Source organism: Nicotiana tabacum, chromosome 22 (genome assembly GCF_000715075.1).
Source record: "Nicotiana tabacum cultivar K326 chromosome 22, ASM71507v2, whole genome shotgun sequence".
NCBI lineage: Eukaryota > Viridiplantae > Streptophyta > Magnoliopsida > Solanales > Solanaceae > Nicotiana > Nicotiana tabacum.
The window spans coordinates 82,350,446-82,422,534 of NC_134101.1; the positions used below are offsets into that span (position 1 = coordinate 82,350,446).

General features: G+C 38.7%; 4 protein-coding genes and 1 pseudogene across 4 annotated transcripts; 4 read left to right on the forward strand and 1 right to left on the reverse strand.

Moving 5' to 3' along the window:
- Positions 1 to 15,133: 15,133 nt before the first annotated feature.
- On the forward strand, positions 15,134 to 25,148 carry LOC142175951 (protein trichome birefringence-like 19; annotated as a pseudogene).
- A 287-nt stretch (positions 25,149 to 25,435) lies between these two features.
- Positions 25,436 to 31,116, forward strand: LOC107801016 (protein trichome birefringence-like 19). The gene is made up of 4 exons (XM_016624279.2): positions 25,436 to 25,897; positions 26,231 to 26,369; positions 29,343 to 29,632; positions 30,414 to 31,116. The coding sequence occupies exons 1-4, from the start codon at positions 25,548 to 25,550 to the stop codon at positions 30,937 to 30,939; spliced, it is 1,305 nt and encodes a 434-aa protein (XP_016479765.1). The 5' UTR covers positions 25,436 to 25,547; the 3' UTR covers positions 30,940 to 31,116.
- Positions 31,117 to 32,234: 1,118 nt separating this feature from the next.
- Positions 32,235 to 37,415, reverse strand: LOC107801017 (uncharacterized). Its single transcript, XM_016624280.2, has 6 exons — positions 37,002 to 37,415; positions 34,229 to 34,351; positions 33,446 to 33,622; positions 33,268 to 33,349; positions 32,766 to 32,830; positions 32,235 to 32,662 (listed from the first exon to the last, which is right to left on the reverse strand). The coding sequence occupies exons 1-6, from the start codon at positions 37,290 to 37,292 to the stop codon at positions 32,372 to 32,374; spliced, it is 1,029 nt and encodes a 342-aa protein (XP_016479766.1). The 5' UTR covers positions 37,293 to 37,415; the 3' UTR covers positions 32,235 to 32,371.
- A 9,404-nt stretch (positions 37,416 to 46,819) lies between these two features.
- Positions 46,820 to 47,488, forward strand: LOC142175952 (uncharacterized). The gene has a single exon (XM_075242964.1). It carries the CDS (start codon positions 46,820 to 46,822, stop codon positions 47,486 to 47,488), a length of 669 nt encoding a protein of 222 aa, XP_075099065.1.
- A 13,908-nt stretch (positions 47,489 to 61,396) lies between these two features.
- Positions 61,397 to 64,060, forward strand: LOC107801019 (glucan endo-1,3-beta-D-glucosidase-like). Its single transcript, XM_016624283.2, has one exon. It carries the CDS (start codon positions 61,687 to 61,689, stop codon positions 63,868 to 63,870), a length of 2,184 nt encoding a protein of 727 aa, XP_016479769.1. The 5' UTR covers positions 61,397 to 61,686; the 3' UTR covers positions 63,871 to 64,060.
- The last annotated feature ends 8,029 nt before the right edge of the window (positions 64,061 to 72,089 follow it).

The window sequence follows — 72,089 nt, forward strand, 5'->3', positions numbered from 1 at the left end:
TAATTATGTGCTCTTATTTCATTGACTGGTTGCTTTATACTGTTCTGAGCCTGAGGGGCTGATACTGTTCTGAGATACTGAGCCCGAGGGGCAGATTTCTACTTATTATTTTGATACTGAGCCCGAGGGGCAGATTTCTAATTATTATTTTGATACTGAGCCCGAGGGGCAGATTTCTACTTATTATTTTGATACTGAGCTCGAGGGGCAGATTTCTAGTTATTATTTTGATACTGAGCCCGAGGGAATATTTCTACTTGTTGTTTTGATATTGAGCCCGATGGGCAGATTTCTACTCGTCATTTTACTGCCAAATTACCTGTTTTACTGGTTTAAAAGAAATTTCACATGATGTTTCACTGAATTGTTATTTTAAATGATTTCACTGCTTCTGTATAGAATGTTGTGTGCCTTAACGTGTTTTCTTACCTTCAGTCATTATTTATATTTATTACTCACTGGGTCGGAGTACTCACATTACTCCCTGCACCATGTGTGCAGGTACAGGTATTCCTGAGGCATAGAGCGAGTTTTCTGCTGTTCAGTTTTCATCAGAGTTATCGAGGTAGCTGCATGGCATTCGCAGACCCGTTTTCTCCCTTATCTTCTGTTATTTATGATATCTTCAGACTTTGTTCCTAATTCCATACTTTGTAGAATTTTAGTAAACTCTGCAGTAGCTCATGACTTGTGACACCCCGGTTAGGGCTGAGTTGGGTTGGATTTTCGTATTTTATCTATACTTTCCGCTATTGGATATTATTAAACCATGTTTATACTATAATTGTGTTAATTAGTTGTCTTAAAAGGATGAATTGGGTTGAATGGCTGGCCTTGTCTTCATGAGAGGTGCCATCACGACCAGGTTCGGGAATTGGGTCGTGACAAGTTGGTATCAGAGCCTAGGTTAATTGGTCTCGCGAGTCATGAGCCAGTTTAGTAGAGTCTCACGGATCGATATGGAGACGTCTGTATTTATCCTCGAGAGGCTGCAGAACCTTTAGGAAAACTTCACATTCTTGAATTCTTATCGTGCGTCCTTGATTCTTCTTGAAAAGTAACTCTTACGATTCCTTCCACATGTTCGTATGCGCGAACGAGCACTCAGTATTTGATTTACCTTGATGGCTTGTAATTCCCCGATAGAAGGGCGAGACGTGATCTCAGTGAGTTTGATGTTAGGCCAGTATGGAGGACTTGAGGCCGGATCTTGCCTATGGCTTGAGCACTAAGGTGTTGATGGTGCGAGCAAGTGTTTTGAACCTTTATGTTCGGTATTATCCCTATTAGTGGGAATCATGGCTAGATAGCTACGTGAGGAGTATGATAGTACTGCGAGATGTATCTATATGACTTGGAAGTGACGAGGAAGGTCTACTGGATGATAGATGAACTATTGAGTGTATGATTTCCATTGTGATAGGATGTGTAGTCCCAAGTTATGGGTGCGTGAAGAATCTTTTTATGTCTCCTATTTGGAGTGAAGTAAATTTCATGTTACAGTATGAGTTTAGACTCAGGAAGATTAAGTGATTGTGTAATGTGTATGGCAGTGGAAGGTATACAAAAAATATTAACTAAAGGTAAAGCTAGTGGGTAATTGGCTTATGAGGGGAATCTATTTGTCATACTAGTTAGATAAGTCTGGGAGCTGAGATCGCTTCTGTAAATGTATTATGACGAAATCGTTGAGTCAAGGAGACCACCTTGAGGGTCGAAAATATTAAAGAAATAATATGTTCTTACTCAGTTGAATAGCCCAATAATGGAGGATTGAAAGGTATTTTCTATGTGTTATGATTCAAATAGGTGCAACGCATGTCCATGTATCAATTTTGATAATATAATACATGTAATATTGAGATTAATGTTGTTGATATATATTGTGATGCTTTGTCAAGTTGTGGACGTGTTGTTAGGATGGTTTTGGTGATTCTCTGGCAGGTGGATAGGCTCAATTACAAAGGAAACTCTGCCGAAATTTTTGAAAATTTTGGGACTTAGTAAAAAAAAATTATCGCCTAAAGAGTGGGCTTAACTGTTGTGTGAGTGAATGCAAAAATTGCAGAAGAGTTAAAATTTCCGATGATTCGTGTTTCCACAAGCTTATGAAGGAGTGAGTTTAATCTCACCATAGTATTACGGCAGCAATAGAGTATATGTGTTGTGATCTATGGCTTCGAACCAAGTTGGGGAGCTTGCTATTAGTTAGCGAATTGTACGGTTATGTACTATGTTAGTTCCGATTTGATGCATGCTAGTGAATCAGTTCTGGTTGTGGAAATTAGGCCGAGAATGGCACGAGTGAAGGAAAATTTTTGACAAGATGTCATGAGCTCGGATGAGTAGGAGATAAGGTTCGATGTTTACGGTAAGTTGGAATTGTCTTCAGAGTCACCTAAGATCGGTGTTTTGTAAAAAGGTTTTTGCGTCCCGGTTAATGACTCTTGATCGCTCTTCAGCGTTAGTGCGATCGATGGTTTGGAGGTACGCTCCAGATATTGTTGTGGTAGGTTGTGGGAGTGTGTCCCACGGGAAGATTATATAAGTGTGGCATGTGATCACTTGATTGATTAAAGATGTAAACCAAGTATGAAGTTTATGATGGTGTCGTTAAATTAAAGATTCATGTCTGGAGGGCACTTGGCATATTGGGTTGTGAACTGGGGAGGATTACCCCAATTGTGATGGTTGTTCTTGTGTGTTATGAGAAAAATGGGAGTTATTATGGACCTTTGAAAGGTTATCATACTAGTTCAGTGTGATCAGAATCGGCTTGAAGTCGATTGATAGATTTAATGTGAATAATGGCTCTATATCAGGCCAGATGTGTGCATTTTAGTAACGCATTCCTTATGGAGGAGAAGTTAGGTTGATGTTTCATTGTCAGGTATTTCGCGTAGTGATACATTGCGCCGTGTGAGTTGTGAGACGACTTGAGAAATTGCTATGTGTTGAGAATCTGTGTAGGAATGACGTTATATGAGCATCTTGGCTCTTGAAATTCAGATTGTACATCGCACCTCAGTTGTGCTTGAGTTTTGTAGCTTATAACGCTATATGTCCCTCAGAGATATTATTATGCACTTAGCATGCTTACGACCGATACTCGGTATTTTGTTGTAATGAGCAAATTTGGCTCGATGTGCATCTCCTTATGTGAGATCGGGTGGCACGCCGCCATGGGTATGTTATCTGGATCGGGTTGCACGCCGCAACAGTCTGATGTTGAGTATAGTTATCTATATGCTATTTTGTATGCCTTACTTCCATTTTTCTAAGGAAAGTCTGTATTAGTGTGTGAGATTGGTAATTCCTTCCAGAGTTTGTTTTCCTTTTGTACCGCATTCGAATTGGTAGCTTATTGGCATATTGAGGCATCATATGCAACTTTTGATTATGTCTAGGGTGGCTTATTGCCTGAGCAGTTTGTACTAGGTGAGACGAGATCATTGAATTTGAGATTAGTGCAATCTGAGTATATGAAGTAAATTAAGGAGCTAAGACCATGATTTTGCTCAAAATGAGGTGATAGTTCTTGCCAGGAGTATAGAACCAACGAATCGTTGTCTCGACAGTGGTCATGAATTTATGCATACCTCATCCGTCATGTCAATATTGTAAGAGTTAGAACAATACCTATGTACATCATGCAGAACATGAGATGTGTAGCGATTTTCTTCTAGGTGATTAGAGAAAAAAGCTTCAGATGATTAGGGCGAATGATCTTCGGATGATTGGGGAAATAGTATTGCTAATTGAAAGTGACTTGACGAGAGTGTATGTATCATAAAAAGGTAATGTTATTAATCTAATGATATTTCGGTAGTATTGCGGCATGTTCTTGTTGGGTCCGCTGATGGTACTTATGAGCTTGAGGTACGGCTCTTTCGTTTGAGTCATTTTTCATGACTTGAGTATGTTCAGGCCGTTTCTTATTGGTGCGCGTATTATGAAAGTTGTGGCTTAGGCCTGTATTGAGGTGTCATATCACCAGAGTGGTGTGTTGGATTCGAGGTGATCATTGGGGTCATTGATGAATACGAACGGATTTGATTTCAGCATGTTTGATGGGTAAATATCGAGGTTCGGTTTTAAAAAAAAATAAAAACTATAATTGCTAGAGGAGAAATGGACTCATGAATGGTTGATCTGAGCAATGGTTATGATTTATTGCGTGTTTCAATTATCATTGGCAGTATATGAGAGTGTTAGAATGAGACATTGGCTAATAAGAGATTTCTATCGGTATTTGGTTGTTGTGGGCAGCTGCTGTGAATGGAAGTTATTGCTGCATTTGTTTGAGTTATTGGTATATCAAACAATTGCACCTAAGGTTGCAGGCATGGTCTATTATAGCTGGTTCAAACTTATTCTGAATGTAGGTGTGATGTTCTGATCTTGTGTATGATTCTGAAAAGGTGAAATGTGGCTCTATGATTTATGGGCTAGACTAGATTGTGTGATCTTAGTTACAACGCATTATCGGACCCATGTGAGATAGGGTGACGTGGGATCATCCCCGAGTTTATGCTTGATAAGGTCATTTGGCTTTTGGTTGGCTTCTAGGACAACTCTAGGTACGCTCGAGGACGAGCGTTTGTTTAAGTTGGGGAGAATGTGACGACCCGACCCGTCGTCTCATGAGTTACTGTCTCGTTCGTCCCATTTTCTGCTTCCTCATGTTTCATTATCGGTATTGGGTGCATTAGAATTTATTTGGAGCGATTTTGATAAGAAATGAGACATTTAGTCTCTTTTAAGAAGGTTTAAGTTGGAAAAGTCAACCGGACGTTGACTTATGAGTTAGAGGGCTCGGATGTGAATTTCGACGGTTCGGTTAGTTCTGGGAAGTGATTTGTGACTTAAGAGCAGGACCGGAAGTAATTTTGGAGGTTCGGTATTGAATTAGGCTTGAATTGGCGAAGTTAGTATTTTGGCGAATTCCGGTTGATAGGTGAGATTTTGATCCGGGTATCGGAATGAAATTCTGAGAGTTGTTGTAGCTTCATTGTGTCATTTGGGATATGTGTGCAAAATTTCAAGTCATTCGGACATCGTTTGGTCGGGTTTTTGATCGAATGTGTATTTTAGAAGTTTTAAAAGAACTTAGGCTTGAATTCGATATAATTTGATGATTTTGGCGTTAGTTGAGGTGTTTTGACGATTGGAGCAAGTTTGGATAATGTTTTAAGATATGTTGGTGCTTTTAGTTGAGGTCTCGGGGGCCTCGGGTGTATTTCGGAAGGTTAACGGATCGATTTAGGCACGAAAAAAATAAAGCTGCTGCATTTTTTACAGCACTGTGAACAGTAGTTATGAACAGTGCCGTGAACAGTGCCCCGTAACAGTATCCGTGAATAGTGCCGTGAACAGTACCCCGTAACAGTATCCGTGAATAGTGCCGTGAACAGTACCCCACAACAGTACCCGTAATAGTATCCACGAACAGTAACACGGGTGAACAGTACACTGGTGAACAGTAACACGAGGTGAACAGTAATTCCGAAAAATTCTGGGCAGAATGTTTACATTTCATTCGCGAAAAACACCCCATTTCTCCACCATTTTTAGTCATTTTGAGAGCTTTTGGACGGGGATTGAAGGGAGTTTCAACTAAGATCGATTGGAGGTAAGTTTTATGAGTTAAATACATGATTTTATTGAAGAATCATCCTAGAAATCCATGAAAACATAGCCAAATTATAAGAAATTAGGGCTTGAGATTGAAATTCTAAATTGGGGATTTGAGGGGTCAAATGGACTCCGATTCTTGTGAATTTGGTATGTATAGACTCGTGGCGAGATAAGGAACATTTTGATGTAAAAAATTTTGGATTTCAAAATGTGGGCCCGTTGCTTGGGTTTTGCAAATTTCATGATTTTTGATATTTTTCGAGTCTTTTCGATTGGGTTATATTCCCTTAGCCTATTGTGATGTATTCGTTGTGGTTTTGGCCAGATTCGACGCGCGAGGAGGTCGATACGAAAGGAAAGGGCATCGCGGAGTAGTATTTGGCCGGGTAGAGGTGAGTAATAGATGTAAATGCTGTTCTGAGGGTTTGAAACCCCGGAATTTCACATCGTAACGCTATATTGAGGTGACTTGCACGCCGGATAATGGGCGTGGGGTAGAGCACCATTGGGGATTGTGACTTGGTCCGTCCCGAGAGATATTTTACTACATTTTTGGTTGAGAGGTATACTTTATTATTGTGAATTGGGCTTGTTGCCATGCTTGGGGCCTTGGGCCGACCTGTAGAACCCTTAGAGGATTTTTAACTGGTTTTCCTCACTTATTTTGTTAAAGAATTTATATCCTCAGCCATGTTTCCAATTGTAGGCTTCTTGCGAATTATTTGAATCCTTCAGGGATTGATATCACTGCTTTCGTATATTTTGCATATCATTTGACCTCAGTCCAAGGTTTTAAATACTGTTTTGCAAACTCAGCCATCTTTCTAAGATTTGAAAACTTAAATGATATTTCTAAATGATATTTCGGGCTGAGAACTACTGTTTTACAAATGCCCAAGGGGCTTATAATGATTTCTGGACTGAGCATGGATCGGGCTGCGCGCCGCAGCAGTGTTATATTGATATTGAGGCCGAGAGCCTAGTTGATTACATTGATATTGAGGTCGTGAGCCTAGTTGATTACATTGATATTGAGGCTGAGAGCCTGGGTGATCATACTGAGATTGATATGAGGCCGAGGGCCTAGATTTGATGCCACGAGATGGCTTGATATTGCGCTTGGGCTGTAGGAGCCCCTCCGGAGTCTGTACACACCCCCAGTGAGCATCGTCGACGATAAATAAATATGGATGGCTCGGGTTGCACCCCGTAGTGGGTACCAGAGGGTACCGTCATATGCATTGCATTGCACTCATGCATTTATTCTTTATCTGCATTATCTGCCATAATAATTATGTGCTCTTATTTCATTGACTGGTTGCTTTATACTGTTCTGAGCCTGAGGGGCTGATACTGTTCTGAGATACTAAGCCCGAGGGGCAGATTTCTATTTATTATTTTGATATTGAGCCTGAGGGGCAGATTTCTAATTATTATTTTGATACTGAGCCCGAGGGGATGATTTCTACTTATTATTTTGATACTGAGCTCGAGGGGCAGATTTCTAGTTATTATTTTGATACTGAGCCCGAGGGGCAGATTTATACTTGTTGTTTTGATATTGAGCCCGAGGGGCAGATTTTTACTCGTCATTTTACTGCCAAATTACCTGTTTTACTGGTTTAAAAGAAATTTCACATGATGTTTCACTGAATTGTTATTTTAAATGATTTCACTGCTTCTGTATAGAATGTTGTGTGCCTTAACGTGTTTTCTTACCTTCAGTCATTATTTATATTTATTACTCGCTGGGTTGGAGTACTCACATTACTCCCTGCACCATGTGTGAAGGTACAGGTATTCCTGAGGCATAGAGCGAGTTTTCTGCTGTTCAGTTTTCATCAGAGTTATCGAGGTAGCTGCATGGCATTCGCAGACCCGTTTTCTCCCTTATCTTCTGTTATTTATGATATCTTCAGACTTTGTTCCTAATTCCATACTTTGTAGAATTTTAGTAAACTCTGCAGTAGCTCATGACTTGTGACACCCCGGTTAGGGCTGAGTTGGGTTGGATTTTCGTATTTTATCTATACTTTCCTCTATTGGATATTATTAAACCATGTTTATACTATAATTGTGTTAATTAGTTGTCTTAAAAGGATGAATTGGGTTGAATGGCTGGCCTTGTCTTCATGAGAGGCGCCATCACGACCAGGTTCGGGAATTGGGTCGTGACAATGTCCCAATCTCATGTGCCCCAAATAGCTTGAGCCTGCAAGAGGAGGAGCATTTGTAGATGCACTTTTATTTGTCATTTGAACTAAAAACTATTCTGAGATACCTCTTTTAAGCACATAAAGTCCATGTTCCTCTTTACTAACCCCTTCACCTGACCACTGAAAAATACAAAAGTCAGGAAAGAAGCCTACCATACACTTTAGTTTCTTGGTGAGTTTTGAGACGGAGAGTAAATTGAACTTAAAGTCTGGAATGTATAGCACATAAAAATCTTTTGATTATCCAACACATATATACTCTTTGTGTGTGAAATTAACATTGCATTACCATTAGGAAGATGAACTATATTTTCCTCTGTTGTAGGAAGTGACTTATATGTTTGTAGTAACTCAAGTCTAGATATCATGTGATTTGAGGCTCCAGTGTCAATTATCCAGTCACTATTAATACACTGAGACACAAATGTGAATACCTGTAGCAACTATTTTGCTATATGAGATAGAACCTTCTGCACTTCCATTGGAGAGCATTTGAACATTCTGTTGGTATTGCTCCTGAGTGAAAAATGGTCATGTCTGTATCATTTGTGGTGTCACAAGGTTGGCTGAAATGAATCCCTTTTGATGATAAGATCCAGTGTTCAGCTGATTCGCGCAGCTGATGTGCTCTTCCTTTGCTGCAAAGTTTGGATTACCTGCAAAATTAGCATAGAGTCCAGGTGCACTTCCTTTCTTCTTAGACTTGAAATCGGGTAGATAGCCTATCAGCTTGAAATAATTTTCTTTAGTATGTCCTTTGTAATGACAATATTTCACACTGAACATTGTTCTTTCTCTGTCTATAACCTCCACTTGTGACATTTGGACCTTTATTTCCATATAAAGTAGTGCTCTCTAGACCTTCTGCAAGCTGTGTAACCTGAGCCATGCTTACCAGATTTCTTTGACGCTCTTGATCAACAAGTAGTGAATAGGCCTTGTTAATGGTAGGTACTGGAGTCATCATCATAATTTGACTTCTGGATTGTGCATAGGAGTCATTCAAACCAGTAAGAAACTGCAGCAATCTCTCAGCCTCAAAGTGCTGAGCATATTGTTTAGGCTTAGGACACGGACACCCTGGGCAAGGCATTAGAGCATCAAACTCATCCCATAAATCTCTCAGTTTTGAGAAGTAGTCTGCTACAGTCATGATTCCTTGAGTCAAATTGTGCATTTCTCTATGAAGAAACAAAACTCTAGAGCCATTCACTTTGTCAAATCTTTCTTTTAAATCTTCCCACACCTTGTGAGCACTAGATGCATATAATACACTACGCAGCAAACCAGGCCTAACAACATTCATTATCCATGACAAAACAACAACATTAACCTTTTCCCACAGATCATGAAGTTCTGGTTCGAACTTTGATTTTGGAAACCTTCCATCGACCAAACCTAGCTTACTTTTGCCTAGCAGACCAATTCTCATAGCACGACTCCACAAGCATAGTTATCAGACCCAGTCAATTGAATAGAGACTAGAGAACTACCTGGTGTGTCAATTGATTGTAGGTACAATGGTTGATTATGATCGATAGAGGAAAATGATGAACCAGTTGGAGCAAAGTTGCCAAAAGTGCCATTAGTTGGTGTATCTGTTGTATTGTCATCTTCAGTGCTAATCGCCATTATTGACTTCAGCTTTGAAGAAAAAATGCAAACCCTAGCTTCGATTTTGTGATTACTCTAAGACAATTCTACACCTAATTTTGCAGAATTGAAATAACCTAGAAGTAGAGAAGAGAAGCAGAGAAGAGAATCGAAGAACGACGACAGACTAGATCATTGTCAGTGGCTTTGATACCATGTTAGCTTTCATGGACAACTGATCTAAAGCTTGAGTGGAGAGAAGATTAACGCAGCAAGAGAGAAGAGAAACAAGCATTGTTTCATTGAATAGCTGCAGAAGAAAATAAAATGAAATCGTGTGTTTACAAACTAAGAGTACAGATATTTATATGTACTTCTAACATACAATTAACTACCTTTATTAACTAACTAACCAACCTAGTTAGTGATTAAAATAATAGTTAATTATAGTTAAGTATCAGCTTGTTGATTCAATCCTTCAACACATACCTTGAAATGTAGTCGTGAATTCTTCTCTCTAGAACTCTTAAAACTCAAATCCAATTAAATTTTTCTCTTTCCCGGCTTGACTTTTACATAGCAAATTTTGGCATGCATGGCAGGACCTATATGCCATGGGTCTTATTGGAATAGGCTAACTCAATTACTCCTTTAAGCTCGTTTTTAGCCCGAATTAACTACTAAAATTTATGTGGCTTTACAATAGAACATAAAGATAATATTTATTAAGTCACTAATTTCCCTATTTGATGATTTTCCTTTCTTACACACTACTAGAAAATCGGTAAAAAGCGACCACAAAAAGCGACCAAAGTTGGTCGCTTATAGGCCTAAAAGCGACCAAAAAGCGACCAAACAAGTTTGGTTGTAATATTGTTGATCCCTTTGTTTTAGCGACCAACTTTGGTCTTTAAGGTAAAAGGATCAAATATTCCGGGTAAAGCCTATAGCGACCAACTTTGGTTGCTTTATTATTTTAATAATATAATTTTGGCGACCAAAGTTGGTCTCTAAATGTAAAATATATTTTTTTATTTATTATTAATCATAAAAAAGCGACCAACTTTGGTCTCTAATCCAAATATTATATTTTAAATTATGAAAAATAGAGACCAAGATTGGTCGCTTTTTTATTAATTTTTTTTAAAAATAAGCGACCATAGTTGGTCGCTAACTTCAAGAAATAATTTTTTTTAATTATAAGCGACCAACTTTGGTCGCTATATTTCCAGAAATTATTTTTTTAAAATGGAATAGCGACCAAAGTTGGTCGTTTTTGAGAAATCTGGGTTAAATAGCGACCAAGGTTGGTCGCTATTTCTAAAAAATTAAATTACTTTTAATTCAATTTAAAATTATGTACATATGTAGTATAAATTTAGGATTTTAATTCAATTTAAGCTATATATATATATATATATATATATATATATATATATATATATATATGTGTGTGTGTGTGTGTGTGTGTGTGTGTGTGTGTGTGTGTGTGTGTGTGTGATAAGTCGATGAATCAATTTACAAGTGTATCAATACCTAAAAGAACCCGTCCCTGTGTTCCGAGCGCTTCATGTTCTTATATATATATATATATATATAGACACACACGCACGCTTCGTTGTACTGCTTAACTGCATATATAGCATGTTAGAGTATATTTTAGTCTATTCATCCTTTGTATTACAAAAGTGTTAACGTGTTACATTTATATTATTTAGATAGTAAATACAAAAGTGATTTTTAATTTTATATCAAATAGCTTATATATTTTCATTATTGACTTCTTTAAGAAAGTCTTTTTAATTATTAATATATATATATATATATATATATATATATATATATATATATATATATATATATATATATAGCTTATATACTATATACTATATTATACTATATATATCGAATATACCTTGATATATAATACACTATACTATATATATAGTATAGTGTATTATATAATACACTATACTATACACTTAGTATGATGTATAATAAACTATACTATATATATAGTATAGTGTATTATATAATACACTTAGTATATATATACTATACTATACTATGCACTAAGTATTAGTGCATTAGCTAATATTATATCGAATATAGCTTATATATATATATATATATATATATATATATATATATTAATTGATATAAGTCGAGACGTTTTAATTTATTGTTAATATATATACATGCATATGAGTAGGTTATAAGTCGATGAATCAATTTACAAGTGTATCAATACCTAAAAGAACCCGTCCCTGTGTTCCGAGCGCTTCATGTATCAATACCTAAAAGAACCTGTCCCTGTGTTCCGAGCGTTTTATGTTCTTATATATATATATAGACACACACGCACGCTTCGTAGTACTGCTTAACTGCATATATAGCATGTTAGAGTATATTTTAGTCTATTCATCCTTTGTATTACAAAAGTGTTAACGGGTTACATTTATATTATTTAGATAGTAAATACAAAAGTAATTTTTAATTTTGACCATTGTTGACTTGAAAAAAAACCAACTTTGGTCGCTAAATATACATAAATTTAAATGTGACGACCCGGCCAGTCGTCTCATGAGTTACCGCTCTATTTCCCCTATTTCAACTTCTTTACGCTTCTTTATCCGTGTTTTATAGGATCGAGATGATTAGTTCGAGTTCGGAGAGGATTTGGTCAAAAATGAGACACTTAGTCTCTTTTAAGAAGGCTTAAGTTGGAAAAGTCAACCGGATGTTGACTTATGTGTTAGAGGGTTCGGATGTGAGTTCTGATGGTTCGGTTAGCTTCGGGAGGTGATTTGTGACTTAGGAGAGTGATCGGAAGTGGTTTTGGAGGTACTGTATAGAATTAGGCTTGAATTGGCGAAGTTAGTAATTTGGCGAATTCCGGTTGATAGGTGAGATTTTGATCCGAGGGTCGGAATGGAATTCCGAGAGTTTCTGTAGCTTCGTTATATCATTTTGGACTTGTCTGCAAAATTTGAGGTCATTCGGACGTGGTTTGGTTGGATTTTTGATCAAAAATGGAATTTGGAAGTTCTTGAGATTCATAGGCTTGAATTCGATGTGATTTGATGATTTTTGGTGTTAGTCGAGGTGTTTTGATGATTGGAACGAGGTTGAATAATGTTTAGGATGCGTTGGTGCTTTTGGTTGAGGTCCCGGGGGCCTCAGGTGTGTTTCGGGTGAGTTTTGAGCAAGTACGGACACCCCGGAACTTAGAAAATGGAGGGAGCAGCAGTTGTGGCGCGGACCGCGCTCCTTTTTGCGCTGGGCATGCTGGCCTAGTGCTGACCGCGTCAAAGTGGCCGCGACCGCGGTCGTGAAGGCTGCAGGTTGCTGGTCCTACTTCGGAAGATCATATCTTTTGATCCGCAAGGAATTTTGAGGTGATTCATATAAAGGTTGTAGCCCTTCGTGTCTAGTTTCCAGAATGGTAAAGATATCGAAATTTGGACATCTGTAGCAAACGTTATGGCCAAAATACTAAAGCCTGTCACTGCAGAAGGAGTCCTGTGCGGCCGCGCGTTGCCTTTGCGCGGACCGCGTGCATTTTGGTGCGGCCGCATGAGCTGGAAACCTGAGGGGTACCTATAAATACGAGGTTTTGGGTTTTATTTGATATTTTGACCTAGAGAGCTCGGATTTTGGCGATGTTTTCGAAGGTTTTTCAAGAAATTGGTCGAGGTAAGTGATTTTAACTCAGATTTGGCTAGAATACATGAATCTATCACTGAATTCATCATTTAATTCGTGATTTGAGATGGAATTTGGGAAGAAAATTGTGGAACCTTTCAAAAATGTAAAATGATGATTTGAAGGACCAAATGGTATCGGAATTGGATAATTTTGGTATGGTTAGACTCGTGAGGGTATGAGGATTCTGAAAATGTAAATTTTACCCAATTCCGAGACGTGGGCTCGGATTTTGCTAATTTTGAGATTTTCGATATTTTTCGAATGTTTTCGCTTGGGCTTTGTTCCCTTAGCATATTGTGACCATTTCGTTCTGATTTTGGATAGATTCGACGCGCGTGGAGGACAATTTGAGAGGCAATGGCATAGCGAGCTAGAGTTTTGGCCAGTTTGAGGTGAGTAATGATTTTAAATGATGTCCTGAGGGTTTGAAACCCCGGATTTGCACAACGTAGTGCTATACTAAGTAGATATACACGCTGTGTGACGAGCGTGAGGTTCAATGCTAGGGGGATTGGGACTTGGTCCATCTCGAATGATATTTTACTACATTTTTGATTGAGACATATACTTTATTGTTGTGAATTGGGCTTGTTGCCATGCTTGGGGCCTTGTGCCGACCTGTAGAACCCTTAGGGGATTTTTGGTTGGTTTTCCTCACTTACTTTGTTAAAGAATTTATATCCTCAGTCATGTTTCCAACTGCTTAAGAATGATATGAACCAGATTTTTGAAATGTTAAACATAAATAGAAAGAGATATGAGGGCTGAGATCCCGACTGTACATTATGCCCGAGAGGCTATGATTTTAAATGACTGCGAGGGGTCGAGGACCCACTAGTGAGGATATTTTATATGATATGGATTGGGCTGCGCGCCGCAGTAGATATATATATTAAATATATTATGGATCGGGCTGAACGCCGCAGCAATTACTTATATGGATCGGGTTGCACGCCGTAGCAATTATAAAGCGCTTAGGCTGAAGGAGCCCCTTCGGAGTCTGCACACCCCCAGTGAGCGCAGTCGACTATTATTATTATGGATCGGGATGTACGCCACAGCAATATACGGATTGGGCTGCACGCCGCAGCGGTATATATGTTTATTGACTCGGTTAACGTGAGAAGTATATGAATTGAGAACTGAGGATAAGAACAAATAGATGAAATAAAATGCTTAAGGAGCTGATTTATGCTGATTACATCTGTTTTACCTGGTTAAAAGAATTTCACATGATTTCCTTATTCACTGATGTTTAAATAATTTTATTGTTTTGATATAGAACTGCTTAGTGCCTTTACGTGATTTCATACTGTCAGCCATTATTTGTTGTTATTACTCACTGAGTCGGAGTACTCACATTACTCCCTGCACTATGTGTACAGATTCAGGTATAGCAGAGTCCGCACCTGAGCGTTGATTCCTTCCAGGCTTGGCAGTGATTTGGAGTTACGAGGTAGCTGTTGACGTCCGCAGCCCCTTGTCTCTCTTATCCTCTATCATTTATGTTTTCTTCAGACTGTTGTATCGGATTCCGTACTTTGTAGACCTATAGCAGATTTTGTAGTAGCTCATGACTTGTGACACCCCGGTTTGGGCTGTGTCGGGATGGTTCCTGGTGTTATTATCGTTAAATTTCACAATTTATGAGCATTATATTATATGTTATTACCGTTTATGAAGATTAACTGTTTAAAAGAGGTATTCCATTTTGGTCTGGCTGTCCTTGTCTCCACGAGAGGCGTCATCACGACCGGGTTCGGGGATTGGGTCGTGACAAGTTAGTATCAGAGCCTAGGTTACTTAGGTCTCACGAGTCATGAGCAGGTTTAGTAGAGTCTCGCGGATCTGTACGGAGACGTCTGTATTTATCCTCGAGAGGCTATAGAACCTTAAGGAAAATTTCATATTCTTGAAACTCTTGTTGTGCGAACTTGTTGGTCCGAGAACTAAACTTCCGTTATTCTATTTTCTCGTAGATGGCGAGGACTCGCGCTACCGGACGAGGCGGACGACCACCAGTGCCACCCACTGAGGTCACCAGAGGCCGTGGGCGCAGTCGTGGCCATGGTAGAGGCAGAGTAGCGAGGGCAGCACCTGTTGATGCATCGGCTGCCCCGGCTCCAGATCAGGCTCCCGCTATGAATGCTCCAGCAGCACCAGTTCAGGCACCAGTTGTGCCTATCGTGGTTCTGGGTCTTCAGGAGGCCTTGGCACAGATCTTATCAGTTTGCACTGGCCTGGCTCAGGCAGTTTCAGCCACTACAGCAGCAGCTACTTCACAGGCCGGGGAGGCAATCAGACCCCCGCTGCTCGCACACCTGAGCAGGTAGTGCAGGGACTACAGACACCGGGGGCACCTCCAGCTCAGCCGGCTGCACCAGCTCAGGGGTTTATTGTGCCAGTTATGCCGGATGATGAGCAGCGTCATCTTGAGAGGTTTGGTAGACTCTAGCCTCCGTCATTCAGTGGTGCTGAGGGCGAGGATGCCCAGGGTTTTCTTGATAAGTGTCAGCGGATGCTCCATACAACATGGATTCTTGAGACTAGTGGTGTGGCATTTACCACCTTTCAGTTTACTGGGGCTGCCTTCACTTGGTGGGAGGCGTATGAGAGGCGTAGGCTGGTTGGTACAGCGCTCCTGACTTGGCAGGAGTTCTCCACTCTCTTCATGGAGAAGTATGTACCGCAATCTCGCAGGGAGGAGCTGCGTAGGCAGTTTGAGTGGTTAAAGTAGGGAGATATGACTGTGTCACAGTATGAGGCGAGGTATTCTGAGTTGGCTCGTCATGCCGTTTGGATGGTTCCAACCGATCGGGAGAGGATCAGGAGATTTGTGGATGGCCTTAACTACCATCTCCATATCTTGATGACTAGAGAGAGGGTATTGGGTGCTACATTCGAGGAGGTGGTTGATATCGCTCGGGAGATTGAGATGGTTTGCCATCAGGATAGAGATGAGAGGGAGGCCTCGAGGCTCTAGAAGTTTCAGTGGTGCTCCTTCGAGGGGCTAGTTCCAGCAGGGTAGAGGTCATTCTTTTAGGCCTGCTCATTCGGCCAGTCCAGAGTATCGTGGGGCATCCTCAGGTCGTGGTTATCATGGGTCGCAGCAGGGCCAGTCATCACTCAGTGCCCTTCCAGCTCAGAATTCATCTCGTGCCCCATCAATCCAGGGTTCTTCCGTGGCAGGTCCTTCTTCTGGCCATTCTGGTGCCAGGGGTTCCCTTCAGTCCCCATTTCCAGCGCCGAGTAGTTGTTACGAGTGCAGAGAGTTTGGGCATATGAGGAGGTAGTGTCCTCGACTTCGCGATGGTCAGTATCAGCAAAGGGGTCAGCCCTTGACTTCTGCTCCAGTTACTTCACCACCCGCCTAGCCAGCTAGGCGTGGAGGTCAGGCAGCCAGGGGTCGCCCTAGAGGGGGAGGTCGATCAGGGGGCGGTCAGGCCCATTTCTATGCACTTCCTGGCAGGCCAGATGTTATTGCTTCAGATGTTGTCATTACAGGTATTGTTTCAGTCTGCCACAGAGATGCCTCTATATTATTTGATCCCGGTTCCACCTTTTCTTATGTGTCATCATACTTTGCTCGTTATTTGGGTACACCCCATGAGTTTCTTGCTTTACTTATTTATGTATCTACCCCGGTAGGCGATACTGTTATTGTAGACCATGTGTACCAATCATGTGTGGTGACTATTGGGGGTCTGGAGACCCGAGTGGATCTATTGCTATTGAGCATGGTGGATTTTGATGTCATTTTGGGCATGGATTGGCTATCTCCGTGTCGTGCTATTCTAGACTGTCATGCTAAGACAGTCACTTTGGCTATGTCGGGTGTACCGCGGATCGAGTGGCGTGGTGTGACTGATTATATCCCTAGTAGAGTGATCTCTTTCTTGAAGGCCCAGTGTATGGTTGGAAGGGTTGCCTTTCATATCTAGCATTTGTGAGGGATGTTGGAGCTGAGACTCCTAGTATTGATTCTGTCCCAGTTGTGAGGGGTTTTCCCGATGTTTTTCCCGCAAACTTGTCGGGCATGCCACCGGACAGGGATATTGATTTTGGTATTGACCTGGTGCCGGGCACTCAGCCCATTTCTATTCCGCCATATCGTATGGCACCAGTAGAGTTGAAGGAATTGAAGGAACAGCTTCAGGAACTCTTAGATAAGGGGTTCATTCGGCCTAGTGTGTCCCCTTGGGGTGCACCGGTTTTTTTTGTGAAGAAGAAGGATGGCACGATGAGAATGTGCATTGATTATAGGCAATTGAACAAAGTAACAATCAAGAACAAGTATCCTTTGCCTCGCATTGATGATTTATTTGATCAGCTTCAGGGAGCGAGGGTGTTCTCCAAGATTGATCTCCGTTCGGGTTATCACCAGTTGAAGATCAGGGATTCAGATATTCTTAAGACTGCTTTCAGGACGAGATATGGTCATTATGAGTTTCTTGTTATGTCTTTCGGGCTAACCAATGCCCCAGTAGTATTCATGCATCTGATGAACAACGTGTTCCATCCTTATCTTGATTCATTCGTTATAGTATTCATTGATGATATTCTGGTGTACTCGCGTAGTCAGGAGGAGAACGCGGAGCATTTGAGAGTTGTGTTACAGAGACTGAGGGAGGATAAGCTTTATGCAAAATTCTCCAAGTGTGAGTTTTGGCTCAATTCAGTGGCTTTCTTGGGGCACGTGGTGTCCAGCGAGGGTATACAGGTTGATCCGAAGAAGATAGAGGCGGTTCAGAGTTGGCCCAGACCGTCCTCAGCCACAGAGATTTGTAGCTTTCTTGGGTTAGCAGGCTATTATCGTCGGTTTGTTCAGGGATTTTCATCCATTGCATCGCCCTTGACCAAGTTGACTTAGAAGGGTGCTTCATTCGTATGGTCGGACGAGTGTGAGGAGAGCTTTCAGAAGCTTAAGACAGCCTTGACCACAGCTCCAGTGTTGGTTTTGCCATCAACTTCAGGTTCATATACCGTGTATTGTGATGCTTCAAGAGTTGGGATTGGTTGTGTGTTGATGCAGGAGGGTAGAGTTATTGCTTATGCTTCTCGGTAGTTGAAGCCCCATGAGAAGAACTACCCCGTTCATGATTTGGATTTGGCTGCCATAGTTCACACATTGAAGATTTGGAGGCATTACTTGTATGGCGTATCTTGTGAGGTATTCACTGATCATCGCAGTCTTCAGCATTTGTTCAAGCAAAACGATCTTAATTTGAGGCAGCGGAGATGGTTAGAGTTGCTTAAGGATTATGATATCACTATATTGTACCATCCGGGAAAGGCCAATGTGGTGGACGATGCTTTGAGCCGAAAGGCAGTGAGTATGGGGAGTTTGGCATATATTCCAGTTGGGGAGAGACCCCTTGCAGTTGACGTTCAGGACTTGGCCAATCGGTTCGTGAGGTTGGATATTTCGGAGCCCAGTCGGGTGTTGGCTTGTGTGGTTTCTCGGTCTTCTTTATATGATCGCATCAGAGAGCGCCAGTATGATGATCCGCATTTGCTTGTCCTTAGGGACAGAGTCCAGTATGATGATGCCAGAGATGTGACTGTCGATGATGATGGTGTGTTGAGGATGCAGGGTCGGATTTGTGTGCCCAATGTGGATGGGCTTAGAGAGCTGATTCTGGAGGAGGCACATAGCTCGCGGTATTCCATTAATCCGGGTGCCGCGAAGATGTATCAAGATTTGAGGCAACACTACTGGTGGAGAAGAATGAAGAAAGATATTGTGGGATTTGTAGATCGGTGTCTCAACTGTCAGCAGGTGAAGTATGAGCATCAGAGACCGGGTGGCTTGTTTCAGCAGATGGTTATTCCCGAGTGGAACTGGGAGAGAATCACTATGCACTTTGTGGTTGGACTTCCTCGGACTTTGAAGAAGTTCGATGCTATTTGGGTGATTGTGGATCGGCTGACCAAGTCTGCGCACTTCATTCCTGTGTGTACTACCTATTCTTCAGAGCGGTTGGCAGGGATTTATATCCGGGAGATTTTTCGGTTGTATGGCATTCCTGTTTCCATCATCTCAGATAGAGGTACTCAGTTTACTTCGCAGTTTTGGAGAGCCGTGCAGAGAGAGTTGGGTACTCAGGTGGAGTTGAGCACAGCGTTTCATCCTCAGACGGACGGGCAGTCCGAGCGTACTATTCAAATATTAGAGGACATGTTGTGTGCTTGTGTTATTGACTTTGGAGGTTCATGGGATAAGTTTCTACCACTTGCAGAGTTTTCTTACAACAACAGCTACCAGTCGAGTATTCAGATGGCTCCATATGAGGCTTTGTACGGGAGGCGGTGTTGATCTCTGGTTGGTTGGTTCGAGCCCGGCGAGGCTAGACTATTGGGGATAGATTTGGTTCAGGATGCCTTAGAGAAGGTGAAGGTGATTCAGGAGAGGCTTCGTACAGCGCAGTCAGGTCAGAAGAGTTATGCGGACCGGAAGGTTCGAGATGTGTCTTACATGGTCGGTGAGAAGGTCTTGCTGAAGGTTTTGCCCATGAAGGGTGTTATGAGATTTGGGAAGAAAGGCAAGTTGAGTCCTCGGTTCATTGGGCCTTTTAAGGTTCTTCGGAGGATTGGGGAGGTGGCTTATGAGCTTGCTTTGCCACCCAGCCTGTCGAGTGTGCATTCGGTATTTCATGTTTCTACGCTCCGGAAGTATATTGGGGATCCGTCTCATGTTTTGGACTTCGGCACGGTTCAGTTGGATGACGATTTGACCTTTGAGGTGGAGCCAGTAACTATTTTGGGTCCCCAGGTTCGGAAGTTGAGATCAAGGGATATAGCTTCAGTGAAGGTGCAGTGGAGAGGCCGGCCCGTGGAGGAGGCTACCTGGGAGACCGAGCGGGAGATACGGAACAGATACCCTCATCTGTTTGAGGCTTCAGGTATGTCTCTTTACTCGTTCGAGGACGAACGTTTTTTTAAGTTGGGGAGGATGTGACGACCCGGCCAGTCGTCTCATGAGTTACCGCTCTATTTCCCCCATTTCAGCTTCTTTATGCTTCGTTATCTGTGTTTTATGGGATCGAGATGATTAGTTCGAGTTCCGACAGGATTTGGTCAGAAATGAGATACTTAGTCTCTTTTAAGAAGGCTTAAGTTGGAAAAGTCAACCGGATGTTGACTTATGTGTTAGAGGGTTCGGATGTGAGTTCTGATAGTTCGGTTAGCTTCGGGAGGTGATTTGTGACTTAGGAGAGTGATCGGAAGTGGTTTTGAAGGTACGGTGTAGAATTAGGCTTGAATTGGCGAAGTTAGTATTTTCGCGAATTCTGGTTGATAGGTGAGATTTTGATCCGAAGGTCGGAATGGAATTCCGAGAGTTTCTGTAGCTTCGTTATGTCATTTTGGACTTGTCTGCAAAATTTGAGGTCATTCGGACGTGGTTTGGTTGGATTTTTGATCAAAAATGGAATTTGGAAGTTCTTGAGATTCATAGGCTTGAATTCGATGTGATTTGATGATTTTTGGTGTTAGTCGAGGTGTTTTGATGATTGGAACGAGGTTGAATAATGTTTAGGATGCGTTGGTGCTTTTGGTTGAGGTCCCGGGGGCCTCGGGTGTGTTTCGGGTGAGTTTTGAGCGAGTACGGACACCCCGAAACTTAGAAAATGGAGGGGGCAGCAGTTGTGGCGCGGACCGTGCTCCTTTTCGCGCTGGGCACGCTGACCGCGTCAAAGTGGCCGCGACCGCGGTCGTGAAGGCTGCAGGTTGCTGGTCCTACTTCGGAATCTCATATCTTTTGATACGCAAGGAATGTTGAGGTGATTCCAATATGAAAGTTGTAGCCCTTCGTGTCTAGTTTCCAGAAAGGTAAAGATATCACAATTTGGACATCTGTAGCAAAATTTATGGCTAAAATACTAAAGCCTGTCATTGCAGAAGAAGGCCTGTGCGGCCGCGCGTTGCCTTTGCGCGGACCGCACTGGCTTGCGCGGACCGCGTGCATTTTGGTGCGGCCGCGTGAGCTGGAAACCTGAGGGGTACCTATAAATACGAGGTTTTGGGTTTTATTTGATATTTTGACCTAGAGAGCTCGGATTTTGGAGATTGTTTCGAAGGTTTTTCAAGAAATTGGTCGGGGTAAGTGATTTTAACTCAGATTTGGCTAGAATACATGAATCTATCACTGAATTCGTCATTTAATTCGTGATTTGAGATGGAATTTGGGAAGAAAATTGTGGAACCTTTCAAAAATGTAAAATGATGATTTGAAGGACCAAATGGTATCGGAATTGGATAATTTTGGTATGGTTAGACTCGTGAGGGTATGAGGATTCTGAAAATGTAAATTTTACCCGATTCCGAGACGTAGGCCCGGGCTCGGGTTTTGCTAATTTCGAGATTTTCAATATTTTTTGAATGTTTTCGCTTGAGCTTTGTTCCCTTAGAATATTGTGACCTATTCGTTCTGATTTTGGATAGATTCGACGCGCGTGGAGGCCAATTTGAGAGGCAAGGGCATAGCGAGCTAGAGTTTTGGCCAGTTTGAGGTGAGTAATGATTTTAAATGATGTCCTGAGGGTTTGAAACCACGGATTTGCACAACGTAGTGCTATACTAAGTAGAGATACACGCTGTGTGACGAACGTGAGGTTCAATGCTAGGGGGATTGGGACTTGGTCCATCCCGAATGATATTTTACTATATTTTTGATTGAGACATATACTTTATTGTTGTGAATTGGGCTTGTTGCCATGCTTGGGGCCTTGTGCCAACCTGTAGAACCCTAAGGGGATTTTTGACGGGTTTTCCTCACTTACTTTGTTAAAGAATTTATATCCTGAGTCATGTTTCCAACTGCTTAAGAATGATATGAACCAGATTTTTGAAATGTTAAACGTAAATAGAAAGAGATATGAGGGCTGAGATCCCGACCGTACATTATGCCCGAGAGGCTGTGATTTTAAATGACTGAGAGGGGTCGAGGACCCATTAGTAAGGATATTTTATATGATATGGATCAGGCTGCGCGCCGCAGCAGATATATATATTATACATATTATGGATCGGGCTGCACGCCGCAGCAATTACTTATATGGATTGGGCTGCACGCCACAGCAATTATGTAACGCTTGGGCTGAAGGATCCCCTCCGGAGTCTGCACACCCCCAGTGAGTGTAGTCGACTATTATTAATATGGATCGGGCTATACGCCACAGCGATATACGGATCGGGCTGCACGCCGCAGCGGTATATATGTTTATTGACTCGGTTATCGTGAGAAGTATATGAATTGAGAACTGAGAATAAGTATGAATAGATGAAATAAAATGCTTGAGGAGCTGATTTATACTAATTACATCTGTTTTACCTGGTTAAAAGAATTTCACATGATTTCCTTATTCACTGATGTTTAAATAATTTTACTGTTTTGATATAGAACTGCTTAGTGCCTTTACGTGATTTCATATTGTCAGCCATTATTTATTGTTATTACTCACTGAGTCGGAGTACTCACATTACTCCCTGCACCATGTGTGCAGATTCAGGTATAGCAGAGTCTGCACCTGAGCGCTGATTCCTTCCAGGCTTGGCAGTGATTTGGAGTTACGAGGTAGATGTTGACGTCCGCAGCCCCTTGTCTCTCTTATCCTCTATCATTTATGTTTTCTTCAGACTGTTGTATCGGATTCCGTACTTTGTAGACCTATAGCAGATTCTGTAGTAGCTCATGACTTGTGACACCCTGGTTTGGGCTGTGTCGGGATGGTTCCTGCTGTTATTATCGTTAAATTCCGCAATTTATGAGCATTATATTATATGTTATTACTGTTTATGATGATTAACTGTTTAAAAGAGGTATTCCGTTTTGGTCTGGCTGGCCTTGTCTCCACGAGAGGCGCCATCATGACCGGGTTCGGGGATTGGGTCGTGACATTAAATTAGCGACCAAAGTTGGTCGCTAAATTTAAATCAGATTTATTTATATTTTATATAATATTTAAAATAATAATATAATTGTTAAACGTTAGAACTATATCCCAGATTAACGACCAAAGTTGGTCTCTATTTTTGTAAGCGGCCAACTTTGGTCGCTAAATTTGAATTATATTTTTTTATATTTTATAAATTTTTTTAAATAAAAATATAATTATTAAAATTTTATAATTGGGTCCCATTTTAGCGACCAAAGTTGGTCGCTATCTGCTTACCCCTTAATTAGCGACCAACTTTGGTCACTAATTTAAGTTATATTTATTTATATAATATTATAATTATTATAATTTTATAAGTGGGTCCCCTGTAGCGACCAACGTTGGTCGCTAATCTCAGTATACCTTTGACCAAGCAAGTCTGACCAGTCCGGTCAATATTTTGATGAAATTAGCGACCAACCTTGGTCGCTAATGTATATCAAATAATTATTTTATTATTTTCGCCAATTTAGCGACCAACTTTAATTGCTTTTCTTGACAGACCAACTTTGGTCGCTAAGGTTTGGTCGCTTTTTTCCAGAATTCTAGTAGTGACAGGTAGTACATCCAATCGATATCTCTCCCACTCCTGATGTCAAGTACAAACGGTGGAAATATACATCATACAACTTTATCATCGCAACATTTTGGTCACCACTCTTAGTCAAAACAAACTTGGTTGGTCGTAGGGACGACGAAGTCTTCAACATTTATCTTGACCAAGTTGATAAGAATTGGACAAGCCAAGTCAATGAGTTCAACTATATCATCCTTAATGTTGGCCACTGGTTCAATGGATTATACTATAAGAAAAATCAACTAGTTGGTTGCTGGCGATGTTCACTAAAAAATGCTACTGAATTCCCAGTTCATTATGCGTACACTGGCATTTAGGGAAGCTTTAAAAGCCGTCAACAGTTTAGAGAAATTTAAGGGTACAACTTTTGTTAGGACTTTTGCACCTGCTCATTTTGAAGGTGGAGAATGGTATACAGGTCAGATCATTTTATGTATTTTCCCTGAATTTTTCCAATTGTAACGATAGAAGGGGAGCCTTGACGTAACTGGTAAAGTTACTGCCATGTGACGTCCTGGTTCGAGCCATGAAAATAGTCTCTTGCGAAAATGCAGGGTAAGGTACAATAGACCCTTGTGGTCCGGCCCTTTCTCGGACCGCGTATAGTGGGAGCTTAGTGCATCAGGCTGCCCTTTTTTCAACTGTAACAATTACTTACTGAAAGAGTAAAGTCGTTAGGCTTTACCATGATAGCGGTAAATTAAAGTCACCTTAATAAGTAGGTTTTGTCGTTATAATGCGTATATATAGTGATTGGATTTACGAGTATAGTAAGTAATTAATGTTTAGTTATTTTTACGTGATTAAAAATAGTTATATTACTTTATTGTATTACTGAGTAAAGTTTAATGACTTTATTGTTGTAGTGTGGAATAAAGTTCAATTACGTACTTTAATGTGACAAAAAATTGTTTCGCAGCTTTAACGTTCTAGTGGATAAATTAGTTTACTGACCGTATGTAGAATTAACGAATGCAGGTGGGGATTGTTTGAGGAAAAGGCCATTTACAAGCAATGAAATAGTTTTGGAAGGTTTGAATTTGGAGTTTTATAAGTCACAAGTGGAAGAATTTAGGGTTGCTGAGAAGGAAGGGAAGATAAAGGGGAAGAAGTTTAGATTGTTGGATGTAACACAAGCCATGTTATTGAGCCCAGATGGTCACCCAAGTAAATATGGGCATCTGCAGCCTGAAAAAGTGAAGAACAAAGACTCTGTGCAATGGTGTTTGCCTGGTCCTATTGATTCTTGGAATAATTTCCTGTTTCATATGTTGAAGATGGAGCAACAAGAGATAGGATAGAGCTAGAGCATTGGTTATGGATTCGGGCGAACCCAATAACTTTTGCTTAGATTTTGCATTGGTATTACAAAGTTCTTTATATATGTATAAAATACTTAATTGTAAACTCATTAACTAAGACGAGCTATGAATATCCGTGGCAAGTTCAAAACTCATAAGTTTCAAATCATGGTTTCGCCTATGCAAGAGATTCTTTGACGAAAACTCTCCAATATTTCTTTTTGTTTGAATAATTTTTTTATTTAAATTATGGGAAATGTGTTGTTTTAGTACGATTAATTCTAACGGTTGGCTTTAGTATAACCATTCATAATGTAAAGAAATTTTATAATCTTGAAAAATAAAATATGTTTTACCTGCTACACCCTCGTGAGTAAAAATTTCTTACACCTAAGGGTATATAATTTAAATTCATTATTATATAACTAGCACGTTGGTTGTGTCTCATATCAGTGCCAACTAGTCCTTGTTTAATTTCTTGATACCATTTCCACAAAGAATATAATTTAATTGTTAACTTTCTACTTCCTCCCATCTCTTCTTTCCCTTTTTCAATACTCTATTGAAGAAACTCCAGTCAATGGAGTTCCCTTGTGGGAAAAACTCCATTAATGCATCTCAAAGAACCCCAAAAATATTCATACTTGTTGCTTTAACATTCATCATTCTAGGTATAATCCCTCTTCACCACACTTCAAAGCGGTATCATGCCAAAGATTTAGTAAACCATCAGTCTAAAAAGTCACCAACATATCATATGGAAGATATGGAAATAAAGTTTACAGAAGATGAAACATGTGATATTTTTACAGGAGAGTGGATTCCAAATCCAGATGGTCCATATTACACGAACACGACATGTTGGGCTATCCATGAACATCAAAATTGCATGAAATATGGAAGGCCTGATACTGACTTCTTGAAATGGAGGTATAGTGTGTCTAGTTTAGTACATGTATCATAATTTAGTTTTAGACTTTTCTTTTTCCCTTAGTTCATGAGTAATTAAAACGATGCGTGCACAACAACAATTATGTCCTCAATCTCAAACAAAACGATAGAGGATCTGATCTGTACTGTCAAACTTCTCTATAACAACCTTATTTGTTTCAGATTTTTTTGGTTGTTGTAGTGAAGTGCTTTTATAGAGAACACATATTATAACATAGCATGAAAATTGGTTTTATTAAAAAGTTGAATTTTATAGTGAATGGTTGTTATATACGGTGCTGTTACAGAGAGGTTTAACTGTATTTCCAACAGGTGGAAGCCCAAGGGATGTGAGTTGCCTATCTTCAATCCATATCAATTCTTGGATATGATGAGGAACAAGTCATTGGCATTTGTTGGAGATTCAGTGGGAAGAAACCAAATGCAATCCTTAATATGTCTCTTGTCTCAGGTACCATTTGCCTCTCTATAGTTGTTATTATTGTGGTTCATTTGCCTAAAGCCTCAACTTTCCTTCCATTCTGCATATAGTATTTGAACATTCATTGCTTTACCTATTTTTTGCAAATCTACCATTACTTCTCTAATTAGTGAAACGTTTATTAAGTGATATATTTAAATGAGAGATAAAGGATTATTCAAGCAAATATTGATCTTATGATTAAGGCTATTAAATGTATTTCTTAAATAATGTGCATACACTTTACAAAACAGATAATAAAACAGTAGAAATACTTGGTAAAATACTATAAACCACCTTGTTCCTTGAAACTCTAGTTAGATGGAAGAAAAATAGATGTTCATTTTTCTTTTTCTTTTTAATTTTCTTTTCTTTGCTTATCTTGGGTTAAGTGCACATAGCTTGTAGTGTAATAGAGGTTCGATGTGGAGGAAGGTTAGTTAACCAAAGATTGACGTTTTTCAAGGTTTAGGTGAAATTCTATTGAAGGCAAATAAGGTTTGAACCTGAAATTTATACTATTTCTTTTCTTGTGAATACGAAATTAACAATGATGTAATTATCGTTATTCTCAAAGTGATTTTCGAGCTGGAGTTGATAGTCGAACAACGGCATTACCCTTTTCTCCTACTTCATATATTAATCATCAAAAAGAAAAAGAAAAGGAAAAAAAAGGATGACAAAGACCCATCGCAAAGTACTACAAGAAGCTTAAGGGTTAAATAATTTTTCCTATTGGTAACAAATTTTTAGACAAGTACTTCTCACTTTAAATAGAAAGTTACGACAATGGAATCTTGTAGAGTGCTAGTATAAAGTTTATCATATTGCATTTCAGCTTCACAATCATATAGAACAGAAACAGTTTTATAAGGATTTGAAGTTTATGGGTTTAGGATTTAGTACTATATCTCAAATTAATTTGTTCGCGGTCAAAACTAATAGATACTACTATTTAGTAAATTTTTGAATACATGTACAAGAGTAAAAATTGCTAGGTTTGGGTGAATTCATATATAGCACGGTCGATCTGCCATTTTATTAGAACGGTGAGTTTTTATAAACAGTGAAAACGAATTTTTATATTACAAAATCACCTAAAAGAAACGACAAATGACTATTCATAAAAAGTGAGTTCATTATCTTTGAAAATAAGATAGATTAACTGTTGTGTTTTAAAGGGGCATGAGGCGGGCATTTTACTTAATACGAGATGAGGCATAAATTTCGAGATATGTGGGCGTAAGTCCAATAGATCTTTAAACTTTTTAATTTTTATAAAATAATATAATAACACAAAAAATATAGAAAGTACATAAAATGTTTAAGAAAGTTAAAAATAATTAAAAAAAAACTCATAGAAAATAAACATGTAGCATATATCAAACTACACATTTTACCTCTTAAAAAGTAAATAATCAAGAAATTTTATTAGTACTATAATTTAAAACATTACTCCTTCATAAATAAATATAAAATTTCTCTCAAATATCAAAATAATAAAACACTGGAAATTTTGTGAGACATATGAACTGAGACTAACGAGTGAGATATAAGTTTCGGCTATCTAATTTTGAAGTAATATTCACCCTCACGATTCTCAGTTATTAAATTTTGCAATATGCTGGCTCATTATAAAAGTTACTCTCAATCTTCATATTTATATATGAATAGAACTCTTATCATTCATTTGGTAAAAGAATTTTGGGAATCAACTGTGTTTATTAGGAAATTTTACACATAATTTGCGTAAGAATTATTAAGCGAGCTCCGAACAATTGGCATGTTGAGGACGAATAGTCGGACGCTTGGGACATAAATTTCACAGAATTAAGCCATACTCGTAAATCTCAGTGTGTTTTGCAAATGCCCCGCCCAAGGGCAATATGTTAAGATATATTTATAATGTAAAAATTATTTTAGACATTGGTTGTTACACTATGTTTAAGATATATTTATGACGTAAAACTTATTTTTAACTCAGAGACTATATATATAAATATATACTTGTAAAATCTTATCAGGATTGGGTAGCTTAGTAGATCCGAAGTTCTCACCCCGTAATGACAAACTTGTGATAGAATCCAAGCATGACAACGTGGGTTCCTAACATGTTATTCCCTCGAGAAATGTTGAGAAATGAGAGGATAACTGTCTTTTTCAGAGATTTGTTGACAAATTCATTGACAACCAAGGTCCAACACCATGGTCTTTTCATCTTTTTCCCCTTATAAAAATGGTTTTTGGTTAATTTAAAAAATATTTAAGCTCGAGAAAAAGACAGGAATCAGCAGATTTTTCTATATGTTATATTTTACATCCTGACATAAACAAGATCGATCGGAGCTTTTCTTTCTTTTTTTTTAAGTCGGGGCCTGCTAAACACCGCATGTGCTTCTGCATGTGTCTCAATATTCGTTTTAGCAAAAGAATTTAACTTTTATTCACTGACATTATTAACGCGTTTTTATATTTTTCGACTTCCTACGAGATAATTATATGTAACCATTTGTAATGTGTAGAATAGTGCAAGAAATTAAAATTTTACGTTGTTGATGGATATATAGAAGTTAAACTCTTTTGGCGTAGAGTTTGACTTCTATGCATCGCTATTGTTCTAGAAAATTTACACCATCAAGTCTATCGAGAGATAACTACAAGCAAAGCCTATAATGAGTGGAATAGTGCAAAAAAAATTAAACTATTAGTGTATATAAGTTAATTTTTTTAGTAAAAGAGTTTAACTTCAATAAATCGACAGCGATAAATAATTTTTCGATCATCTAAAAGACAATTATAAGTAATCGCTCATACAAAGTTGAATTAGTGCCTAAAAAATTAATAAAGTAAATTACTTATTATAATATGTAAAATATAGTAATGGTCAAAATTACCCTATTGTTATGTGAGGAGTCATGGCTTTTTTAATTGTTTTTCTTGATTTCTTTTATTTTTATTTTACAGGCAGTATATCCAATTGATGTCTCTACTACTCCAGATGAAAACTTCAAAAGGTGGAAATATACGAGTTACAATTTTACCCTAGCAACATATTGGTCACCATTCTTGGTCAGAATGAAAGATATAGACTCTGATGGTCCAACTAAAACTGGACTCTTCAATCTTTATCTTGACGAAGTTGACGAGAAATGGGCAAACCAAATTGAAGAATTTGATTATGTCATCCTCAATGCTGGCCACTGGTTTACTAGGTGCAGTGTATACTACGAGAAAAACCAACTAGTTGGCTGCAGGTACACCTAATTTTAAGTTTAGTAACTCACCTTACCTGCTTATAATAATAAAAATCTTTTATCATATTAAAGAGATTATTGAACTTACCTATTATAATAATAAAGTTACAAGACTTTACCCAACATTGCAATAAAATTAAATTGATGGGTAAGTTTTGCTACTATAGTGGATAAAGTTTACCGACTTTACTATTATAGTGGGTAAATTTAAGTTACTTTAACGTGACAAGGTCCTATGACCTTACTATTATAGTTGGTAAAGTTTAACGGCTTTGTTGTTATAGTAGATAAGGTTAAGTTATAACAACAAAGTCACAAAACTTTACCTCGCCCAGTATTACGGTGAAATTAACTTGGATAAGTTTTGCTACTATAACATGAGTTTACCTACTTTATTGTTATAGTGGATAAATTTCAATTACTTTAACGTGACAAGGTCTTATGACAATACCGTTGTAGTTTGTAAAGTTTATTGACGTTGTTGTTATAGTAGATAAGATTAAGTTACAACAGCAAAGTCACAAAACTTTATCCAATATTGCAGTAAATTAACTTGATGGGTAAGTTTTGCTACTACAGTGGATAAAGTTTGCCGACTTTATTGTTATAGTACGTAAATTTCAGACGTGAAAAGGTCCTATGACATTACTGTTGCAGTTGATAAGTTTAGTGACTTTGTTGGTATAGTAAATAAGGTTAAGTTACATTGATGCGACATAGAGTAATTTTATGATTTTACTATTATAATAGTTATCTTACGTGAAATTAACCCGCTCTGCAGGTACTGTGGACTTCCAAATGTTACTGACCTCCCATCTAGTTATGGCTACCAAAAGGCAATTAGGACTGTTTTGAAAACCATCAACAACTTGGCAAACTTCAAGGGCATAACTTTTCTTAGGACTTTTGCACCTTCTCATTTTGAAGGTGGGGAATGGAATAATGGTGGGAATTGTGTGAGGAGAAAACCATTTTCAAGCAATGAAACAACTTTGGAGGGTTTTCACTTGGATTTATACACTATTCAAGTTGAAGAATTTAAGGCAGCAGAGAAGGAAGGGAAGAAAAAGGGAAAGAGATTTAGATTGTTGGATACAACACAAGCCATGTTATTAAGACCAGATGGTCATCCAAGTAGATATGGACATTGGCCAAATGAGAATGTTGTGTTGTATAATGATTGTGTTCATTGGTGTTTGCCTGGTCCTATTGATTCTTGGAGTGATTTCTTGCTTCATATGTTGAAGTTGGAGGGCAAGAGATCTCATGAGGAAAAGCTTCAATATATGAAACAATGGAGCTTATAAGCAAAGGGTTCAATATTTATTTTTGTACCATTAAATTCATTGCACATTTACAATTATGATTTAGAAGTTAATATTTATTGAAATTTTAGTAATTTTTCACATATGCTTCATGTAAAAGTGGAACTGGTCGAACCTGTTGAAACTACAGAACATCGACCTCTGGAGACAAGAACTACGTTCACAGCTAGGATTGAAGTTTAATGTGATGAATTTCTCTACAAAAACCTTCGATAACTCTCCAAATATAGGGCGTTCTTAGCAAATTCAGGAAAGTCAGACTCGCAACAGCCCAAAAAAAGTTAAAAGATGATGATTGTGGTTAAATGTCCCTACCAGACATAACTATTAATTCGTGCCATTTGGTGGTAATGTCCAAATGTTGTCATTGTAATACTAATAATTATTAGGCGTACAAACATAGCTGCTAACCAACTAAACACCCCTACAGGGAAAAATAAACTAAACTCTGTAACTAAACTTGAATGCCAACCACTACATAAGCCACTAGTGGCCGAGAAAAAGCGAGCAGCACCGTGTATTGGTTGCGCTGAGTTTAAAGATGCAAGCCCCTATCAGAGAAAGCTATTGCGCGCTAGCCTAGCTAGCTAACGGTTTTCAGCTGGTTGTTATGTTAGTTGTAGCGTGCCTTCCCTCCTCTCATTTTGGATAAGATTAAATTATATTATTTAGTGTAAACACCAGGTATAGGTAAATATTTCAAGGGCGGATTTAGCTTATAAGTTACGAGTTCACGTTAATCCAGTAGCTTTTGCTCAAACCCTGTTTATGTATCAAAATCTATAGATATTTGACTATGAATCTAGTTATTACTGTATATTAACTTGAGGTAGTTGTAGCTACTAACTATTATGGGCATTAGCTACATGAGAAGAAATCTGTGACCAACTGTAGATTCTAAAAATTCCTTTTTCGATTCACAGTTTTGAAAATGGAAGGAGATGTATTCAGTAGACAATGCTTCTCTCTAGAAAGAATAACATAAAGCACATGGAATATCCTCAGCCATTCTTGACAGCTATAAATTTTATCAACCTACAGAAATAGAGGTGGCATTTTGAACATTTTCAGTAATTATTTTAAAGTAAATGTAATATTTTCTTTTGAAAAACTTTTAGCAATTTAACAAAAAACTTCCTTGCTTTCATTCAACAGCCAAGCTAAAACAATTACATCAAAGCAAAGTTATCGGGAAACATTCCGGGGTCTCTAAATGAGAAGCATTAGAACAAAGAACAGAAGCTAGATACATTATTTCCGAAAAGACAACACTATTGTGAATATTCAAACATTACTACTAGGCTGGAATTACACGTTAATTCTCAAGCAAAACTACATCATTGTATGCAGGGACTTTTCACATTTTATACATTTAAAAGTTTAACAAAAATTCATGAAGCAAATATGCTCAGCTCTAGAATGATATCTTAATGAATACCAAAATATGGAGTGCTAAAACGTACACAACAAAGGCTGACCTAAGTAACATAAGCTTCTGCAAATTCTCCATTCGGCCAGGCTTTTGACGAGGATCAACAATATAATCTGAAGAAATACGTCCCCTGTCGATGCTGCTTCTTGTATACCTATTCCTGGCAGCATTAATATCGGCATTGCTAGCTTCAAGCTTCCCCCAAAGGCCATTCAATCTTTCTAATTCCATCTCCTTTAGATGGACTTCGTTGGCTAGGCCCTCCGCCTGGGCCTAAAGTAGGTAAAACACAAACAATTAGGAGCCACAAATCGATAGAAAATTGCATAACAGAATGCTAAATATAAAGAGAATAAGAAACAAGCAGATCATTCACCTGTTTTGAAGCAAGCTGCTCTATTAGACTATGAAGCTGCTTATCCAATATTTTCTCTCGCTGAGCTGAAAGAAAGAGCATGAGAGATCGAGATTTTAGGCATATCATGTTATAATGTGTCATTCTTTAGGCTCATCATGTTATAAAATGTCATTATGCAGCTTTATTCCCCTAAATTTCTAACTAGTTTACCAATGTGTATTCAAAATAACGTGCGTGGACATATGAAAGAAACCAGCTTCTTTATAAGCATGAATTGAAAGAAATCTTAAAGACACCAATCTATCTATAATGGTTTGACCACACACAATAGGTGTTGATGAATCTCGATGAAAGAATACATCAAGCTAATTCGACAAGTTTAATAGCCTTTTCCGTTTCAGGAAAAAAAAAACTCTTTCTCATAACTTGTGATCTTATAATGGAAAATCTAAAATATAAAAAGTGTGTCACTTTCATTATACACAATAATGTAAGCTAGTATATGTTCATAGTTGGGTACCTGGGGAAGGTTGCTTGAGTGCATAATCTTGAACTTTTGCCCATTTTTTCTCCAGGTCATGCACAGCTTCTTCCATTGATGTCTAATATAAAATAGTTCAGCACAAGCAGATGGAAAAGGAGGAGAACTAGTTTACATTGGATATTATGATGCAACCGAGATAAACTAAGCTACACACCAGTTCTTTCTTTCTCTCCTCTAATTTCCCCAGCAATGCAAAATTTGCGGATTCCTCATCTTCTTGATCTTCACCATTGTTTTTAATCAGAAAATCATTTGATTTGGACTTGCTGGCTGCTGCAGCCTGCGCCTGTTCTAACTCTAACTTCAAATTTTCCTCAATTAAAGCCAGTTCCTGTAAATTGCATGGTGCTCCATAAATCTTGCTCTATATCAATGAAGATCCCAGTAACAGAGATGATTATGTATAAAGGAATCAGTGGACTGGATGAAGGTGAAATTATATCCAGCAATAACTTGTGACTTGTGAGAACTTCAGACATTTGATACAGGAGATAATGAAGCTTATCCTTTAATACAATTTGTAAGACAATTCGTAATACTCCATACATAACCGCATATAGGACTGACTCATCTGCTGTGCAGGCCGGCAAGTTTTTACTAGTTTAAGACTGCATGGGATATGCCAGGAAAAAAAAAAGATGATTTCTAAATTGAGAGAGAGAGAGAGAGAGAGGAGACTCTGCACAACTTCTTTGCGAGGGATTCTAAGATTCTAACTTGACATGAAATTTATTCTGGATTCTGTTCTGTACTTGCTTCCTGATTTTACAAAGAAAAGTCACATCAACAGTTGTCTATGTGAGCACTTATTGGAGAATTTCGTCTGTCCTCTGACAGTTGGACATGCAATAAAATGATAAAACAGTGAACAAACATGTCCCTTCTTTTTGAACAGCAGTAACTCATAAAAGACCATTTATAGAAAGTTATGACCAACCTTCAACTTGCTGTGTAGAATGTCTGCTTCCTGTGACTTCTCCTGAATCTTATTCTCATAACTTGAGATAGCCTTCTCATACTCGGAATTTTCTTCTTGCAGAGTAATTTCTCTTAATTGTGCCTGCCATCAAGTTAGCACAAACTATTATACGTTAAATTCCAAGCTCTAAATGCATATTCCAGTGCATTCAAAAGTATCATCTTTGATGTCCTTGATACCTAGCCAAATAACTCAATAGCGTTGAGACATAATATAATAAATAGATAAAAGTGAGTTGTCTTTAACAGCTTAAGCTTTTACATGAGATGGTAACCCACCTTCAATATGGTATCAGAGCAAGCAGAGGTCTTGTTTTCAAGCCTCACCACCACCCATTATTAAAAAGAATTTTCACGTGCTTGGCTACTGAAAAAGAATCAAGCCCGCACCTAAGAAGGCGTGCTGAAGACATAATTGAATTCAAGCATGTGGATATTCTTTTTTATATTGGGCGGTGGTGAGACTTGAACCCCGGGACCTTTGCTTGCTCTGATACCATATGGAAGTGTGTGACCATCTCACCTAAAAGCTTATGTTAGAGAAAGAGCACTTTTACTTTACTTAAATAACGTCTTCAGTGAATAGAACCATCTCTTAATTTAATACATCACTCCAAGAATTAATATACATACAGTTAAAGTTAATATAAACCAGAAGCAAATACAAATGAATTGAAATAGTTAAGAGTAGGAAAGCTAGTAAAAGTTTCATACTATTAATGACATCCCCACCTCATCAAAGAATAAAGAGGAAAGTAACAAGAGAAAACTGACACCTAGGCAAAAACTTCGTCGTATTCATCTCATCTGGAAACTTTGTGTAATACATTAAGCAAGGCCCTATGCTCTACTTCTAGCCAATTGGAAAGATAAATCTATTCCGATATTTCTGCTCTGGGCTGTTTGGATTCTCTGACATCTTTAATGTCAGTGTAAAAAGCAATTAGGAAAGGCTAACATCCCATAAGACTTGCTCTCTCAATGAAGTAGCCTCCTAGTATATCATATCTTTGATCACAGCAAATGATCAATATTGACATTAGCACAAATTTGTGTTTATGCAAACATTTGTTGCTACAAATATATGACCTATATATTATATCTTGACTGGTTCTTTAGATCCAAATAATGCAAAGTGATGGATTGGTTATAGCAGACTGAGCTTTAGGTTGAGCGAGACGAAGCAGAGATCTCCTTTTTGGACTTTTTTTCTTGAACTGAAGCTTTGGACTCGACAAGGTATTTTGTGCTCACCCTATTGAGAGTCTATTCCATTCTCTCTTCACCAGAAAAATATACAAATAGGCAATCCCGTAGATTGATTATCGCTTCCTATGAGCAAGCTCCCACAGGCAATGGAGTAGAAAGTTATATTAAATGCTGATCCCATCTTCTCTCAAAATCTGAAAGCTTATGTGTGTGATCAAGTGGTATAAACCATAGCTAGTATAGAACAACCTTGACTGCTTGCTTTAGGCGATGGCACCTACTTATATCTAGGATAAATAAGGTGTGCCAGGGGCCATTGAACATTTTTAGTTAAACGATCGAACTGTTTTTCCGCCCTCGTGTTCCCAGCATAATCAATAATAACAATCTCAGAGCTAAGTTAGTCGAAATCAGGGGAAACAGGCAGTTATTAACTTAGCAGTTCATATTATGTTGCCATTTTGTATCACCGAAATTCAATGATCTCTGTACACATAGGGAGCTTTTAGCAGCTAGAACAGGTCTCCTCCATTTAGCAAAAAGGAAAAAGGGAGAACCGAAAAAAGCGAATCTTTGCAGAGAACTTTTTCTACTCAAGTTTCACTCAACCTTTCGTTGCAAGCTTTATCCTTTTCCCTGATTCTATTCTCTGAATCCAGTCGAAGGTCAATTTTGGGGCTTGATACTTGTTCTGGACCTCCAATTTCCTGGTCCTACTAGCTGAGTATGGCTTGTTCTTGTCCTTCACCATAAACATCTGGAAAGTATTGGTTTTAAATCATGTTACTTGGATGATAAGGAGCCGTACACCAACATATGATTCCATAAAATAACCAGAGAATGTACTCCTTCAGCAATAGATGCATGTGCAGCCACTTCTAAGTTCTATCAGCCCAATATAAGTACTCTATATTTTCCACTTTATGTGTCGTAGCTCGTACTCGTAGTCAGTTTGAGCCACGGAAGCAACCACTAATACTTGCATTAGGGTAAGCTATCTACATCAAACTGCTTGGGGATGCGGCCCTTCCCCGGACCTTGCATGAACGCGAGATGCCTTGTGCACCAGGCTGCCCTTTTTTAGTTCGTAGCGTAGCACGACGGTAGATAGAATCTTCAAGCTTTTTGAAATAAAATTGACATATTTGGAAACTAGGTAAAAGTATTATAAGTCACAATAGCTAAAAATTCAAAATATTTTACCAATATATGCGACTGACAACCTTGGTCAAAGAAAAACTCTTTTTGACTCTCAAAATAGTAAATATGTAACATAAAGTGGAATAGAGGGAGTATATATCAATATCGTCAGCACTCATTGTCACAAAAAAAAAAAAAAAATGGGCGTTGTAAAACTCCGCACACACCGACTTAAAATCTTGATCCGCCTGCTTAGGCAACATTAGGAATTAACTGATCACAAGAGGTTCGATCTTTACAATGTCTATAGTTGCAAACAAAATAAAATTAAGTCATAAAAAAAAGCTGAAAATGAAAAAGAGGGGTAAAGTAGAAAATTTGACCTGTTCTTTAGTAGCAGAGTGAGCATTAAGTTGAAGAGCAAGAGCATTATTAGAAGCAAGGGAGTGAGCGTGGAGATGGGGAAGACGCTGTGAGATGTCAGGAGGAGGGAGTCTGAGCCGTAGATCTTGGATCGTACGGCTAAGAGAAGTGGCCTTTCGATTCAAATCCTGAAGGTAGGTTTGTTGTTCTGGGGTGAAGATTAAAGGGATCGAATTGGGATTGTTGTCATCTTCGTCGTTGCTTTGCCCACCTCCTACTACATCTGCTGCCCATGCCAACAAACCCGCCATTTCTTGCTCAGAGCGTCTCTGATTTCTTCTTAAGTAGCACTAATTCCTCTAACTTTGTTCACCCTGCCATGGATGTTTGACTGTGTTACCGAAAATAACATAACTCTATCTTTGGATCATTTCCCATTATAAAATAATGTATTGAATTGTATGGTATTATTTTATAAATATAATATTTAAATAGATTGTATTGTTTGTTATTATTAAATAATATTTTGCTGTTTAGTTTGACTGTATCGTACGTACTGTAATTGATAAGTTTACTAAAATGCCCTTAATTATTTAAATATTAAATTTATCAAAAATTATGCATAAAAATAATTTAAAATAACAAAACAAAAGAAGGCAAAACACCTTAAGAAAGCAGAATAAAAGAGCGAGACAGAAGAAGGCAAAACAAAGGAGCACAACTAATTAGAATTGAGTTAAAAACAAATTAGGAGAAAAAATAAAACTGAAGGCGGCAAAACACCTTTAACGTTGGCGTTAGAAGACCTGGAAACAAACAAAGTAGGTTATAGCTTGGAGATTTGGAGTTAAAATAGAAAAAAGGGTAAATGGTAAAATAGAATTGTGGAGTAATAAGTTAGGGCATAATTGGAAAGAAAAATAGAATACAACTCCACCACACCAAATTGGTTGTTTCAAAAAAAGGGATTTTTCATTGTTCCGGAACAATGAATTTAATAATACAATACAACTAATTTTAATGAAACAATCAAAACAAACATTATTTTGGGATTAACAATACAATACGATACAACTGGGGGTGTTCATGGTTCGGTTTGGATCGGTTTTTCCCTAAAAAAAGAAGCCAAACCAAATAAGTCGATTTTTCAAATATTAGAACCAAACCAATAATTAAGTCATTTTTTTCGATTCGGTTTATGTCAGTTTTTCGATTTTTTCGGTTATTTGTCGGTTTTTGCTTAAATATAAGACATACACTACCAAACACACATTTCGGCGACCATATTTTCAACGTAACACTATCAAATTAATTGCCTTTTGAGAAATCTATTATTTACCAAGATATATTGATGATAATTGAATCAAATAGTGATGAATAATTTAAGGACTCAATTAAAAATATATTGTTTTTAACATGAACTAGATTCTTACACTTAACAAAAGAAAACTACCAATTAAACTAGAATGTAAAGGTAAAGAACTGTACTAAAAGTGCAAACGATTAATATTTACTATAAAAATTTTAAAACTTTGCATAAAAGTATACATATATATAGGTGTAATAATAAATTTAAAATAGTTACTCCTATATTCGGTTTGGTTCGGTTTTTTTTAATTAAAACCAAAACCAAACCAAATTTGATCGGTTTTTAAATTTCAAAATCAAAACCAAACCAAACCAAAAGGTATCGGTTTTTTTGGTCGGTTTGGTTTGGTTTTCGGTTTGGTTCAAATTTTCGGATTTTTATGAATACCCCTAGATACAACGGGGAACAACCATCCAAACAAGCTGTAAGTCTCCCTTATATTTGGATTAAGTTTAAAATAATTTCTTAAATATATTTTTGAACAGTTTTGATCCTTTAATTTTGTAAAATTAGTACTTTTGGTCAACCTCAAATATTTAATAAATACGGTTAGAATTAATGAAAAATATGAAAAGGAAGAAATATATAACTTGAACTCATATTTGGAGAAACATTGCTGTAATTTCGACTATTTTTTATCAATTTTTTTATTTAGTATAGTTCCTGTAATTTTTTATCTATTTTTCAATGTTTGCCGAAGTATCCTGGATTTGATGGGACTTTCACAGTATTTTAAACAAAAACCTGCACAGATTCAAGGAACGATCAGAGTTTGTTAAATATTTGTCAAAATTTATTAAATATTTGGTGGAATCCAAAAGTTTTACTTTTGGCAAACATAAAAAATTAAAATTGTTCATTCGTATATTTAAGAATTACTTACTCAAATAGAGGATAAATTATACTATCATTTTCTCCTCCCAATTTGCAGCGGTTATACATATTCCTTCACTTTGTTAACTACCAACAAATATCCCAAGAAAATCAGACATAGCTAGGCAACCAAAACTTAAGGTTAAAATACACCGAACATTCCTCTAACATAATGCAATTGCAAATACACCTCTTATATGTCAAATTTATATAATTAGCTCTCTTATATAATGAAAATTGTAGATTAAAATATTAATTTGAATTAAATTTTCATAAATGCTTAATTTTAAATAGTAGGGGTATATTCATAACTAAGTATATTAAAGTAGAATAACTAAAAGTTAAAATTATTTAATTAGATAGAAATTTGTTTGTCTAGGATTTTCCGTTAAAGAAGAGGTTTAAGTGCTTGATTTTGAAATATAGGAATAACACTATTATATATGTCTAGAAAATCTATTATAAAGGTGTGCAAAATTTTGATTTTAAAATACACGAGAATCTTGGTCGTTTAATGATTTTAAAATTTTCATTTGGAAACTAAATGGAATTGATTTAGGTTATAAAGGAAAGCCATGGACTTGGTGGTGTTATAAAGAAAAAACGACTGGATAGAGCTTTAGGATCTCCTAATTGGAGAGCTAAATTTGATAATGCAAATGTTATTCATGTTGAAACTAAAGCTTCAGATCACGTGTCTCTTATTATTTCTACCGAAACTTGTCTTGTAAGAAAAAAAGAAAAGATTTTACTTTGATAAAAGATGGTGTGATAAGGAGAAAATCACTGGCATGATTCAAAGAGCTTGGAATATTAATAATGTTAATGGCTTTGAACAATCTAAATTTTATTTCAATTTAAAAAACTGTAAACGTTCTTTAGCTTGGTTAAGGGTTGGTAATGAAAATTCCAGAAAAAAAAATCTTAGGTGTAAAAAAGATGATTGAGAAAGTTAGGAAAAATCCGAGTGGGCTTGATATGAATAAACTAAAAATGCTAAGAAAGGATTTAGGCCAAGCATATAAGGATGAAGAAATTTATTGGAAACAGAAATCTCGAGCTTTATGGTTGAAAGAAGGAGATAAGAATACATCCTTTTTCATATATCTACTATCCAGAGAAGAAGGAGAAATACCATTAAGGGTTTTCAAACTGATGATGGCCGCTGGATTTCAGATCAAATAGGTATTGTGAAAATGGTAAAAAAAATTTATAATAATCTTTTTAAATCTACTAGACCATTAGACCTTGAGCATATTATTCCTTATATGCCCATTTCTATTAATGAGTCAATAAATAGAAGACTAATAAGAGATGTATTTGATGCCGAAATTAAGAAAGCTACTTTTTCGATGCATTCCTTAAAAGCTCCAGGTATAGATGGAATTTCTCCACTTTTTTCCAAAACTATTGGCATTTTATTGGTAAGGATGTTTGTGAAGCAGTTAGAAGTTTCTTTCATTCAAGACATTTAATTCCAGAATGGAGCCAAACTTTAATTACTTTGATTCCTAAAGTTAAAAGTCCTATCACTGTGGCTCAATTTAGACCTATAAGTTTGTGTTCAGCTGCTTATAAAATCATTGCAAAAGTGTTAGTGGCTAGAATGAAAGAATTTTTGCCTATGGTTATCTCACCTAATCAAGCAGCTTTTATGGGAAATAGATAAATTACTGATAATGTAGTGCTTGCTCATGAGTTTATGCATTTACTGAAAATTAAATGACGAGGAAGAGAGAAGTTTATGGCTATGAAACTTGATAGGTCCAAAGCATATGATAGAGTGGAATGGATTTTTATTAAGGAAATGCTTTTAAGAATAAGATTTGACAAAATATTTGTTGGATGGATAATGGAGTGTATTACTTCAACAAGTTATAGATTTAATATTAATGGTGAAGTAACTGGTTGGGTTAAGCCAACAAGGGGATTAAGACAGGATGACCCATTATCACTGTATTTATTTTTGATTTGTGCTGAAGGTTTATCTACTCTCTTAAAAACTGCAGAAGAAGGAGTCAAATACGAGGCTTAAGCTTGGTTAGGAATGGCCCTAATGTATCTCATTTACTTTTTACGGGTGATTCTTTAATCTTCTGTTTGGCTGATACTCAAAGTGCTAGAATTATTGTAGATATATTAAAGTTATATACAAAATATTCTGGTCAAGTTATTAATGTAGAAAAATTTGCCATTTATTTTAGTAAGAATACCATAGAGGCTGAGAAAGAAGATATTTTTTCAGTATTGGGTCAAAGCCAAGGAAATCAAATGGGTATGTACCTCGGATTACCTGCTATAATAGGAAGATCTAAGAAAAAATATTGGATTATATTAAGGATAGAGTGCGTAGTAAGATTAAAGGATGGAAATGAATGTTTCTAAGTCCAGCGGGGAAAAAAGTTATGTTAAAAGCAGTTTTAACAACTGTTCCTACATATGTTTTATCCTGTTTTCAACTTCCGAATGGATTATGTAAGGAAATTACTTCTATATTATCAAATTTTTGGTGGAGCCAAGGGGATGGAACCAAAAAAATTTATTTTGAGAGATGGGATAAATTATGTGAACCTAAATATATAGGGGGTCTGGGTTTTAGGGATATTAAAAATTTTAATCAAGCAATGTTAGCTAAAAGGGCATGACAAATTTTAACTAATCCAGATTTACTTCTTTCGTGCGTCCTACAAAGTAAATACTTTCCTAATAACTCATTCTTGAATACTACTATTTCTTCATCTGCGTCATGGATTTGGAGAAGTATTATTTGGGATAGAGAATTACTAGAAAAGGGATTAAGATGGAGAGTTGCTAATAGGACGAATGCGTATGTTTGGAAAGATCCTTGGATTCCGAATGCTACAAATTTTAGACCTTATAGAAGTATTGTTAACGATAACTTTGACCTAAAACTTATTAATTTAGAATCTGGGACATGAAAATTGGGAGAATTAAATAGACAGTTTTATAAAGATGATATAAATACTATTTTGACAATACCTTTATCTACCACTACTTCAAGAGATAGACAGTTTTTTTATTATTATTATTATTATAATTTTGTGAAACATGCGCTGGGTCGATCCAGCTCTGGGTAATACTTGGCAAATATCAGATCCAACTCTAGGTCCTTCCTCCAGCTCTCGTCTTTCTATATCATTCAACGTCGCCCATTCACGATGAAGCCGGGTCGTTACCCTCAATCCCGTAATGGCCGTTTTATCAGATCCAGAATCGTTTCGCTTTCGCTTTTGCTTCGCATTCATGCCCCTTTCGATAATTTTTTGTCGGATTTGACTCGATCTGCTTGGGTTTTCAGGTATAGCGGATCTATTTAGACAATACAATACTAAAATTTTATGATTTTTTTGAGTTTTCAGTGAATAACTGCTTGTTGGATATCTGATTTTTAGGTTTGAATTTATTTTCATACGTTTTCTTTTACTCTTTTTTCTTTACACCACAGTCTAATCGTACATTGTTGTTTCTCTTTTTGTTTTGTCCTTTTATTTTTAACATTCCTTTTAGGTTTATTGGTTTTGTCCTTTTGCGTCCCAAATCTGCCCCCACCCCCTTATATTCTCGTTTTCTTCTTCTCCTTTCTTGGTACATTTTATATTGTTGGGGCTATACCAGTGGTAGCGGTGATAGCTCCTTCTGGTTTTTGGGTCGTGGTATTTTCTGTGTTTTCAGGAATTCTCGGAGTATTGGAGACAAGTTGGGCGCACGAGCACTGGCAAAGGAAAGCAACCTGGGCGAGTGTCAGCAAAGGGCGGTAGGAAGTGGTGCGTGAGCGTACAACTACATCGAACACAGCAAATCACCCACAAGTTTTGTTATCGGGAGTTGATACCTCCTGTTTTACTGTTTCCTTTTGGTGTTAGCTAAATTACCGTTACTTTACTTCGTAATAGTTAAACCTTTCAACTAGGATACTAGTTACCACTTGTTTCCTTCTAGTTTGATTTGTTGTCCGTTATGCACTAGCGAGTTTTCTCTAGATTGTTGTAGGTGTAGTGGCTGCAGTCTGGGATGATAGAATAAGGGCATGTCCTCGGGTGGGGCAGAGTGTGGGGCTGGGGTCAGGGGGTGGGTCGGGTAGCAGGGAAGGTAGAGGGGGCAAGGGAGCCTATAGGTTGAGAATCGGGTCATGGAACATAGGTTCACTAACGAGTAAATCCATAGAGTTGGCGAAAATCCTGCAGAAGAGGAAGATTAATATAGCGTGTGTCCAGGAGATTAGGTGGGTCGGATCGAGGGCGAAAAATGTGGATGGGTATAAGTTGTGGTACTTTGGTGTCATGAGGGGTAAGAATGGAGTGGGTATCCTGGTAGATAGCCATCTTAGAGAGTCTGTGGTAGAGGTCAGGCGGGTGAATGATAGACTAATGACTATTAAGTTGGTGGTGGGTGAGGGTACTTTAAATGTCGTTAGCGCGTACGCACCGCAAGCAGGCTTGGATGAGGATATTAAGAGGCACTTTTGGGAGGGGTTGGATGAGATTGTTCGTAGTATACCGCCTTCTGAGAGGTTATTCATAGGAGGATATTTCAATGGTCATATTGGGTCATCTGCAGGTGGGTACACTGAGGTGCATGGCGGCTTTGGTTTCGGGGAGCGGAACGGAGGGGGCATTTCACTGTTGGACTTTGCCAAGGCTTTCGATCTAGTCATTGCGAACTCGAGTTTTATGAAGCGGGATGAACATTTGGTTACTTACCAAAGTTCGGTGGGGAAGACTCAGATTGACTATCTCCTCCTCAGGAGATGCGACAGAAGGTTGTGCGAGGACTGCAAGGTTATCCCAGGTGAGACCCTCTCAACGCAGCATAGGCTTTTGGTGATGGACATTTGTATTAGGATAAGGAGGAAGAAGAGGTCAGTACAAGGACGCCCCAGGATTAGGTGGGGCGCCTTAACTAAGGATAAAGCTAAGGAGTTGGAAGGAAGGTTATCGGCAATGGGAGCTTGGAGAAGTAGTGGGGACGCAAACACAATGTGGTCGACGACGGCGGACTGTATAAGAAAGGCGGCGAGAGAGGTGTTAGGGATATCTACGGGCCACAATGGTGGCCACAAAGGAGATTGGTGGTGGAATGCAGTTGTCCAAGGTAAAGTGGAAGCAAAGAAGGCGGCTTACCTGCGGTTAGTAGGAAGCATTAACGAGGAGGAGAAGAGAGAGAACAGTCAAAGGTATAAGGTAGCTAGGAAGGAGGCAAAGATGGCAGTGACGGAGGCTAAGACGACAGCTTTTGCTCGTCTGTATGAGGAATTAAGGAACAAAGGTGGGGAGAAGAAGTTATTCCGACTCGCTAAGGCGAGAGAGAGGATAACTCGGGATCTGGACCAAGTGAGGTGCATAAAAGATGATGACGGAAACGTTTTGATGGGAGATGACCAGATTAAGAGGAGGTGACAGACCTACTTTCATAAACTTCTAAGTGAAGAAGGGGATCAAGATATTATACGTGGGGAATTGAGGAATGTCGACAGTAACCATAAATTAAGTAATTGTAGGGACATTGAGATCGATGAAGTCATGGAGGCAATGCGTAAGATGAGAAGGGGTAGAGCTACTGGGCCAGATGAAATTCCGGTTGAACTGTGGAGGTGTGTGGGTAGAGCAGGCATGGAATGGCTTACTGCATTGTTTAGTGTTATATTCAAGACTAATAGGATGCCTGAAGAGTGGAGGTGGAGTACAATGGTCCCTTTGTATAAGAACAAAGGTGATGTCCAGAGCTGTAACAACTATAGGGGCATCAAATTACTAAGTCATACCATGAAAGTTTGGGAGAGAGTGGTAGAGATGAGAATGCGAAGGATGGTGTCTATTTCAGACAATCAGTTCGGGTTCATGCCAGGGCGATCTACCACAGAAGCTATCCACCTTATTAGGAGGATGGTGAAACAGTACAGGGATAGGAAGAAGGATCTCCACATGGTGTTTATTGATCTGGAGAAAGCGTACGATAGGGTTCCTAGGGAGGTCTTATGGAGCTGCTTAGAGGATAAAGGGGTCCCGGTTGACTATATTAGGGTGATTAAAGACATGTATGTTGGAGCTAAGACTCGGGTTAGGACAGTAGGAGGCGACTCTGAACACTTTCCAGTTATTACGGGGTTGCACCAAGGGTCTGCGCTCAGCCCATTCCTATTTGCCCTGGTGATGGATGCACTGACTCATCATATTCAAGGGGAGGTGCCATGGTGCATGCTATTTGCTGATGACATTATTCTAATTGACGAGACACGAGGCGGCGTCAACAAGAGGCTAGAGATTTGGAGACATGCTCTTGAGTCTAAAGGTTTCAAGTTGAGCAGGACGAAGACGGAATACCTCGAGTGCAAATTTGGAGTTGAGCCGACGGAATCGGGAGTTGAAGTGAGGCTTGACTCTCAAGTCATTCCCAAGAGGGGTAGTTTCAAGTACCTTGGATCGGTTATTCAGTGGATCGGGAAGATTGACGAGGATGTCACACACCGTATAGGGGTGGGGTGGATGAAGTGGAGGTTAGCGTCGGGAGTCTTGTGTGACAAGAAAGTGCCACCGTTACTAAAAGGTAAGTTTTATAGAGCAGTGGTTAGGCCTGCCATGTTATATGGAACTGAATGTTGGCCGGTAAAGAACTCACACATCCAGAAGATGAAAGTAGCAGAGATGAGGATGTTAAGGTGGATGTGCGGGCATACAAGGATGGATAAGATTAGGAATGAAGATATTCGAGAGAAGGTGGGCGTGGCCCCCATGGAGGACAAGATGCGGGAAGTAAGACTCAGATGGTTCGGGCACATTCAGAGGAGGAGCACTGATGCACCGGTAAGGAGGTGTGAGCGACTGGCTGTAGTGGGCACGCGGAGAGGTAGAGGGCGACCTAAGAAGTATTGGGGAGAGGTGATCAGACAGGACATAACGCGACTTAGGATTACTGAGGACATGGCCCTTGACAGGGAATTATAGAGGTCGAGCATTAAGGTTGTAGGTTAGGGAAAGTTGTGAATATTTCTACAGCACAATAGAGTGAGACTAGCCAGTTAGGAGTTAGACTAAGAATGTTATTGGTCGTCTATTGATGCAGGGCTTTACCTGCTAGTTTTACTATACCAGCCATCTATTTCGTATTTCATATTCTGTATTTCATATCTCTTATATTGATGTTATTTTATTATGCAATTTTATGGTACTAATATATCGGCTCCTGTTGCTTTTTTTGAGCCGAGGGTCTCCTGGAAACAGCCTCTCTACCCTTCGGGGTAGGGGTAAGGTCTGCGTACATATTACCCTCCCCAGACCCCACTTGTGGGATTATACTGGGTCATTGTTGTTGTTGTTGTTGTTGTTGTTGTTGTTGTTTTTGTAAATATGGCACTATACTAAATCTGGTAACTATGAAGTTAGATCTGGCTATTATACTGCAAAAAGTATAAGCAAACAAGGTGAGAAAAGCAGGAATATAGCTCAATCTAGTTGTCACTCTTTCCCTGAAGCTTTTTGGAACTATTTATGGGCAATAAATATTAAAAATAAGCATAAATATTTCCTTAGAAGATGTGTGCTTAACACTTTATCAGTGAATATTATTCTTAAAAAGAGAATGAATCATGTTAATGGTACTTGTAAAAGATGTGGCTTAGAAAATGAAACTATAGAACATATGCTTTTTAATTGTCCCGAATCTAAAACAATATGGAATCTGAGTCCTGTTAATTGGAAGGACATTGATGGTATAACTGATTTATCTATATGGTGGAATGATAAGATTAAAAAGGTAAATAATTGTTCTGACTCTGCTATGGTATTAAATTTGTCAATAATCATAATGTGTCATATTTGGAAAGGTAGAATTTTTTGGTATTTTAGTAATGAAAAAAGTGAACCTCCTGATATCGTTGCAAAAGCATTGTTTGAGTATAATGCATTCACTGAAATAATGCTTGTTAACTTACCAAATAGTACTTTACAAGAAAGTTATGAATATTCACTAACTATGCTCGAAGATGGGATTTGTTTATTTGTAGATGCAGGGCTACATGCTGAAAGAAAGAAGGCAAGCATTGGTTTGGTTGCTATGGACAGCAAGGGCACTTTGCTTCATGCCCATGGATCCCCGATTCAGTTTGTTGGGAAGGCCATGATTGCTGAGGCGTTTGCAATTAGGAAAGCTATTGAAAGGGCAATTCAAAATGGATGGAGGAAAATACATATTTTCTCTAATGGAAAAGGGATAGTCGATATGTTGAAGAAAAGTGTGAAGGCTTCTTAGGATGTTGAAGTGGCATGTGAAGATATTTGGAACTTGACTTCAAACATTGAGCATGTTTCTTTTGTATATATTCCTAGGATATTTAATTTTGTTGATCATAGCTTAGCGCAGTTCTCAGTTTCTCTAGTATATGGTGTGTCTTGGGAAAGTATATTCCCAAGTTGGATTGCAAATGAGGTTGTATGCTCCTTTGGACATATCTCGATGTTTAGATATTAATAGATGTATGGTTTCGAGGAAGAAAAAAAGTCATATTACAACAGTGTTTGAAATAAATTTATGATCCGAGTTATTGATCAATAAAGGCCAAGTCCAGTCCAACACATTTGTAAGGGTCGATGTAGGAGGAAAGAAGATGGGGAAGTGCTAAAATATCCATTCTTAGGACCCCCCCCCCCTATTTAAGAAATAATCAAAATTTACAAATTTTAAAGGTTAGTTGCCTCAAAATTAATTTCTGAAGTTGAAATCGCAGGTCTGAGGTATCAAAATCAAACTTCAGACCTTCAAGTCTAAGAAGAAGAAGAATACGAGCGGTTTGAAGTAAACGAGTAGTCTGAAGTGTCACGCCCCGACCTTGGGGAGCACAACGATGCTCAACCGAGATATCCCAGTCAAGCATGCCTACTTGATGCCTTCTACCCGACCTTACCCATGAATAAAGTGAGGATGTATTCCATTAATTAGACAATGAGAAGATCATATGAACAACAACAATTTCATTACCATCAGTTATTTCATTTACAATTTCCAAAAAAAATATATTACACATTCATAGTTTAGAAGCGGGAACATATGATACATATACAACATTTCTAGTTTAACTTTTCAAAATTACAATAGAACCCACACTATGTTTACAGAGCCTCTAATGGATACAAAGAGTAACATGATGGTGTCGGCAACAAGGCTCTGGCTATACCTCAAAATACTATACATAAGGGACAAAAGATACAAGACCCCGATATAAAGTGGGGCTTACCAAGTCCGCTGATGTATTGTCATCACTGATCGATGCCGCCTGTTATGGAACCACCTGCATCCATTAAAGATGCAGCACCTCCGGCAAAAAGGACGTTAGTACATATGGAATAGTACTAGAATGTAAAGACTGAACACCCTCTCGATGAATCGAGTAACAGTACAAGGAGAAAGAAACATGGAATCAATGAGAGCCTCAAACAATATCAAAGCATCAAGTTAAGAAAAAGATAATTTTCCAAGTGAATATCAATATTCTTAAGTGGGAGATCTTTAGTACCTACACATCACCACCGTTCTTTTAGCACGGAGCCCGATCTCGGCCCGATCGGCTAAGTTGTCTCACCCCAAGACATCCAATTACAAACCACCATATGCGTGGCATGGCGTTCGATCTTGGCCCGATCGGCTAAGCCATCTCACCACAATACCATATGGGTCAACATCACGTTCTGCTAGCAATCATCTTACCCTAATTAAGGGGAATAATCTCAGCATATCAATCCCATCTCAATTAGGGGAATAATCTCAAAACATCAATAACGGGGATTTACCCCTCAATCGCTCCTATATCGGCACGTGTAGTTTCGAGGTTAGGTCGTTTCAAGCTACCCTTTCTCGGTGACTAAATGATACTCCCAAAACATTTCAAGCTACCACACGGCTCATTTCATAATCTTTCACACTTCCTTTCCTTGCATTGGCTCCATGGGCCACAGGTTAATTTTCATTCTTGGTACGATGGCCATATTTTATATTTCATACTCCTTTATTTCACTTTCAAGCATCATCATAGATTATCAACAATAAGGGGATTTGTAATCAAGACTTTAAACTTGTATATGACCAATAGAAGTCTTAAACACATTGAGTTTTCCTTCCAAGAATAAGGCATAATTAATCTTGCATTTCAACCATGAATTGAAGTTATAGCATTATAATACATAAACCATACTTGAATACATTCCCGAAGGAGAGCATAATATAAGAGAAGCAAATGCACACATTTTCAGCATATAATTTTTGACACAATACTTATTTGGAATAACTGAGTATACTCAGAATGACTCGGAACATGGGAATTAGGAACTTGAGCCAATCATACCTGAATCTTACGAAAGCATCATGGAATTCAACTCTACAAGACAAGTTTAGCCAACATACATCGCTTGAGCTTTACTTAGATTACTACAATATTCAAATACTCCTAGAAATTTCAGTCTATAGGAAAATGATAAAAATCGAATCATAATTAGAAGAATTCTCATGATATAAGTCTCATAGGAATTTTGTCAAACACCTATTATGCAAAATCGACTACAAGGCTCTACAATGGTAATCACGTCCTCCCTCAACCAATTTCAACAAGAATCTACCCGAAGTAGTTCAATAATTGATTTTATTAAGTTAATTATGACTAGATACGAGTAGATTAGTGGTGGAATTGAGAGGTAAAGCGGTAATTGAGCTTTGAATTGCTCGTAGGATTGAGGTAAGTGTTTGGTCTAATCTTGACTCGAGGGATTAGGGATCCTCGGCTTAATTGCTATGTGAAATTCCATGTGTGTGGCGTATAGGTTTGGTGATGAGTACCTATGCACCGCCAAATTATCTGTTTAGCATGTTCCCTTCTCTGTTCCTAGTATATTATTTTCATATCTTAACTGCTACTTGCTTATTGATGTTTCCATGTCTAATTGCTTCTTGTTAAATGTTGTTTTCTCTATTGAAGGTATTAATTGTTCCATAGTTTCATTATATTACATTGTTGATTTATTGGTGCTTCATGGCACACTTTGGTTGGTCTCGTTGTGTAGTATTAATTGATGAAGTTTCATAATTGTATAGATTTCCCGTTGTTTTGGTTTGAGGTATAAATGTTGTTGAGGGTTTCGAGCTAAATTGTGAAATATTTGTTTTTATTTCGTGATTGGTACTGATATGGTGGGATCGAGTTGTACGCCGCAACCGGAAGAATAAGGCTGAAATGTGATTGTCTGGTGGGATTGGGTAGCCCGCCGTAACAAGGAGTAATAAGGTGGACATGTGGGATTGGGTTGCACGCCGCAACAGGAGGAATAAGGATGATATATTGAGGAGGAATAAGGATGACATATTGTATAAACCTCGCCTTGTCCTCGTCACTACCTCGTTGAGGTTAGGCTTGGCACTTACCAGTACATAAGGTTGGTTGTACTGATATTTCACTATGCACTTTCTATGCAGATTTTGGAGCTGGTTGTAGCTGATCGAGAGATCGGGTGCAGGCACTTATCAGGAGACCCAAGGTAGTCCTGCAGGCGTCCGCAGGCCCTGGCATCTCCTTCCTATGTTCTATGTTTCTATTTTATTTTCTTTTGAGATAGATGTACTTTTTATTTCAGACCAGTACTTGTAGTAATTCATAGAACGTTCGTGGGTTGTGACACCAGTTTCTGGGTGGTAACAGTTTTGGAGTTGTTAATAGCATATAGATAGTTAGTTAAACATATACTTCTGCTTTTATTTCTGTTTGAATTAGTTTTGTTTAATCCTAACTATGAAAATGTAAAGGAAAATGGTGATTATAACTCTAACATTGGCTTGTCTAGCGAGTGCGATGTTAGGCGCCATCACGGTCCCATTGGTGGGAAATCTGGGTCGTGACAAGTTGGTATCAGAGCACTAGGTTGCCTAGGTCTCATAATTCACGAACAAGCTTATTAGAGTCTGAGGGATCGGTACGAAGACGTCTGTGCTTATCCCCTAGAGGCTATAGAGTAAGGAACAATTTCACTTCTATTCTTCTCTGTCGTGCAATTTGATGTCTCAATGCTAATTGAACTCTCTACTTTGTTCCTTTGTGGATGGCGAGAACGCGTACCGCTTTATTAGCTGATCAGCAGCCCGAGCCCTCAGTGGCAGTTCCTATGAGGGGCAGAGGACGAGGCCGAGACCGTGCTAAAGGCCGAGGCAGGGGAAGGGCTCAGCCTAGAGCTCGAGCAACAGCACCAGCGGTGGAGCCTCAAGTAGAGTTTGATGAGGAGACTCCGGCCCAGACCATTCCAGTGGGGCCAACTCAAGTTCCAGATGGGTTCAGCTATCCTGGTACTTCAGGATGCTTTGGTCCATCTAGTAGGCCTTATGGAGAGCGTTACTTAGGCCGGTACATTTCCTGTAGCACCAACCATTTCTCGGGCTGGGGGAAGAGCACAGACTCCCACTACTCACACTCTGGAGTAGATAGCTCCTCAGTTCAGACTCCAGCAGCCCAACCAGTTGGGGTAGTTTCGCCGGGTGTTGTAGCACAGACCGGAGATAGATCAGTTATGTCTTCTGAGGCCTTTTGGATATTGGAAAGGTTTACCAAGCTCTTCACCACTACCTATGGCGATGCATCTTTAAAGGATCCCCAGGACTATCTGGACAGTTGTCATAAGGTGTTACAGAACATGGGTATAGTGGAGACCAATGGGGTCGACTTTGCTACCTTTTGTCTGCCAGGTTCCGCCAAGAAATGGTGAAGGGATTATTGTTTGGCCAGACCGGTTGGGTCACTAGCTCTCACTTAGGACTAGTTCTCACAGCTATTCTTGGAGAAGTATCTTCCTATCACTCAGAGAGAGGACTATCAGAGGCAGTTCGAGCGCCTTTAGCAGGGTTCTATCACCGTCACTCAGTACGAGACCAGATTTGTTGATTTGGCCCGTCACGCTCTTCTTATACTTCCTACCGAGAGAGAGGGTGAGGAGGTTTATTGAGGGACTTGCTCAACCTATCAAATTGCAGATGACTAACGAGTCAGGGAGTGAGATTTCTTTCTAGGATGCAGCCAATGTGTCCAGACGAGTTGAGATGTTTCTATCATAGGGGAGTGGTCAGGGGTCTGACAAGAGGCCTCATCACTCCGGTGGATTCAGTGGGGCCTCATCTGGAGGTCGAGATACTTTTGGTAGGGGCCATTCTCCCAGGCCATTTCATTCAGAACTTCAGACATCCCATGGAGCTTCAAGGGGTCGTGGTCTTTATGTACCTACTTCAGGGCATCCAGCTTATAGTGCACTGCTAGCTCCTATTAGAGCACCTCCTTTTTAGAGTTACTATCGTGGTCAGCCAACCTGTCAGTGTTAGTCTCAATTTCCTCAGCTACAGTATTTAGATGGATGTTTTGAGTATGGTGAGTATGGGTATGTCCAGAGGACCTATCCAAGATTAGTGGGTGTTTAGTTACAGTAGCAGGGTTCTCGTGCCATGATACCGGCACCGCCCACTCATCCAGCTAAAGGTAGGGGTTAGGGAGCCAAAGGTAGGGGTCAACCCACTAGAGTTGGAGGTCAAGCTATTAGAGGTGGAGGTCAGGCCGCTAGAGGTGGAGGCCAGAAACAGGAGGTCGTCCCAGAGATATAGTTCAGGGTGGTGGGGCCCATCCCTAATGTTATGCTTTCCCAGCCAGGCCTGAGGCCGAGGCATCCAATGCAGTCATCACAAGTACGGTTTCGATTTGTAGTTGGGATGCTTCAGTTTTATTTTATCCAGGGTCTACATACTCATATGTGTCTCTTTATTTTTCTTTATATTTAGTTATGCCTTGTGATTCTTTGAGTGCTCCCGTATATGTGTCCACACCGATGGGGGATTCTATTGTTGTAGATCGTGACTATCGCTCGTTTGTGGTTGTAATTGGGGGTCTTAAGACTAGTGTAGATCTCCTACTTTTCGATATGGTTGATTTCAATGTCATTTTGGGGATGGATTGGCTGTCACCTTATCATTATATATTGGATTGCCACGCTAAGACCGAGACCTTAGCCTTGTCGGGGCTGCCTCAATTGGAGTGGAGAGGGACTCTTGGTCATACTACCAGCAGGGTTATCTCGTATATGAAGGCTCGTCGTATGGTCGATAAGGGATGTTTGGCTTATTTGGCTTATGTTCGTGATTCTAGTGCAGAGGTTCCTTCCATGGATTCTGTACCAGTCATTCTGGAGTTCCCAGAGGTTTTTCCTGTAGACCTATCTGGGATGCCACCCGACAAGGATATCGACTTTTGCATTGATTTGGCTCTGTGCACTCAGCACATTTCTATCCCGCCATACCGTATGGCCCCGTCAGAGTTGAAGGAATTGAAGGAGCAGTTGCAAGATTTGCTTGATAAGGGCTTTATTAGACCTAGTATCTCGCCTTGGGGTGCGCCGGTGTTATTTGTAAAGAAGAATGATGGGTCAATGAGGATGTGCATAAACTATCGGCAGTTGAACAAAGTTACCATCAAGAACAAGTATCCATTGCCGAGGATTGATGATTTATTTGATCAGCTTCAGGGTGCCAAAGTGTTTTCGAAGATTAATTTGAGATCTGGCTACTATCAGTTGAGGATTAGGGAATCTGATGTCCCAAAGACAGCTTTTCGGACTCGATATGGGCATTATGAGTTCCTAGTGATGTTGTTTGCCCCAGCAGCATTTATGGATTTGATGAACCGGGTGTTCAAGCCCTATCTAGATTCCTTCGTGATTGTTTTCATTGATGGTATCTTGTTCTACTCCCCCAGCCGAGAGGATCATGAGCAGCATCTTCGGATCATTTTTCAGACTCTGAGAGACAGCCAATTATATGCTAAGTTTCCGAAATGTAAGTTTTGGTTGACTTCAGCTGCATTCTTGGGTCACGTTGTATCAGCAGAGGGTATTCAGGTAGATCCTAAGAAGATTGAGGCAGTCAAGGACTAACCTAGACCCACATCAGCTACAGAGATTCGGAGTTTCTTGGGTTTGGCGAGTTATTACCATCGATTTGTGGAGGGGTTTTCATCTATAGCAGCCCCGATGACCAGGTTGACCCAGAAGGGTGCCCCATTCAGGTGGTCGAACGAGTGTGAGGCGAGCTTTCAGAAGCTCAAGATAGCTTTGACTACGGCACCGGTGTTGGTGTTACCCATAGGTTCAGGGCCATATACAGTATATTGTGACACATCTCGTATTGGACTTTGTATGGTGTTGATGCAGAATGGCAAGGTTATTGCATATGCTTCACGGCAGTTGAAGATTCACGAGAAGAATTATCCAGTTCATGACTTGGAACTAGTAGCCATTGTTCACGCGTTGAAGATTTGGAGGCATTATTTATATGGCATATCGTGTGAGGTGTTCACGGATCATAAGAGTTTGCAATATTTGTTCAAGCATAAGGAGCTCAATTTGAGGCAGAGAAGGTGGTTGGATCTATTGAAAGACTATGATATCACCATCTTGTATCATACCGGGAAGGCCAATGTGGTGGTCGATGCTTTGAGTAGGAAGTCAGCCAGTATGGGCAGCCTTGCGTCTATTCCAGTCGGTGAGAGACCACTTGCATTAGATGTTCAGGCTTTGGCCAATCAGTTCGTGAGGTTGGATGTCTCTGAGCCTAGTCGTGTTTTAGCTTGCACAGTCACTCGGTCTTCCTTGTTTGAGTGTATCAGGGAGTGGCAGTATGGTGATCCTCATTTGCTTGTCCTTAGGGATACGGTGCAGCACGGTGATGCCAAGCAGGTTATAGTTGGAGATGATGGAGTTTTGAGGATGCAGGGTCGTGTTTGTGTGCCTAATATGGATGAACTTTGTGAGTTAATTCTAGAGGAGGCCTATAGTTCCCGGTATTCTATTCATCCGGGCGCCGGTAAGATATATCAGGACTTGCAGCAACATTATTGGTGGAAGAGGATAAAGAAGGATATTGTTGCATATGTTGGTCGGTGTTTGAATTGTCAGCAAGTGAAGTACGAGCATCAGAGACCTGGTGGTTTGCTTCAGAAGATTGAGATTCCTGAGTGGAAGTGGGAACGTATCACTATGAACTTCGTTGTTGGACTCCCACGGACTCAAAGGAAGTTCGATGCAGTGTGGGTTATTGTGGATACGCTGACTAAGTCATTGCATTTCATTCTTGTGGCAGTTTCCTATTCTTCGGAGAGGTTGGCAGAGATCTATATCCGTGAGATTGTTCGTCTTCATGGTGTGCCCGTGTCTATCATTTCTGATCGAGGTACGTAGTTTACCTTGCATTTCTAGAGGGCAGTATAGCGTGAGTTGGGTACGCGAGTCGAGTTGAGCACAACATTTCATCCTTAGACGGACGGACATTCCGAGCGTACTATTCAGATTTTGGAGGATATACTCAGTGCCTGTGTTATTGACTTTGGAGGTTCTTGGGATCAGTTCTTGCCGTTAGCGGAGTTTGCCTACAACAACAGTTATCAGTCAAGCATTCAGATAGCTCCCTATGAGGCGTTGTATGGTAGACGGTGTCGATCATTGGTTGGAGGGTTTGAGCCGGGGGAGGCTTGGTTATTGGGTACAGATTTAGTACAAGATGCCTTGGATAAGGTTAAGATCATTCAAGATAGACTTCGTATAGCTCAGTCCATGCAAAAGAGTTATGCCGACCGTAAGGTTTGTGATATGGAATTTATGGTCAGAGAGAGAGTGTTGCTTCGGGTGTCACCCATGAAGGGTATGATGCGATTTGGGAAGAAGGGCAAGTTAAGCCCTAGGTTCATCGGGCCTTTTGAGATCCTTGATCGAGTGGGAGAGGTGGCCTACAGACTTGCATTGCCACCAGGTTTATCAACAGTGTATCCAGTGTTCCATATGTCCATGCTTCGGAAGTATCACGGCGATCCATCCCACGGGTTAGACTTTAGCATTGTCCAGTTGGACAACGATTTGACCTACGAGGAGGAGCCGGTAGCTATTCTTGACCAGCAGGTTCGTCAGTTGAGATCGAAGAGTTATCCTTCGGTTCATGTGCAGTGGAGAGGTCAGCCTATTGAGGCAGCTACCTGGGAGTCCGAGTCTGATATGCATAGCAGATATCCCCATCTTTTCACCGACTCAGAAACTTTTCTATGTCCGTTCGAGGACAAATGGTTGTTTTAGAGGTGGAGAATGTGATGACCCAAAGGGTCATCTTCTGTTTTAGAACTCAAATCTGTGTTTCGAGGCCTTAAAAACCTCATTTTATTTCTCCTCCATTTGTGTGCGCAGTCCGGGCGTGCTTCCAAAAAGCCTTTATGTGGAAATTTGAGAAAATAATAATTTTTGGCCTAAATTTGATTTTTTTGACTTCGGTCAACGTTTTGGGTAAACATACCTGGACCCGTATTTTGACGGTCCCAGAGGGTCCGTAGTAAAATATGGGACCTGGGCATATAATCGGAATCAAATTCCGAGGTCCCTAGCCCCATAAATGAATTTTTGAAGGAAATTAATAAGACTAAAAATGTAATAATTTAAAAGATTTGATCTTGTTGGTATCGGGACCGTATTTGGTTTCGGCGCTTGGTACAGGTCCGTTATGATATTTAAACTTTATCTGTGAAATTTTGGTGAAAAACGGAATTGATTTGACGTGATTCAGACCTTTGGTTGTGAAAATAGAAGTTTTGAAACTATTTTGAAAATTTCATGCAATTTAGTACTAAATTCATAGTTCTAGGTGTTATTTTGGCAATTTAATCGCATGAGAAAGTTAGTATGATATTTTAAGACTTGTGTACATGTTTGATTTAGATCCCTAAGGGCTCGGGTGGGTTTTAAATAGGCTGAGTAGAATTTGGACTTAGAACACAGTTGATGCTGCAATACCTGTTGCAGGTCTCTGATCTCGCATTTGCGAGATCAGGCATCTCAATTGGGAATCTCACAGGTCCTGCATTTGCGAGGCCTTCATCGCATTTGCGAAGGAAAGTTGGGCCAGCAGTAATTGCATTTGAGAAGAGTTCTTCGCAATTACGAAGCAGGGGGAGGATTAGTGATCGCAAATGCGATCTTTTTGTCGCATTTGTGGAGGTCCCTGTTCGCAATTGCGAACATTACCTTCGCAATTGCGAAGGCAGCAAAAATGTGGAGGACTTCACAATTGCGATGGTTCTTCGCATTTGCGAGCTTCACAATTGCAAAGCTCAGGTCGCAAATGCGACATCTATAACTGATAACTTTGGACTTAGATGGGATTTTTCATTATTCTCCCATTTTTCAAAACCTAAACTTCAAGAGGCAATTTTCCAAAGGCTAGTTCTTCCCCAAATTATAGATAAATGATTCTTAACTCATTTCTTTCAATCTGTTGTATCTTTTTATAAGATTTCATCCTAGAATCTAGGGGTTTTCATGGTGGAATTGGGTATTTTGGGTAGAACTTAGGGATTTCGAAATTTGGGGATTTAGACATCAAATTGAGGTCGGATTCCAAAATCAACTGTATATCCGGGCTCGGGGATATATGGGTAATTGGGTTTTGGTCCGAAGTTCAGGTTTTGACCAAGTGGGCCCAAGCTCGATTTTTGACTTTTTGGGAAAAATATAGGGAAACCTATAATTATGCATTCTAATAGATTTCTTTAGCAATAATTGATGTTATTAAGTTAATTATGACTAGATACGTGTGGATTGGAGGTGTAATCGAGAGGTAAAGCCGTAATTGAGCTTTGAATTGCCCGTTGGATTGAGGTAAATGTTTGGTCTAACCTTGACTCGAGGGATTAGGGATCACTGACTTAATTGTTATGTGAAATTCCATGTGTGTGGCGTATAGGTGTGGTGACGAGTACATATGCGCCGCCAAATTATCTGTTTAGCCTGTTCCTTTCCTCGTTCCTAGTATATTGTTTTTCTGTCTTAACTGCTACTTGCTTATTGATGTTTACATATCTAATTGTTTCTTGTTAAATGTTGTTTTCTCTATTGAAGGTATTAATTGTTCCGTAGTTTCATTATATTACATTGTTGGTTTATTCGTGCTTCATAGAACACTTTGGTTGGTCTCGCTGTGTAGTATTAATTGATGAAGTTTCATAATTGTATAGATTTCCCGTTGTTTTGGTTTGAAGTATAAATGTTGTTGAGGGTTTCGAGCTAAATTGTGAAATACTTGTTCTTATTTTGTGATTAGTATGATATGGTGGGATTGGGTTGCACGCCGCAACAGGAGGAATAAGGGTGAAATGTAATTGTCTGGTGGGATCGGGTTGCGCGCTGCAACAAGGAGTAATAAGGGTGGACAGGTGGGATCAGGTTGCACGCCGCAACAGAAGGAATAAGGGTGATATATTGAGGAGTAATAAGGGTGGACTGGTGGGATCGGGTTGCACGCCGCTACAGGATGAATAAGGGTGATATATTGAGGAGTAATAAGGGTGGACTGGTAGGATCAGATTGCACGTCGCAACAAGGAGTAATAAGGGTGAATGTTCATATTGTTACTTGTTATATGGTGGGATCGGGATGTACACCACATTATTTTGTTGATTATGTATTCTTTCTCTGTTGTGATTTTATTCCGTAGCATTGCAACTTTCTTAGGGATTAGTTATAGCTGAGTACTGGCAAAATATCTGGGTTTTGTATTTACTTTGCTGCAAGTTACTATTTCAAGTCGTTCTGTATTTCCCTTTTGTTTTATTATATATTGTTGCAGGTTATATTGTATAAGCCCCGCCTTAGCCTCATCACTACCTCGCTGAGGTTAGGCTCGGCACTTACCAATACATGGGATTGGTTGTACTGATATTGCACTCTATATTTTCTATGCAGATTTTGGAGCTGGTTGTGGCTGATTGAGAGATCGGGTGCATGCACTCATCAAGAGACCTAAGGTAGTCCTGCAAAACCCCGCAGGCCCTGGCATCCCCTTCCTATGTTCTACTTTTCTGTTTTATTTTCTTTCGAGACAGATGTACTTTTTTTTCAGATCAGTATTTGAAGTAATTCATAGAACGTTCTTGGGTTGTGACACTAGTTTCTGAGTGGTAACAGTTTTGGAGTTGTTAATAGTGTATAAATAATCAGTTAAACATGTACTTCCGCTTTTATTTCTATTTGAATTAGCTTTTGCTAATCTTAACTATGCAAATGTAAAGGGAAAAGGTGATTATAACTCTAACGTTGGCCTAGCGAGTGCGATGTTAGGCGCCATCACGATCCCGACGGTGGGATATCCAGGTCGTGACAGTTCTGCAGTCGCATAATAGACAACAGAAACGCCATGTTCTGTAACAATTATTCTTCCAACTCCCCAACGTACTGTACAACTAAAAAAGTCAGTACTGCGGCGAGCTTGTCTACAATCTTCAAATATGATAGCCTACCTCGGCACTATGAAACCCCGAATTTTAGGTAAATTTTACGGGGCCTTACATGAAGTTTTTCAAATTTAGCTAAACTTTAAATATATTTATTTTTTTTAAAAAAAAAACTTAATTTGATTTAAGTAGAGGTGCTCAAAGCGTAACAATTTCATGGATTGCCCTATTTGGTCACCCCCATTTAACTTGTACCTATTTTTAATAAATGTTTTACTGATACCCAGTTTTTGGGTAACTTCATGTACAAACACTTTCTGTTCTTCTTCGTTGCTGCTTTCTTCTTCTTTGTATTCATGTCCTATGTATTCTGGAGCTTTGTTGCTGCTTTCTTCTTCTATGTACTCATGTCTCATATATCCAAGAGCCTTTTGGTTTCTTCTTCTTAGTTGCAAAACACGATTGTACGTTGTGCTTAGGAGGTTTTCTTCTTAGTTGCAAAATAAGTTTGTTAGATTTTATTGTTGTTTTGACAACTTGATAATTGAGGTTTTTTCTTTATGATATTTGAAAATTCAGTTTCAAGTTCAAGCTCATTTGAAGTAGATTTGGGCGTTGAATCTTGTGTTGGATTGTTAAAATTCGAAAAACAAGTTTATATTTTAGAACTTAAGATTCGAAATTTGAAGTTGCATTGAATGGATTGGACTACTTAAGATTTAAATTTTTTGAAGTTGCATTTGAAAAATAGAAGAACTTAAAATTTGATATCTGAAATTGCATTGAAGAAATTGAACTACTTAAGATTCGAATTTTTGAAGTTGCATTTGAAAGAAGAAGAATTTAAGCTTTGATTTTTGAAGTTGCACTGAAGTAATAGAACTAATTTCAGATTTGTTAAGTAAATTTTGTAAGTTTTTGTGTAATGTAAGTATAACTTCAACGGCGGCCCAAAAATGAATATCTATGCAAATGCCCCGCTCAAAGGGGCTAGGCGATATCATTTGTACAGAGAAGTTTCAACACAAACCTAGCCCACGACGTTCGAATATATTGGATCCAAACCATTCTTTTATGCAACACTAGGTCCTATATTTCTGTGTGTTGCGTGTATTCAGCACTTGTATTAGGTTCTACAAGTGTGTGTTAATCAACTCCATATTTGCAAGTGATGCTTCAATAGTGTACTCTTTTAGAATGTCAAGGTTTGAACTTAGATCATTTCTATAAATTAAATAGAATATTCTGTATGTACGTTTAAATCTATGAACTTCAATATTCCCTGGAATGTAATCTGCCGTAGACGAAAAGAATTTTCACATCTAATTCTTCCTTTCTTTGCTTTCCCATTCAGCAAAAGATAACCCCACCATTTTCAGCTCATCCCTTCCTTCATTAACTCAAGTCCTTTAGGTATCTTGCTTACCACTACCCTCATCATACTCATCTTCACTTGCAATCCAACTCATTCTTGCTCTTAAACTTCGACACGCTAAATATTTATCCGCACTTAGTGTTTATACCAATTAAAAAATTAATGTTAGCAGTTACAAATTGAACATGTACATCTCATTTAATAATTGATAAAATGATACATGATGTATCTTGTATTTATTTGTTTGGTATAAAAATGTACATATAATTTTTTTCCGAATATGGCATCAACGCCAAATCCAGAGAGAACTCAATAACTTTTGTCAAAATATTATATATGTATTAAAAAAATTCACTAAATACCTATAACTTTGACCAGAATATTATATTCATTTGAGATTGTTTAGAAGATTAATTATAAATTTTAAATTCCGGATCCGCCTCCAAGTGAATACTAAAAGTAGCCGACCTTTCTCTTTTTAAACACCTCTCTAAGCAATATCCTACTTGTTATTTTGTAATTCCATTCTCTCTCCCTCTTCTATCTCTATCTCTCGTGGGGTTTCTATATACACACACTAAAGTGACTCCATAACAGAATTCTCTCTCTTTCTATACGGCTAAGTCACGTCATTACCTTAATGTGACACCATCAAGAATTTGTTTTTTGCTTCCTTTGCTATCAATTTGCAAACTAATTCACTCTTTGGTCTCTCTAACGTGCAGCCAAACTTGACAGGTAAACACACACTTAGTGCAATTAATCTTGTTTTTGTTCAAGATTGCGCGGACAAATTTACCTATCATGGTGTTAAAAAAGATCACAAAACGAGTCAAAACAATTGTCACAACACCTTTCAAGAAACATTCCAAACACTATAAACCTCCTCTACAACCAGAACCGCCACCAAAATCCCCTGAAATGTCTCAACCACAACCCCAAATTAGGCCAATGTCACAACCTTTTCTTTTTCCAACAGTAAAATCCACTGTCCTTCCTGAACCATCAACATATTTTGCTCATCATCTCTTATCAACCCCTTTGCCCACAAATTCTTTCTTTCAAAACTTTGTGCTAAAAAATGGTGATCAACCTGAATATATTCAACCATATCTTATAAAATCATCAAATTCATCTCTCACTCTTTGTTACCCATCTCAGTTCCATAATCCTGCTTTTGTTTACCAAATATTCAATGCTGATATCACTATTGGTACATTGAATAATCCTAATCCAAATGCACCCCATGTTATTTCATCATTTAGTGATCTTAGTGTCACATTGGATCTTCCATCAAGTAACCTTAGGTTCTTTCTTGTCAGGGGATGTCCCTTTGTTACTTGTAATGTCATTGGTAATGTTGCACTTAGAATTTCAACGATTCACGCGATTCTTGAATGTTCTTGGAATGCTACTCTTACCAAATATACTATTAAGCTCAACAATGGCCAAACTTGGCTTTTGTACGCGTCTTCGCCTATCAATTTGAGCAATAATGATGTGAATAATATCACTTCTAGTGAGTTTTCGGGGATAATAAGGATTGTTCTTTTGCCAAATTCTGAAAACCCGCTGTATGAATCAGTTCTTGATCGGTTCAGTTCTTGTTATCCTAAATTTGGTAATGCTGTTTTCAGTCAGCCATTTAGCTTGGAGTATAAGTGGGAAAAGACTGGCTGGGGAGACTTGTTGATGCTAGCTCATCCCCTTCATCTCCAGCTGCTTTCGAATCGTTCAGTAATTATCTTGGAGGATTTTAAGTACAATAGTATTGATGGTGAGCTTGTTGGTGTTGTTGGAGATACATGGTTGTTGAAGAGTGATCCAATTTCTGTAACATGGCATTCAATTAAAGGTGTAAAAGAGGAGTCTTGTTCTGAAATAATTGATGCTTTGAATAAAGATGTCGCGGACTTGAACTCAACGTTAATCTCAACATCATCATCTTACTTTTATGGAAAGTTAATTGCAAGAGCTGCAAGGTTAGTATTGATAGCTGAAGAAGTTTGTTACCATGATGTTATCCCAACGATCCGCAAATTCTTGAAGGATACAATTGAACCTTGGTTAGATGGGACTTTTGAAGCAAATGGTTTCGTTTATGATCCAAAATGGGGAGGTATCGTAACTAAACAAGGTTCATTTGATTCTGGTGCTGATTTTGGCTTTGGAATTTACAGTGATCATCATTACCACATTGGTTGCTTCCTTTACGCTATAGCAGTACTTGCCAAGATAGATCCAATGTGGGGGAGAAAGTATAGGCCACAAGCTTATTCACTTATGGCGGATTTTATGAACTTAAGCAGGCGAGAAAATTCACATTATACGCGGTTAAGGTGCTTTGATTTGTGGAAATTGCATTCTTGGGCAGGAGGATTAACCGAGTTTGCAGATGGAAGGAATCAAGAGAGCACAAGTGAAGCGATAAATGCATACTATTCAGCAGCTTTAATGGGATTGGCTTATGGTGATACTCATCTTGTTGCTATTGGATCAACTCTTTTAGCTATGGAGATTCATTCAGCACAAACTTGGTGGCATGTGAAAGAGGAAAGCAATTTGTATGCAGAAGAATTCGTGAAAAATAACCGCGTGGTTGGTGTTTTATGGTCTACCAAAAGGGACAGTGGCCTTTGGTTTGCTCCAGCTGAATGGAAAGAATGTAGGCTTGGAATTCAGGTTTTACCTATATTGCCTATTACTGAAGTTCTATTTTCCGATGTTCGGTTTGTGAGAGAGTTGGTTCAATGGACAATGACAGCTCTTGCAAGAAGTGGTGTTGGAGAAGGATGGAAAGGTTTTGTGTATGCTTTAGAAGGAATGTATGATAAAACAAGTGCTTTGGACAAAACTAAGAGATTAACTGGTTTTGATGATGGAAATTCACTTACAAATCTTCTGTGGTGGATTCATACAAGAGATGATGAAGCAGAGAAGGGTGATAGAGGGAACAACTTCTGCTGGTTTCGTCATTACTCTCATTGAATTTATGGTAATGTAACATTCAGTGAATAAAACAATTGTCTTTGTTACAACAAAAGATTGATGTACTAGTTTGGTAATATGGTACTTTTCATTTGTGTTGTCTGTATATAAACTACAGATTTATGCTCTTAATATGGATGTTGTAATACTTATACAAATTGTCTGTAAATAAATGATCAAGCTTGGATTTTACTACTATTTTCAGACCACTGTAAAATTAAAGGTTCTTTCTTCACTAAGCCTATCCTGCAAACAGTTTTCATGACCATGTGGCTTTATGAATGAAACTGGTCCTTTATTTATGAAGGGCAGCATTGAAGTAGCAATTTATATAAGAGAATTGCTGCTAACTCAAATTCAATGTTGCACCTAACTAGTGGACCACCAGAAGATCATAATCAGGTAACTTTGTTTCTGAACCTCGACGTTTTTCAGGTGGCAGACTCAAATTATAAAAGTAAGACCTTTTGTAGTTTTTTGAGTAATATAACTTTGAAAAAGAAAGAATTAGATACTCTTAAGTGTCCAACAAAATGTCAACAGCACAGGATGTAAAAACAATGGAACTTTTCACTTACAGAAAAAACAACTGTACCATCCAACAATTCTTACAACAAACAGATGGCTAGGGAAGCATACAACATTAAATCTTTACTATCCGAGGACTGATGGTTGATGTCAATTGTATAACACAAGCTGCACTATATGAAAAGATACAACAACAACAATAATAACCCAGTATAATCCCACTAGTGGGGTCTGGGTAGAGAAGTGTGTACGCAGACCTTACCCCTAACCTGAGGTAGAGAGGCTGTTTCCGATAGACCCTCGGCATCCTTCTCTCCAAGAACTCTCCACCTTGCTCTTGGGGTGGAAGTGGAGGGTGCTTACCATCAGAGCAACCCCCTATTGTCACTATATGAAAAGATAAAACAAAAGAATAAGCTTCCAGAAAGCAAATTATTTATACCTTGTTTGGATTGAAGTTCAAGAAAAACACAAAAGTTATTAACTACCTTGCAAATTCTGCAGCTTATGGCAGCTACCCTTGTTTATTGTAAACTGCAAATCACTTCCAACAACCATACATATTAAACGGATTTTCCTAAAACTGAGGGATGATTTGGGGGAAATTACTGAAACATGATGCTTTTAATAAAAAAGGAAGATTCAAGTAAAACTAACTAGACTAGAAGATATTGTCAGTTGAACATGGGAGAAAAGATCAAAGGTGTTCATTATGATAATGTGAAGAAGGTATATGAAACTCTATAATGTCAATTCATGTGAATATGATATAAGATGGTTGTATGTGCAAGTGTACTGTGTACCTGTGCAAACTAGCAATTAGTGATTCTTCAAACATTTCCACTGAAAACCTGTTGTGCCATAGTGCCAATGAATGATTGCTCCTCAATCTGTGCTTTAAAAAGGTTTGATGCGCTACCCAGTCCATGTTTAATAGTGTCAACCATTTTAGGACACTCCATAACAACAAATTCTTCTAACGATGGTAGATCCATTGTGAATGCCTCTGTACAAAGCCGTTCCACATTTTTAGATTCTGTAATTCTCAGGCTTTTCAGCTCGCGGAGCACAATCATTGTGTCTTTCCTTTCTCTTTTTTCATTGCTTATGAGTTCAACCAGATTTGGCATCTCATTTACCTTTAACTCTTCTAGTTTGCCAAGACTTGGAGCTGTCATAACAGAAAATATATTTCTCATTTTGTTGCATCTTTCTACATGAACAGCTCTGAGGTTGGGAAATAAAACATGTCGATTTTGAATATTTGCTGACACCCCTTCTGGTGCTTCTCCAATGATTCTTTCCAATATGGCACACCCCACAATTCTGAGATTATCCTATCCAGTTGACAAAGATTTTGAGCAGCAAAGGATGGGAATATATATCTCAAGCTATTACAATAACTAATCTCATCAAACGTTGTCAGGTAAAGAAGATGAAATATTGTTGTTAACGTGTTACACGAATTCACATGAACTTCTTCTATACTTGATAGCCTCTTGAGCAAAGACATCATAACTAGTGTAGACAAAGATCAACCTTTAGGATCCGCAAATTCTTGAAGGAACCTTCTTTAAATGAAGAAAGTGAACGTAGCTTGTTGAGATTCGTAAGCTGTAATTTCTCCAAAGCTCCTAAAATTACAGGTGCATCGCTATGAAGAACCTCATCGACGAGATAGGTAATGTCGTCAATTGGCAGTTATTTTAAGAGTTCTCAAGTGATTCAAACCCCCTTTGACCTCAAAGATACTTTTCAGTATTTCCTTGCATGCACAGAACACTGTCAATTCCTCTGTGAATTGAAGCATATCTTTCATCCCATTTGGTATACCAGTCTTTATTTCTCTAAGATAGAATGCCCTTGAGTTTGGATAACATATAGCTGATCTGTAACCTACAGTTATCTCAAACTTCTGTATGTTAGGAAGATCAAAGTTCTCAGGGAAAGCTAGAAGGGTGGATGCTTTACAAAACCCTCCTTCCCAACATCAAGCAACAAACAGGATGCTTTAAGTTGGCTAAATCTTAAGCACACTCTGGCTCAAGCTTCTTCAATTTTGTCCACATCTGAGAACAGCCCTTTGCCTATCCCGTCTCTGGTCAAGTCTTCAACACTTATTTCACCATCTTCTGGGTACAAACAACACATCAGAAAGCACAACCTGATTTCCTCATTTTCCAAAAAATTGTAGCTCAACTTCAGACAGGAGAAAATGGTCCTTTTTGCATAAGTGGTGCTAAAGGGCTGGGACTTCTTAAGCAGTTATAGTGCTGCTCTCCACTCCACTAGGCTTTTTCCTCGTAATGCACTTCCAACAGTCACAAGTGCCAATGGCAGACCTTGACATTCTTTAACAAAATTCATGACCATGCCATCCAATTCCATAGGAAGGTAAGAAGTGTTTGTGCAAGCATTTTTCCTCAATAAGTGCGACGATTCTTCTTCTGATAAGAGTCTCAATGGTATTCCTTTGGTCCCCATAGCAGTACATAGATCCTTTTGTCGCGTGGTAAGCATAATCCTGCAGGCCTTGTGCCACCGTGAGGGATCCCTGTCTTTGCGAAGTCAATGTATGACCAAACATCATCCAGTATGAGAAGTAGTTTCTCCTTGGACAGTTCTGTATAAAGTCTATATGCTCTTCCTGGTTTACTTTCCTCCTGCAGACTAAGACCTAACATATTATATCCCGCCCAGGAATAATATCCACTTTAATAACAATAATACAAGAGAGAAACAACAACACCAAATCTTTTAACGAGATAAAATACAATACCCGAGCCGAACAATATAATATCACTATAATATTACAACTTCAAAAGAAATAACCCTCTTTATTTTAAATACCATACTATGATATTACTCTCATTCTCTATTTATCTCACGGGCTACAATACGTGGATTACTCTCTCTACACTCTATTGCGTTCACTTTATTTGGTGTGTTTTGAAATGAAACTGAATGGCCCTATTTATAAGGAAAGAAGCCGTCCAATTCTGCCAACCATATTCATTCGTTGCAATTTGCAAACATCTTGTTACCGTCCATTTCAACTTGTTGCAACTTTTGTTTTGCTTTTTCTTTTATTTATTTTTATTTAAATGGGTCCCACAAAATCTCTCCCTTAATTTTGATTTTTTCTCTTCATTGCAAGACAAGATCTTAACTGAAAATCTTCAAACTTGAGAGGCTTTGTGAAGATATCTGCAATTTGATCATAAGACTTTACATATTTGAGCTCGACTTCCTTCTTGACAATGCATTCTCTGATGAAGTGATACCTTGTGTCTATATGCTTGCTTCGATCATGATACACCGGATTCTTCGCGAGTGCTTGTGCATATTTGTTGTCAATATAAATCTCGGTAGCTTCAATTTGTGGCAAATTAAGCTCCTTCAATAATCTTCTCAACCAAATAGCATGACACGTACAAGATATTGCTGCTACATATTCAGCTTCATAAGTCAAGAGAGTAACAATTGATTGTTTCTTTGAACTCCAAGAAATAACAGAATCACCCAAGAAGAACACAAATCCAGTTGTGCTTTTTCTATCATCAATATCTCCCACATAATCACTATCACCAAATCCCATAAGGTTGAAATCACTAGAAGAAGAGTAAAATAGCCCAAAGTCAATTTTACCTCTTAGGTAATGAAGAATTCTTCTAGCGACTTTCAAATAAGTGGAGGTAGGAGCTTCCATGAAGCTACTTACTACTCCAACTGCAAAGAGTATATTTGTCCTGGTACAAGTCAAGTACCTCAAACTTCCCGCAAGACTTTTAAGAAATATGGGATTCACTTTTTCTCCTTCATCAAACTTGGACAATTTTGTCCCACTCTACATCGGTGTGTTCACGGGATTGCAATCGAGCATGTTGAACTTCTTCAATATCTCTTTTGTATAGCTTTCTTGAGAGATAAACATTTCATCTTCCATCTGCTTCACTTCTAGGCGCAAGTAGTTTGACATGATTCTACGTCCGTCATCTCAAACTCACGGGACATATCTTTCTTAAAAGCTTCAAACAAACTTGGGTTATTACCCGTTTCTTGTTGTAAGTGAATGCAACGAAAAGACCAGTAAATAACGAATAATGAAACAATTCATATATTGACATTTCGTGCTCATTTCCAAATTTCTGCTTTGTTATTCCCATCATCCGGTAACCACAAAATGATCCACAGAAAAAGGTGGCAGGATTCGAACCTATGGTCGGCCTGCCCCTAACCTGCTGGGTTGGGTGGCCGGGTTAGCACCTTCGTCGCCTTTGTACCCGAAACAGATGCACTACGCTACCCAGTGCCTAACCTTGTCTCCCCTACTTCTCTTATGGTTGTGCCATTACCAATCGCGGGTAACACCCAGTCAGGGGTCGTGGACAAAGAGGAGAAAAATGTTGTGGCTACAAACAAGAAACTAATGGACAAAGGTATGACAAATAAAACATTGAGTGTTATAATTGTCATAAATTTAGCCATTACCCTTGGAAATGTCGTAGCAATGTTGAAGATAAAGCTAACCTTGTTGACAATAAGAAAGAAGAAGATAAGTCAACATTGTTGATGGCACTTAAGGAAGAAGACAAGGATGATTGTAGCTCATGGTATTTGGACAATAGAGCAAGCAATCATATGTGTGGATGCAAAAAAAAGTTTGTGGAGATCAATAAAATGGTAAGAGGTAATATGTCCTTTGGAGATACCTCAAAGATTCAAATCGAAGGGATATGTACGATTCTGATCTCATGTAAAAAAGGTGGCCATAAGTTAATTCAAGATATTTATTATGTGCCAAAATTAAAAAGTAATATTCTAAGTTTGGGCCAACTTCTTGAAAATGGATATGATATCCACATGAAATATATGCATTTTTGGATTAGAGATTCAAGTGGAATTCTAATTGCAAAAGTGGATATGGCAAAGAATAGATTATTTTCTCTGAATCTTAAGACAATTGATGCAAAGTGTTTGAAGGCTAATGTGCAAGATGAATCATGGTGTTGGCACATGCGATTTGGACACTTGAATTTTGATGCGCTCAAATCAATGGGAGAAAAGAACATGGTGCATAGGATACTATCAATCAAACATCCCAATCAATTGTGTGAAGCTTGTCTTCTTGAAAAACATGCAAGGAGAAGCTTTCCAAAGGAGGCCATGTCAAGATCAACCAAGCCGCTCCAGCTTGTTCACACTGATATGTGTGGACCAATCAATCCACCTTTCTTTGGTAAAAGTAACTATTTTCTGCTTTTCATTGATGAATTTAGCAGAAAGACTTGGGTTTATTTCTTGAACCAAAAATCTGAAGCTTTTGCTGCTTTTAAAGATTTTGAAGTACTTGTAAAAAAGAAAGTGGCTATGAAATAAAAGCTTTAAGGTCCGATAGAGGAGGCGAATTCACTTCAAAAGAATTTAATGACTTTTCACCCCAACAAAATGGAGTTGCAGAAAGAAAGGATCAAACTATTCTTAATATAGCTAGATGTATGTTGAAATCTAAAAGTATGCCTAAGGAATTTTGGGCCGAAGCTATTTCTTGTACGGTTTATTTGAACAACAGGTCTCCAACAAGAAATGTTAGAGATCAAACCCCTCAGGAAGCATGGAGTAGGAGAAAGCCAAGTGTTAAACATTTGAGAATCTTTGAGAGCATAACCTATGACCATGTGCCACGGCAAGAGAGAGCGAAGATTGACGATCGAAGTGTCAAGCATGTATTTGTTGGCTATGATATGAGTTCAAAAGGCTACAAGCTATACAACCCAAGCAACGCCAAGATGGTGGTAATTCGTGATGTGAATTTAATGAAGAATTGGCATGGAATTGGGAGGCTCAAGAAGAAACTTCATATGATTTTCTTTCATATTTTGGTGATGAAGAAGAACCAGAGACCGTGGAACCTATGCAAGATTCTACTCCACCTCCTTTACCAATTAATGTTGCATCTCCTTCTTCTCAAGAAAATTCAAATGAACACCCGCAAAGGACGAGAAGTATTCAAGAGTTCTATGATGGCATAGAATAAGTTACTAATTTTGATTTTTTATGTTATTTCTTTGCTGATAGTAAACCAATGAACTTTGATGAAGCTGTTTCAGACAAAAGGTGGAGACAAGCCATGGAGGAGGAGATCTAGTCAATAGAGAATAACAACACTTAGGAGTTAAAAACTCTTCCCAAGGGTCATCGAGTAATTTGAGTGAAATGGGTATATAAAATAAAGAAGAATGCTGATGGAGATGTGAAGAAATACAAGGCACGACTTGTGGCTAAAGGCTACAAGCAAAGACAAGGCATTGACTATGAAGACGTCTATGCACCTGTTGCGCGCATGGAGACGATTCGTTTGTTGATCTCTTTGGCGGTGCAAATGAAGTGAAAGATCTATCAACTAGACGTCAAGTCAGCCTTCTTGAATGGTTATCTTAAAGAAGATGTCTATGTTGAACAACCATTGGGCTTTGTGGTTAAAAACCATGAAGATAAAGTATTGCGGTTGAAGAAAGCTTTATATGGAATGAAGCAAGCTCCACGAGCATGGAATAGTTGCATCGACAAGTATTTTCATGATAATGGGTTTACTCGTTGTCTCCATATCAGGGGGAATACAGGAAATATTTATGGTACTCTGGTTTTCAAGGGAAGCTTCAATTACAAGTTTGTCATCATCAAAAAGGAAAAATTAATGGGTTATGTGTCCTATTATATTTTGATGATCTAACAAACTGAATGATAAAAACCAGATAGGGAACCTGTTCCACATCCTCAAAGTGCTCAAGATCAACAAGCCTCAAGTCTGGGACATATTCCAACACTCAAAGTCAAAGAAACAACAGAGGGAACAGATGGTCATCAGTTCCCTTGCTGATTGTACCAGTTAACTCCCCACAACTGTAAAGTCGCTGCAACTGTTCCTCTGCACACACATAATAGTGCAAACAATGCAGCAGTCACTTTATGGGGAATGCCCTTGTACTAAATATGCTTGCATCATTCAAATGATGTCACTTGTATAATATTAACATGAAGCAAAGGGAAAACAACACACTTGTATATCCCAGAATTAATCAAGCTTTCTCTCAAGTGTGTTGGTAACTTGCAAGTGGCTTCAAGGGCTTCAAGAACAAAGAACATCATAGCGAAGGACCAGTTTCCCACATCGATTCATTACATGTACTTATCTATGTTGTACTTTTGTTAAAGTAATTTACTTGTAATTCCTACTTAGCTTAGCTAGAAGCATTGTGTAGGAAACCTTTTTGTAAAATGATAAACCTTGTGTTTGTGTCTTGGCTAGAGTTAGTCGAGTTGTAAGCTTTGTAATAGAGTTATTACAAAGGGGTTTGTAATAGAGTTATTACAAATGAGTGAGGGATTAAAATTTTAATTCCTAGGTTACAATAGTTTGTAATTTGAAGTTTGCTCAGTAGTGAAGTTGAAATCCTACGAGTGTAGGTCGTGATTTTTAATCCCGTGAGATGGGAGTTTTCCATGTAAAACTCTACTTTGTCATTTACTTACTACTCTGTGTGTGTTCTGTGGGAGCTAATAGAGAACCAGGTTCTCTATATAGTTTGGTGGACCATTAGTTTCTATCATAGTTCATCTGTTGTGGATCAAAACGTGTACAAATGGTGCTTTGACAGTAGTTAACACAAATGTTTAGCAAAGCGTGGATG

Excerpts from the sequence above, each read along its gene's own strand:
- LOC107801016 (XM_016624279.2), top strand. The coding sequence starts at position 25,548 with ATGGAGTTCCCTTGTGGGAAAAACTCCATTAATGCATCTCAAAGAACC. Across the intron at positions 25,898-26,230 it reads ACTGACTTCTTGAAATGGAG|GTGGAAGCCCAAGGGATGTG; the intron begins GTATAGTGTGTC and ends TATTTCCAACAG. Across the intron at positions 29,633-30,413 it reads AACCAACTAGTTGGCTGCAG|GTACTGTGGACTTCCAAATG; the intron begins GTACACCTAATT and ends CCCGCTCTGCAG.
- LOC107801017 (XM_016624280.2), bottom strand. The coding sequence starts at position 37,292 with ATGGCGGGTTTGTTGGCATGGGCAGCAGATGTAGTAGGAGGTGGGCAA. Across the intron at positions 34,352-37,001 it reads ACTCTGCTACTAAAGAACAG|GCACAATTAAGAGAAATTAC; the intron begins GTCAAATTTTCT and ends ACTTGATGGCAG. Across the intron at positions 32,831-33,267 it reads ACTCAAGCAACCTTCCCCAG|CTCAGCGAGAGAAAATATTG; the intron begins GTACCCAACTAT and ends TCTTTCTTTCAG.
- LOC142175952 (XM_075242964.1), top strand. The coding sequence starts at position 46,820 with ATGAATCATGTTAATGGTACTTGTAAAAGATGTGGCTTAGAAAATGAA.
- LOC107801019 (XM_016624283.2), top strand. The coding sequence starts at position 61,687 with ATGGTGTTAAAAAAGATCACAAAACGAGTCAAAACAATTGTCACAACA.